Source organism: Cricetulus griseus (genome assembly GCF_003668045.3).
Source record: "Cricetulus griseus strain 17A/GY chromosome 1 unlocalized genomic scaffold, alternate assembly CriGri-PICRH-1.0 chr1_0, whole genome shotgun sequence".
In the NCBI taxonomy this organism is placed as follows: Eukaryota; Metazoa; Chordata; class Mammalia; order Rodentia; family Cricetidae; genus Cricetulus; species Cricetulus griseus.
The window spans coordinates 185,055,138-185,127,226 of NW_023276806.1; the positions used below are offsets into that span (position 1 = coordinate 185,055,138).

The 72,089-nt window shown below is 41.3% G+C and overlaps 1 protein-coding gene across 1 annotated transcript; it reads left to right on the top strand.

Moving 5' to 3' along the window:
- Positions 1-8,523: 8,523 nt before the first annotated feature.
- Positions 8,524-12,951, top strand: LOC113832852. The gene is made up of 2 exons (XM_027391572.2): positions 8,524-12,031; positions 12,518-12,951. The coding sequence occupies exons 1-2, from the start codon at positions 9,487-9,489 to the stop codon at positions 12,862-12,864; spliced, it is 2,892 nt and encodes a 963-aa protein (XP_027247373.1). The 5' UTR covers positions 8,524-9,486; the 3' UTR covers positions 12,865-12,951.
- The last annotated feature ends 59,138 nt before the right edge of the window (positions 12,952-72,089 follow it).

Consider the following 72,089-nt stretch of genomic DNA (forward strand, 5'->3'; position numbering starts at 1 on the left):
TTATGGTTCTATAATAGAGCTTGAAGTTAGGGATGGTGATGCCTCCAGAAGATCCTTTATTGTAAAGAGTTGTTTTGGCTATCCAGGGTTTTTTGTTTTTCCATATAAAGTTGAGTATTGTTCTTTCAATGCCTGTGAAAAACTGTCTTGGGATTTTGATGGGGATTGCATTGAATCTGTAGATTGCTTTTGTCAGGATTGCCATTTTTACTATGGTGATTCTACCTATCCAAGAGCATGGGAGATCTTTCCATTTTCTGGTATCTTCTTTAATTTCGTTCTTTAAAGTCTCAAAGTTCTTATTGTACAGGTCTTTCACTTTTTTGCTTAAGTGTTACCCCATGATATTTTATGTTGCTTATGGATATTGTGAATGGTGATGTTTTCCTGATTTCTTTCTCATTGGATTTATCATCTGTATATAGTAGGGCTAATGATTTTTTTTTTTGAGTTAATTTTGTATCCTGCTACCTACCTTGCTGAAGGTGTTTATCAGCTGTAGGAGTTCCCTGGTAGAGTGTTTTGGGTCACTAGTGTAGACTATCATGTCATCTGCAAATAATGAAAAGTTTGACTTCTTCCTTTCCAATTTGTACCCCTTTGATCCCCTTTTCTTGTCTTATTGCTCTAGTTAGAACTTCAAATACAATATTGAAGAGATATGGAGAGAGTGGACAGCCTTGTCTTGTTCCTGATTTTAGAGGAAACACTTTGAGTTTCTCTTCATTTTGTTTGATGTTGGCTATTGGTTTGGTGTATATTGCGTTTATCATGTTTAGATATGTTCCTGTTATTCCTGTTCTCTCCAAGATCTTTATCATGATGGGATGTTGGATTTTGTCAAAGGCTTTTTCAGCATCTAGTGAGATGATCATGTGGTTTTCTTTTTCAGTTTGTTTATATGGTGGCTTACATTGATGGATTTTCATATGTTGAACCATCCTTGCATCCCTGGGATGAAACCTACTTGATCATGGTGGATGATTATTCTGATATGTTCTTGGATTTGATTCACCAATATTTTATTGAGTATTTTAGCATCAATGTTCATGAGGGATATCGGTCTGTAGTTCACTTTTTTAGTCATATCTTTGTGTGGCTTGGGTATCAAAGTGATTGTAGCCTCATAGAAAGAGTTTAGCAATCCCATCTGCTTCTATTGTGCAGAACAGTTTGAGGAGTACTGGGATTGGCTCTTGTTTGAATTTCTGGTAGAATTCTGCAGTGAAGCCATCTGGCCCTGGGCTTTTTTTGGTTGGGAGGCTTTTTGATGACTGCTTCTATTTCATTAGGGTTTATAGATCGATTTAAACTGCTTATCTGATCTTGGTTTAATTTTGGTAAGTGATATTTATCCAGAAAACTCTCAATTTCCTTTAGATTTTTGAATTTTGTGGAGTACAGGTTTTCAAAGTATGACCTGAAGATTCTCTGAATTTCCTCACTATCTGTTGTTATATCCCCCTTTTTTGTTTCTGATTTTGTTAATTAGCATGCTCTCTATCTCTGACTCTTTGTTACTTTAGATAGAGGTTTGTCTATCTTGTTGATCTTCTCAAAGAACCAACTCATTGTTTCATTGATTCTTTGTACTGTTTTTCTAGTTTCTACTTTATTGATTTCGGCCCTCAGGTTGATTATTTCCTGGCGTCTACTCCTCCTTGGTGAGTTTGCTTCTTTTTGTTCTAAAGCTTTCAGTTGTTCTGTCAATTCTCTAATGTGGCTTTTCTCTAGTTTCTTCATGTGGGCCCTTAATGCTATGAACTTTTCTCTTAGCACTGCTTTCAGAATGTCCCATAAATTTGGTTATGTTGTTTCTACATTCTCATTAAATTCTAGGAGGTCTTTAATTTCTGTTTTTATTTCTTCCTCAACCCAGGAATGGTGCAATTGGGTGTTATTCATTTTCCACAAATATGCAGGTTTTTGCAATTCATATTGCTGTTGAATTCTAGCTTTAAAGCATGGTGATCTGATAAGATATAGGGGGTTATTTCAATTCTTTTGTAACTGTGGAGGATTGCTTTGCTGCCAACTATGTGGTCAATTTTAGAGAAGGTTCCATGTGGCGCTGAGAAGAAGGTATATTCTTTTGTGTTTGGATGGAATGTTCTATAGATATCTGTTAAACCCAGTTGGGTCATAACTTCTGTCAGATCCTTTGTTTCTTTGTTAAGTTTCTGTTTGGAGGTCCTGTGTAGTTGTGTAAGGGGGGTGTTAAAGTCTCCTACTATAAGTGTGTGTAGCTTTATGTGTGGTTTGAGCTTTAGTAATGTTTCTTTTACAAATGTGGGTGGCTTCATATTTGAGGCATAGATGTTCAGGATTGAGACTTCATCTTGATGAACTTTCCTGTGATGAGTATGAAATGCCTTTCTTCATCTCTTTTGATTTTGATTTTAGCTTGTAGTCTAATTTGTTAGATATTAGGATTGCTACACCAGCTTGTTTCTTGGGCCCATTTGATTGGAAAATCTTTTCCCATCCTTTTACTCTGAGGTAACACCTGTTTTTGAAGTTGAGGTGTGTTTCTTGTAAACAGAAGAAGGATGGATTCTGTCTTCGCATCCATTCTGTTAGCCTATATCTTTTTATGGGTAAGTTAAGATCATTGACATTTAGGGATTTAATGTCCATTATTTGTTGGTTCCATTTTGTTTTGGATTTATTGTTGGTGTGTGATTGTGTGTGGATTTTGCCTTCCTGTTTCTTTTTGTGTTTGGTAAAATTAGATTATCTATTGCCTGTGTTTTTGTGAGTGTAGTTATGTTCATTGGGTTGGAGTTTTCCTTCCAGAACCTTCTGTAGTGCTGGATTTGTGGATATGTATTGTTTAAATTTGTTTTTGTCATGGAATATCTTGTTTTCTTTATAGTGATTGAAAGTTTTGCTGAGTATAGTAGTTTGGGTTGACATCCATGCTCCCTTAGTGCTTTAGGGTATCTATCCAAGACCTTCTGGCTTTCAGAGTTTCCATTGAGAAGTCGGGTGTGATTCTCATTGGTTTGCCTTTTTATGTTACTTGGACTTTTTCCTTTGCTGCTCTTAATATTTTCTATTTATTCTGTAGATTTGGTGTTTTGATTATTATGTGTCGGGGGGACTTCTTTTTGTGGTCCAGTCTGTTTGGTGTTCTGTAAGCTTCTTGTACCTTCATAGGCATATTCTTCTGTAGGTTGGGGACGTTTTCTTCTATGATTTTGTTGAATATGTTTTCTGTACCTTTGAGCAGTGTTTCTTCACCTTCTTCTACACCTATTATTCTCAGGTTTGGCCTTTTTTACGGTGTCCCATATTTCCTGGATATTTTGTGTTAGGGTTTTGTTGGACTTGAGGTTTTCTTTGGTTGATGAATGTATATCCTCTAGTGAATCTTCAATAGCTGAGATTCTCCTTTCCATCTCTTGGATTCTATTAGTTATACTCACATCTTTAGTTCCTGATCGTTTATCCAGCCTTTCCATTTCCAGCATAGTCTCATTCTGTGTTTTCTTTATTGTGTCTATTTCAGCTTTCATGCTTTGAACTGTTTCAAGAGCTTCCTTCACTTGTTTGGTTGTTTTTTTCTTGGGTTTCTTTAGATTCTTTAAGAGATTTGTTTATTTCTTGAATTTTTTGGTTTGTCTTTTCCTCCATTTCATGTAATTTTTTGTTTGGTTTTTCTTCTATTTCTTCAAGGGATTTTCTTGTTTCCTCTTTAAAGGTATCTATCATCTTGCCGAGATAATTTTTGAGGTCCATCTCTTCTTCATGCTCTGTTTTGGGCTTTTCAGATCTCACTGGAGTGGAGTCTCTAGATTCTGGTGGTGTCATATTGGTCTTTCTGTTGTTGAGTGTGTTCTTATTCTTGCTTCTTCCCGTATCTTCTTCCAGTGGGTGCCTGTGGGGTCTCTTTATCTCCTCTTGTGACTCAGTGGTGTGTGTGGGCCAGGAATTCAATGTCCGAAGCTCCGGATGGTCTTGCCTATACTGGTAGTCTCCTTACTCTGAGGGAGTTAGGCCTCCACAGGGGTCAGGTCAGTGGTACGGAAGGATTAGTGGTATTTTTCCAGACTCATGGAGTTCCTCCCTGCCTGGGCAGTTCTACTCCAAGCATGCCCAGGACCAGAGAGATTGGGGTGAATGGGGCTTTGGATGGGAGTTGGGTAAGAGCAGAGGGTCACTCATCTCGTTATGGATCAGGTCGGTGGAAAGGGAAGGAAGAGTGGGGTGTTTCCAGATTCAGGGAGCTCCTCCCTGACTGAGCGTGTCTACCCCAAGCAGCCGCAGGCCCCAGGGAGATCTGGATGAATGGGGCTTTTTTCTGCTATTACCAACGGGAGTTGGGTAATAGCAGAAGATCACTCACCTCATTATGGATCAGGTCAGGAAAGGGCTTTGAGCATTCTTTATACTGATTTCTATAGTGCCTGAACTACTGCACCTTCCCAATGGATGTGTGTATGCAGTTTCCTGTTTGTCCACATTTTCACCAGTATTTTCTTAATGACTTCTAACTGGAAAAACACAGACTCTCAATGTAGTTTTAATTTGTATTTTTCTGAGGTTAGTAAGGTGGAACATTGTTTTAGTGTTTATTGGCTATTTGTGTTTCATCTTTTGGAAACTGTTCATTTCATTAACTCATTTATTGATTGGGTTGTTTGATTTCTCATTGTTCAGTTGTGAATTCTTTGTATATTCTATATATTAGTCCTCAACAAGACATTTGGGTGGCAAATTATTTTCCCCCATTCTGTAGGCTGCCCCCCTTACTCACTTAGTTATTTCCTGTAATGATAAATCTTTGCTGCTCTCAAGCCTTTTATTTTCATGAGATCCATTTGCAGGTGTGGGCATCACATCCTATGTAGTAGAATATTACTTTAATTTTTAATATTTATTTATTATGTATAAAGTATTCTGCCTGCATTTATGCCTGCAGGCCAGAAGAAGGCACCAGATCTCATTACAGATGGTTGTGAGCCGCCATGTGGTTGCTGGGAATTGAACTCAGGACACCTGGAAGAGCAGCCAGTGCTCTTAACCTCTGAGCCATCTCTCCATCCCCAGAATATTACTCTAATATGTGTGACTTTTGTTTATTCTGCATTTGTTTAACTCTGTGAAGCTGTGTTACTGTGTCTGTCTAAAATACCTGGTGGTCCTAATGAAAGAACTGAATGGCCAATAGCGAGACAGGAGCAAGGATAGGCGGGGCTGGCAGGCAGAGAGAATAAATAGAAGGAAAATGAGGAAGAAGAGGAGAAACAGAACAAGGAGAGGAGGACATCAGGGGCCAGCCACCCAGCTACCCAGCCACCCCACCACCCAGCCACCCAGCCACCCAGCCAGACACAGACTAAGAAGGAAAGAAAAGGTATACAAGAATAGAGAAAAATAAAAGCCCAAAGACCAAAGACAGATGGGATAATTTACATTAATAAAAGCTGGCTAGCAATAAGCCAATCTAATGCCAGCATTCACAAGTAATAATATAACTCCATGCGTTATTTATTTGGAAGCTGGGTGGTGAGCACTCCCCCAAAAGCCAAAAGAATAAAAAAACATTTCAAGCAACAGTCCTGAGTGCTTGGAACCTATTGTCCCATTAAGAAATTTATTTTTTGTTGCTTCTGCTTGTACCTTCAAGTGCTTATCCCATTTCTTTCCTCTTAAAAAGCTCTGTCTGTTTCCTTCTCTCTCTTTTTCTCTGTCTGTATGCATAATGTATAGGTGTGCATTTGTGTATGTGAATGTGGGTTGCATATGGCCTAGGGCATGTGTGTAGAGGTCAGAGGACCTCTTGTGTTGGTCTTTGACTTACATCTCATTTGATATATAGAATTTCTTTGTTATTTGCTGTTGTACATGTCAGCCAGCCTAGGCAGCCATGAGCTTCTGGGGATTCTCCTATCCCAGCCTCCCATGTCACCACTGGGGACTGGGATCACAAATGAGTGTGGCCACAGCTTTCTAGGTCACCATTGAGCACTGGGATAACAGATGTGTGTGACCATGGCTGTTTTCACTTGGGTTCTAAGGACACAAATTTGGGTCCTCATAATTGAACAAGAAGCACTTTAGCTTCTGAGACATCTCCCCTTTTCATTTAATTTCAGGATTTAAGGTCTTATACTAGGATCTTTGATGTATTTAGGGTTGTGTTGTATATAGGATGAGAGATAGGGACCTAATTTAGTTCTTCAACCTGCAAATACCCAATTTACCTGGTTATATTCTAGAAGAGTTTGTCTTTTCGCCACTGTGTATTTTTGGCATCTTTCTCAAAAATTGTGTGGCTGTTGCTGTGTGTGTTTACATCTAGGTTCCTTATTCTACAAGATTGACTCAAAATCCCAACACTGTTCTTCACAAAATAAAAAAAAATCTAAAAACTTGTATGTCTCTACAGAAGAGTCCATATATTGAAAGTGACCCTCCCCCAAATGCTGGAAATGTGTATCCCTGTAGCTGATTTTAAGTGATATTATAGAACCTCAATAACAAATCTAGCTTGGTACTGGCCACTCTCTTTTCAGCAAAATACATTCCATTTTTGAGAAGTAAGCTCTCCAAGTCTCCAGCTCATTATTCTATTTTCAGGACAAACACATAGACAATGTTTGTTCCCATCATGTGATAGTCATGTCACAGCATAAGTTACATGGGGAAACTTTCAAGAAACCCGCTTATTATTTAGCCTTTTGAAAGACCCCCACCCCTGGGCTGTAGCCTTTCTACTCTGGTCGGCAGCTGGCGGGGCGCGCGAATACATCTTTCCCTCCTTAGCACTTCCCTCCTTAGCACCTTTTGATCTCTGCAGCTGCTGGCCCTCACTCCCCGCCCCACGCAAGGCCAACCCCCGCCGGATCGCTCGGTCCCAAGGCCAGCCATCTGGACCGGCAGGAGATAAGGCCATTTCGCCTGGCTATTAAACCTTGAGAAAATGCTGATTTGATGCTTTTCGCTTCTGTACTATGCCTGTTTTCCCTTATAAAAGGACCCTCCTTCCGGGGCTCGGGGCTTGGCAAAACAGAAGCTAAGCCCCGGATATCCGTGTTATTAATAAATCCTCTTGTTCTTACATCCAAAGTTCGTGGTTTCGCTGATTCCTGGGTGTGGGTCTTCTTCCACGAAAGAACCTCTGCGGGGGTCTTTCATTTGGGGGCTCGTCCGGGATCGAGACCCCCGCCCAGGGACCACCGACCCACATTTGGGAGGTAAGTGTTATGTGGATCCACTGTCTTGTCTCGTCTGGTCCTGTCTTTCTGTCTGAAACCATTTCATGAACTGCGCGCCCGCGTTGGTAGTACACAGCTGCGTACATTTGTATTTGACGGGTTCGGACTCCCGACCCTGGCTCCAGGAGACGTCCTGGTAGCGATTGAAGCATTAGTGGGCTCACCTTTGTACTTTTGTTTTTGAGCTGAGATCTATGACTGGACAGCTTCCCAACCTCTTTGGAGAGGGTCCTCGGCTTGAAGGATTTGCAATCCTTACCGGGGACGAAGAAGGCTGGCCCCCTTCTTCAACGCCTTCTAAAATCTTACTATCGACTCTCTGTCGAAACCGCGCAGCGAAAGCCTGTTCTGTTTTGCTTAGTCTTTGTATCATAACCATTATCTGTGTTCTACTAAGTCTAGAAACTATGGGACAAACTATCACCACTCCCTTGTCCCTAACACTCTCACACTGGAGAGATGTGCAGGATTATGCTCATAACCAATCTGTTGATGTGCGTAAACGCAAATGGATTACTCTTTGTTCCTCAGAATGGCCAGCCTTTGACGTTGGCTGGCCGCGAGATGGTACCTTTAACCTCCAAACTATATTTCAGGTGAAAGAGAAGACTATGGATCCTGGACCACAGGGGCATCCCGACCAGGTGGCATACATAGTCACTTGGGAGGCCTTGGTTCAGGACCCCCCCCCTGGATACGTCCTTTCCTACACCCCAAGGGCTCCCCCTCCCTTCCTCCCTCTAACCGCTCCAACCGGCCCATTCCCTCAACCCCAACCCTTTCCAATCCCCAGCTCCCTCCCCACTCCAGCCTTTACCCTACAGCGGTAAAGGACGCTAAAGCTGAAGAGAAGAAGAAGACGCCTGAGGTGCTTCCCCCGGGAGAAAACCTGTTGGCTGACCTATTGACTGAAGAACCCCCTCCATACCCGGCGCTGCCGCCCCCGCCAGAGGCAGAAGCGGCCCCCGCCGTCTCGGCAGAGACGGCTTCAGCTCCCCCACCTGACCCTTCCCCAATGGCTCACCGACTAAGAGGTCGCAGGGAGCAGCCCGCTCCAGATTCAACCGCTTTGCCCCTCCGAACTGGACCGAATGGCCAACCTCAATATTGGCCATTCTCAGCATCGGACCTCTATAACTGGAAAAATAATAATCCTTCCTTCTCTGCAGACCCTGTGAGGCTGACATCTCTCATAGAGTCGGTACTCACAACTCACCAACCTACCTGGGATGATTGTGAGCAGATTTTGCAGGTTCTTTTAACCTCGGAAGAGAAACAGCGTGTTCTACTAGAGGCACGAAAGAATGTCCCAGGAGCCAACGGGCAGCCCACCCAGCTGCCCAATGAAATCGATGCGGCTTGCCCTCTTGAAAGACCTGAATGGGATTTTACTACTGAAGCAGGTAGGACCCATCTGCGTCTCTATCGCCAGTTGCTGGTCGCGGGTCTCCGGGGGGCAGGACGCCGACCTACCAATTTGGCCCAGGTAAAGCAGGTAATACAGGGGGCGGAGGAATCGCCCGCCACTTTTCTAGAGAGACTAAAAGGAGCATATAGAATGTATACTCCCTATGATCCAGAAGATCCAGGGCAGGCCACCAGCGTTTCTATGTCCTTTATTTGGCAGTCAGCCCCGGACATAAGAAACAAGCTCCAAAGGCTAGAAAATTTACAAGGATATACGCTCCAAGACTTGTTAAAGGAAGCAGAACGTATTTTTAATAAGAGAGAGACACAGACAGAAAGAGAAGAACGTTGGAGAAAGGAAGCCCAGGAGAGAGAGGAAAGACTGAGAAAAGAAGCAGAGGAGAAAGAGGCTGCAAGAGACCGTAAGCGGAATAGAGAGATGAGCAGGCTATTGGCCACAGTAGTGACAGGTCAGAGACAGAATAGGCAGAGGGATGGCAGAAGGGGGCCCCACCTGGACAGGGATCAATGCGCTTACTGCAAAGAAAAAGGACATTGGGCAAAAGAATGCCCTAAGAACCCCCGGGCCAAGCCTCCACGGCCAAGAACCTCTGACCTTCTAAACCTAGAAGATTAGAGAAGTCAGGGCCAGGAGCCCCCCCCTGAGCCCAGGATAACACTGCAAGTCGGGGGGCATCCGGTCACCTTCCTAGTAGATACAGGGGCACAACATTCCGTTCTGAATCGGTCACCCGGACCCCTGAGTCACCGGACTGCATGGGTACAGGGAGCTACAGGCGGAAAGCAGTACCATTGGACTACAAATCGGCAGCTCCAGCTCGCGACTGGTAAGGTTATGCATTCTTTCCTCCATGTGCCAGATTGCCCCTACCCCTTACTAGGACGGGACCTATTGACCAAATTAAGAGCTCAAATACACTTTGAGAGGTCAGAAGTCAAAGTCACAGGGCCAGAGGGAATTCCCCTTACCATCTTGACAATGTCCATAGAAGATGAATACAGACTCCATGAAAAGAGGACTAATTCGAACAATCAGGAAACCCTTGATCACTGGCTTGCGGAATTTCCCCAAGCCTGGGCTGAAACAGGAGGAATGGGCCTTGCCATCAACCAGGCCCCAATTATAGTAACCTTAAAAGCTGCCATCCTTCCTGCATCCGTCAGACAGTATCCAATGCCTAAAGAAGCCCGAGAAGGAATTCGGCCACATATTAAAAGGTTACTTGAACAAGGGATTCTGGTGCCCTGTAAATCTCCTTGGAATACACCTTTGTTGCCCGTCAGGAAGCCAGGAACCAATGACTATAGGCCAGTACAGGATCTGAGGGAGGTCAATAAAAGGATAGAGGACATACACCCTACTGTCCCCAACCCTTATAATTTGCTGAGCGGATTGCCACCCAACTATACCTGGTATACAGTCTTAGATCTTAAAGATGCCTTCTTCTGCCTCCGCCTGCATCCCACCAGCCAACCTATATTTGCCTTTGAATGGCAGGATGCCGACCTTGGAATCTCTGGGCAGCTAACTTGGACTAGGTTACCTCAAGGGTTTAAGAACAGCCCCACCCTTTTTGATGAAGCTTTACATCAGGATCTGGCAGGATTCCGGGTCCGGTACCCCGCGCTAATCCTCTTACAGTATGTAGATGACATCCTCCTGGCAGCCAAAACCAAGGAAGAATGCAAGGAAGGCACTCGAGCCCTCCTCCAGACTCTTGGGAGCCTAGGATACCGGGCATCCGCCAAGAAGGCCCAGATATGTCAGAAACAGGTGACCTATTTAGGATACAAGATAAAGGATGGACGGCGATGGCTAACGGAAGCCCGTATGCGAGCCATCTTAGACATTCCCACCCCACAAAATCCCCGCCAACTGAGAGAGTTCTTGGGAACGGCAGGCTTCTGCCGCCTATGGATCCCCGGGTTTGCCGAAATGGCGGCTCCCCTCTACCCCCTCACTCGGCCAGGGGTTGCTTTTAAATGGGAAGAGCCCCAAAAGAAAGCCTTCACCAACATCAAAAAGGCTCTCCTTGAATCACCAGCCCTGGGTCTACCGGACTTAGCTAAGCCATTTGAACTCTTTATAGATGAGAAAGGAGGCTATGCCAAGGGAGTCCTCACCCAAAAACTGGGGCCTTGGAGAAGGCCCACTGCATACCTCTCCAAGAAATTGGATCCTGTAGCATCGGGATGGCCACCCTGTCTCCGAATGATTGCCGCCATAGCCCTGCTAGTAAAAGATTCTTACAAGCTAACCTTGGGGCAGCCTTTGACCATACATGCCCCTCATGCGGTTGAGGCAGTCATCAGACAGCCTCCAGACAGATGGCTCACTAATGCCCGAATGACTCATTACCAGACTATGCTGTTGGACAAAGACCGGGTCCACTTTGGGCCTCTGGTGACTCTGAATCCAGCCACCTTGCTCCCTCTCCCAGGGGAGCCAGAGGCTCATAATTGCTTACAGGTACTGGCTGAGGCCCATGGGGCGAGACCCGACCTGACTGACCAGCCTCTACCCAGCCCGGACCACATCTGGTTCACGGATGGAAGCAGCTTTTTGCATCAAGGAAAACGAAGGGCGGGCGCAGCAGTCACCACAGAGAATCAGGTTGTCTGGGCTCAGGCACTCCCTCCCGGAACCTCTGCGCAGAGGGCAGAACTCATTGCACTCACGCAGGCTCTAAAATTGGCAGAAGGTAAGAGGCTCACCGTGTACACAGACAGTCGTTATGCCTTTGCCACTGCCCATATACATGGAGAAATTTACAGACGGAGGGGGCTGCTTACCTCCGAAGGGAAAGACATTAAGAATAAGGAGGAAATCCTCGCTCTCCTAAGAGCTCTTCATCTGCCCTCCGCCTTAAGTATCATACATTGCCCCGGACATCAAAAAGGGGATTCTCTTGAAGCCAGGGGCAATCGGAGGGCAGACTTGGCTGCCCGAGAGGCGGCCCTGACCACAGACACCACTAGCCTCCTGGCTCTGGAGCCCACCAACGACCGTCCCACCCCCTCATGGGACTATGAACAAAGAGACATCCAAACCCTAGAGAAATTGGGAGCCACAAAGGAACCAAACGGGGATTGGACTTATGAAGGAAAGACTGTCATCCCCTACCGGGTAACCAAGTACCTAGTGACATTTTTACATAAGATGACACATCTGAGCTCCAAGAAGATGCGGGAGCTCCTCGAACGAGAAGAGGAATTCAATTTCCTTTTGGGGAAGAATGACATTCTAAAACAGGTAACTGAACAATGTGATGCGTGCGCCCGAGTCAACGCATCCAGACTGAAGCTTCCTCCTGGGAACCGGGTCAGAGGCTACCGGCCCGGAACACATTGGGAGATAGATTTCACTGAGATTAAACCAGGTAAATATGGATACAAGTATCTATTAGTTTTTGTAGACACCTTTTCAGGATGGGTTGAAGCCTTTCCTACTAAACATGAAACAGCCAAGATCGTTACTAAGAAATTGCTTGAAGAAATCTTTCCACGTTATGGGATGCCTCAGGTACTGGGAACAGATAATGGGCCCGCCTTCACCTCCCAGATAAGTCAGTCAGTGGCCACCTTGTTGGGGATTGATTGGAAATTACATTGTGCTTATAGACCCCAAAGTTCAGGACAGGTAGAAAGGATGAATAGAACAATCAAGGAGACTTTAACAAAATTGTCGCTTGCAACTGGCACTAGAGACTGGGTCCTCCTACTCCCCCTAGCCCTCTATCGTGCTCGCAACACCCCTGGGCCACATGGGCTCACACCTTTTGAAATCCTGCATGGAGTACCTACTCCTATCATTAACTTTCTTGATCAAGATGTCTCAGATTTTGCTAACTCCCCTTCTCTCCAAGCTCATTTACAGGCACTACAATTAGTACAACGGGAGATTTGGAAACCCCTTGCTCAAGCTTATAAAGACCAGAGGGACCATCCCACCATCCCCCATTCCTACCAGATCGGGGACACCGTTTGGGTCCGGCGTCACCAGGCCAAGAACCTTGAACCCCACTGGAAGGGACCCTACATCGTTTTGCTTACCACTCCCACCGCACTCAAAGTAGACGGCATTGCCGCTTGGATACATGCTTCACATGTAAAGCCAGCCCGACCCACCGATTCAGCCACTACATCAGAATGGACCGCACACCGCACTCAAAATCCTTTAAAGATAAGACTCTCTCGTACACCCTCCTGTTGATTGGTTGTCTGTTTACCCCCCATGTAGCAACTAACCCCCACAGGGTTTATAATATCACCTGGAAAATAGCCAATCTAGGGACCGGGGAAATAGCCAACCTCAGCACTTATATAGGGACTCTACATGATGGGTTCCCTCCTCTCTATGTCGACCTATGTGACTTAGTAGGGTCTGATTGGGATCCCTCTGACCAGGAACCATTCCCAGGGTACGGATGCCACCACCCTGGGGGAAGGATAGGGACAAGAAGCAAGGATTTTTATGTTTGTCCTGGCCATAGACCAACTCATGACTGCGGGGGGCCACAGGAAGGGTACTGTGCAAGCTGGGGATGTGAAACCACAGGGGAGGCTTACTGGAAACCCTCTTCCTCTTGGGATTTCATCACTCTCAAACGGAGGGAGATCCCAGGGTACGCAGGGAAAGGACCATGGAGATGTGGGCAAAGAGCCTGCGGACCCTGTTATGATAGTGCCGGAGGGGGAGGTTTTCAAGGCGCCACCCCCGGAGGAAAATGCAACCCTCTCATCCTAAGGTTCACAGATGCTGGAAAAAGGACTACTTGGGATAGTCCTAAAGTCTGGGGACTCCGGCTGCACCGAGCAGGGAAAGATCCGGTGACCTTATTCTCCCTGTACAGACAAATTACTCCCCTAAGCCAACAATCAGTCGGGCCAAACACAGTAATAGCGGACCAGAGGGCCCCAACCCAATTCCAAGTCCCTGAACCCCCTACCGTTCCTAAAGCTATCACTCCTACCCCAGATGCTGTCATCTTCTCCCCCACCCCAGATGCCCTAAACATCGAGTTAACCAGAGACCCTCCAGGTACCGGAGATAGATTATTACAATTAATCCAAGGAGTTTACCAAGCCTTAAATTTTTCAGACCCCAACAAGACTCAGGAATGCTGGTTATGCCTAGTTTCCCGGCCCCCATATTATGAAGGCGTGGCAATACTGGGCAACTACTCCAACCAGACCTCAGCACCTACCAGTTGTGGAGCTGCTATGCAGCACAAGCTCACAATATCTGAGGTCTCAGGAAAGGGGCTATGCATAGGCAGGATCCCTCCCTCACATCAAGAATTATGTAACCAAGTAGAGCCATTATCTCAGGACAGCCGATACCTTGTTGCCCCTTATGGAACTTATTGGGCTTGCAGTACTGGGTTGACTCCCTGTGTCTCTACCACTGTTCTCAACACCACCATTGATTTTTGTATATTGATAGAACTTTGGCCCAAAGTCACATACCACCAACCTGAATATGTTTACAGCGTACTAGGGAAATCAACCCGATATAAGAGGGAGCCAATATCCCTTACCGTGGCCCTATTATTAGGAGGAATAACAGTGGGGGGCATAGCAGCCGGCATAGGGACCGGAACCGTTGCCCTACAGGGAATTAATCATTTTAAGCTTCTACAACAAGCCATGCACACGGACATCCAGGTACTGGAAGAGTCAGTCAGTGCACTCGAAAAATCCTTAACATCACTCTCTGAGGTGGTCCTGCAGAACAGACGAGGATTAGATTTATTATTTTTACAGGAAGGGGGGCTATGTGCTGCCCTCAAGGAAGAATGCTGCTTTTATGCAGATCATACAGGAATAGTAAGGGATAGCATGGCCAAACTTAGGGAAAGGCTAAAACAGAGGCAACAGCTATTTGAGTCTCAACAAGGATGGTTCGAAGGATGGTTCACTAAGTCCCCCTGGATCACTACTCTGGTATCTACTCTCATGGGACCTCTGATTATTCTATTATTAATCCTTATACTTGGTCCCTGCATTCTGAACAAGATAACTCAATTCATTAGAGAACGATTATCTGCCATACAAACCTTAGTTTTAACTCAACAATACCACCAGCTAAAGCAGATAGATCCAGAATATCCAGAGACCTCTGAATGAAAGATTCCATTCAGTAACAAGAGAAATGGGGGATGAAAGACCCCCACCCCTGGGCTGTAGCCTTTCTACTCTGGTCGGCAGCTGGCGGGGCGCGCGAATACATCTTTCCCTCCTTAGCACTTCCCTCCTTAGCACCTTTTGATCTCTGCAGCTGCTGGCCCTCACTCCCCGCCCCACGCAAGGCCAACCCCCGCCGGATCGCTCGGTCCCAAGGCCAGCCATCTGGACCGGCAGGAGATAAGGCCATTTCGCCTGGCTATTAAACCTTGAGAAAATGCTGATTTGATGCTTTTCGCTTCTGTACTATGCCTGTTTTCCCTTATAAAAGGACCCTCCTTCCGGGGCTCGGGGCTTGGCAAAACAGAAGCTAAGCCCCGGATATCCGTGTTATTAATAAATCCTCTTGTTCTTACATCCAAAGTTCGTGGTTTCGCTGATTCCTGGGTGTGGGTCTTCTTCCACGAAAGAACCTCTGCGGGGGTCTTTCACTTTAACCTAGTTTTCACTTTCATATAGTTCACTGAAATCCAACTCTTGTTGTTAGGGTTAAAGTAGAAAAAAAAAAAAAAAAGAACAGTCAGGAAAACCTATTAACTTGCATGGACTCCAAGATGGAGCTACTCAGGAGTGAGCTTGAAATGGATGCTGGCCACCCATGGCTCTGTCTTCAGTTTCAGAGTGAACAGCTATCTAAACTGAATGCATTCCAGATGACAGTTTCTTGCACAGTAGTCTTGCTATCATCCAGGTACTTGCTCTGGGAACAAAAGACTTTAAATGACTTGTTCTAATGCAGGTGGGAATGGAGACTGCTTCATTGTGTTTCCTGAGATGCTGTATGTAGGCTGTACCTTCTGAGTAATGTTATGAGGACAACAGCAATAGCATTCATTCACCCTGTTGTAGGGGACCAAAATAGTTCCATTATGAAATATTTTGAGATCCAGCATCAGAAAGCTCCGGCCTACTATTGTATTGCTAATTCCAGCAAGTCTACTATTGTTTACCATAGACTCAGTATAGGAGGCAGGAGTTTGCATCTCTATGGGCCTAAGCATCCGAATAGGCCTGCACCTGGGCAGAGGGGTGAGGTGTGTGAGTAACAATCGAGGACAGGGGTGAGGGGCAAGTGACCAGGGAGGAGAGGAGAAGGACAGAAATGTTTCCCTCGTGGTCATGGAAGGATGGTTAAGAAACAGTCGAAAAGATAGTAAATAAAGAAAAGACTCTAGTTTTACACCATGGAATTGAGAGCTCTCTAAAGATGACAAGATGCCTGTGTTTGGTCTTTATTGCTGCTGGATTGCTAGGAGTTTCCAGGTCTACACACCCCACTCAGGGAGACCCTTATGGCTGTCGTGGCTTGGAGCTGAGACATACCAGGTCACCACAAAACCCTGGATGCTGAATGATGACTTGTCCATATCTGTCTAGCCCTCCCTGTTTCCTCATCCATTCTGCTGCTTCAGGGACATTTTGGGGACATAATTTTTTTTTGGGGGGGGTGGATTGTACCTTATCTCACACATCATTTTTGGCTTTTTCTTCTGAGATACATAACTTTTTAATTTTTTTTAAAATTTAAATTAGAAACAATCTTGTTTTACATGTCAATCCCAGCTCCCTCCCCCCTCTCCTTTCCCCCTCCCCCCCTCTGACCCCCTATCCCATCCCCTTTCTGCTCCCCAGGGAGAGTGAGGCTTCCATAGGGGGGATCTTCAAAGTTTGTCACACCATTTGGAACAGGGCCTAGTCCCTCTCCCATGTGTCTAGGCTGAGAGAGTATCCCTCTATGTGGGATGGGCTCCCAAAGTCCATTTGTACACTAGGGATAAATACTGATCCACTACCAGAGGCCCAATAGACTGCCCAGGCCTCCTAACTGACACCAATGTTCAGAGGGTCTGGATCAGTCCTATGCTATTATCCCAGCTATCAGTCTGGGGTCCATGAGCTCCCCATGGTTCAGGTCAGCTGTTTCTGTGGGTTTCTCTAGCCTGGTGTTGAGCCCTTTGCTTATCACTCCTCCCTGTATGCAACTGGATTCCAGGAGTTCAGCTCAGTGTTTAGCTGTGGGTATCTGCTTTTGCTTCCATCATCTGGATGAAGCTCTATGATGGCATATAAGGTAGTCACATTCTCATTATAGGGGAAGGGCATTTAAGGTAGCCTCTCCACTATTACTTAGATTCTTAGTGGTGGTTATCCTTGTAGATCTCTCTTTTTAAATGAATAAGAAATGGGTCTCCATCTCTGGTGATAACCATAGACTTCTTTTTTTTCTCAGTTTAGAGAACCTTCTTCATTGGTCTAGAGAAAGTTCCACCTCTTCCTTCAAGTTTCTCTTATGTTTTCTAAGGAGTTGATGATCCGTACTTTCTCTGACATAAGGAAACAAAATCTACTTTCTCTTTCAGCTGCATGAGGCAAAGGTCCAAGGGCTGTTCTGAACCAGTGTTTTGCTGCTTACTCGACATCATATAAGAAGGATAAACTCACCTAGTTTAATCCAAGGAAGTGATGTCTTTCAGTGGCATCAGTTTTTTACAGCTGACTCAAAAGTAGAACTCAACAGATATTGCTGGTGTAGACCTACAGGAGCACATGAAATTGGCATGCACTGAGGTAGGGACCACTGTAGGCTTCTGGAGACACTGCTAACTAGGCGGTAGATGTTCTTTGTGGCTCTGTGGAATGTTTCTAGAACTTTGGTCATTTCATCTCCATTTCCTCCAACTTCTCCTTTTCACTTTTGGAAACATTCCTTTACTATGTAGCCCAGGCTGGCCTTGAAATCTATACTCTCATATTTTTTAATGAAAGAAATTAGTACTTAGAAAAAAATCCTATAACCCACTGACTCCAGTTTGGCTCTTCATGTATTTCTGGGGCATCTAGATCTACTAGGGTGTAGTTGACATCCCAGGGGCTACACCCTTTAAGAAAGTTGTCTTTTCCTTCACAGACGGGTCTCAATACAGCCTTGATTGGTTGGGAACTCAATACATAGACCAAGCTGATCTTGGATTCACAGAGATCCTACTGCCTCTGCATCCTGAGTTCTGAAATTAAAGGCATGTGCAACATGCTTGGCCCAGATTTTACATTCTTGTTTCGGCTTCCTAAGCCCTGAGGTTTTAGGTATGTTCTGTTATGCCTGGATTTGGCAATGGAAGAGATATCAAGTATTGCATTTTCGCTGGTTTGTTAAATTTCTAAGTGCCATTGCTGCCACTTGGTGGCATTAATAACCTCTCCATCCTTTCTTTTCTCTCTGTAAGAACAGGAGCTTTGTGTTCTCCTGCTATGAGAGTGTTGAGGTTATTAGGCCAACTCTTTTCTACAGCCCCATTTGTTACTATTCTTCTGCTATCCCTCGGGTTATCTACAAAAGAATTTCAATCATTCAACCTTTCTATTATACTTGAACATAGCTCTTGAGAACATTTCTTTTTTCCTCCAGTGAGTAGTATTTTTTCACTGTCATTTTCATTGGCACCACATCAGTATCAAAAGAATGATTTCCAAGAAGTTGTGCATAAGTTGAGGTTTCCCATTGATTTTTGTAGTTCTTTTCCCATAAACTGGGGTTGTGGAACAAACAAACAAATGGACAAATAGAATGGGTGTAATACATTGACTCAAAAAGCAAAGGGGCTTAGAACAACCCCTATATTCTAACAGATTGATTTGAGGATGACACTGAAGGAGGACCGTGTTCTTTAGTAAAGAGTGATGAAGTAACCAGCCATTACTCACACAGCAGTGCCTTTGTCCTTTATTGCTGTCTGTGGGCAATGATAAGGACTGACACAGCCTTCCCCACTAGGCTGTAGTGTTTGTTGTTATTGATATGCCTAGAATAGCCTTATTATGGGTTGGCTATTCATCTTTCACAGAGCTCTGAAATACACCTAGGGTGTGCCCTATGATTAATTTTTTTTTTGTGTGTGTGAGATTTCTACATTAAAACAAGCCAAAATGAAAATAAAAGAATTACTCAATGTGTGAGATTGTCTCAAGGAGCTGTGATACATAATTTTTTCCTTAAATGGAGAGATTGAGTGTCAAGACATAGAGATGGAGTAACAGAATGTAATCATTTTGATTTGTATACACATTATTGTTTCATCTGTTTTGAGATAAGAGCTTTCTATTACTATTTCATAGAACATCAGTGGTGAAATGCCAGCAAGCTATTAAATCTTATGCTCTGGCTTTGTCAGCTCAGGTGGGTAGATGGATTCATTGATAGTAGGTTGACTCTTTTCCCCATCATTTCTATGTCTCTTTGCACGAAACATTTTAGTTTCAGTTTTTTCTCTCCTTTTATGCTATGATTTCTCTTCTCCTGCTCATTTCTCATGGAAATGACATTGCTTGTTTCTCTGCAGCAGCCATGGATGTCATTATGCTTACTAGTGCTTTGGACTCTGTATAGTTTTCCATGTGTTATCACCAAGAGGCAGTGACTACCTAAAGTAGGCTCTTAGAAGTATTCATGTACTTATTGTATCTACATACTTATGACTTTATGAATAGTGGAAGTCATATTCCCCCATTCCCCCTTTTTATTCATTATGTTCCTGATGGCATTTTGTGTATATATAATGTGATATCTTAATGTATATATGCATGGTGAAATACTATTATAGTTAAGCAAATTGGTATGTTACTTATTGCATATACATTACTTTCATAACTGCTGCTTCCTTTCAAAATAAAAAGCTACGCCTTTATTTAAATAAGTCAATATATTTAATATATGTGTAAGTATACACACACACACACACACACACACACACACACACACTCATTTTTTTGGTACACCATCTCATACTATTGTGACAGAAGTATAAGGGTTTGGTTTTTAAATTCTTGGTAGGGAAACTGGATACAAGTTTTGTAAGTTTAGTCTAGTCATGAATTTTTAAACATAATATGAATTATATATACCTAATTCTCAAGTCCATGTGTATTTGGCCTGTGTAACTTACAGGATTCTGAGTGTAAATGCATTACTAATAACAACTCTGGTATGTTATTACCTGAAAAGATGGTGAAAGTCTCTATATGGAGAATCAGGGAGCCACATAAGTAGAAGCTGTTTCTCTAAACAAATGCAGGTTTCCTTATAATAACAAGTTCAAACTATCCATTCTGATTTGGTAGTGAAAAGACAATGTTATTTCTTCAGAGAGCCCATCACTGGCATAAAGCACACATTTGAAGTCCATCCACAGACACGGAGGGCATTGTGGAGCCCTCATCTGCAAAGAGCACAGAAGAATGTCAACTATTTGGTGTAATAGTCTCATATTTTTTCATGTAATATTATTGAATTTCTCCTATCTACTCGTTTGTATTCTATCCTGCCCTGCTAAAATTCTTCTTTTTTTTCCAGACTGTCCAAAATTGCTTTCTTGTTGCTATGATAAGATGTCATTACCTAATGTACAGAATTTGACCCTCATCCACCAAAACGGAAGAGAAAAACTGGACACTTACGATCTTTAAGCCCATAGTTTTTGGTTATTATATCCACTCAACAAAAGGTTACTCTGCCAATTTGCTGTGAAGCATTTACCCAAGAGAGGACCAATGAGCTACTGGTTCATAGACCAACATGAGACCAGAGGTCACACTGAAGTGTACCCCTCCAATGTGGTGATATCTTGCTTGTACACATAAAGCTTGTCTGAAGGTCAGAGAATGGAGCTTGCCACTAGCTAACCATAGAGGTCTGGAGGTCAGTACAGACAGACAGGAAGTGAGGTAGCTGGGCAGAAAGAGGATATAAGCAGGGAGAAACAGGAAATCGCTCTCTTATCTGCTGAGACACTAAGGAGGTAAGGTGTAGTGGTAGCGTGCTCCTTCTTCTCTCTGATCTCTCAGCATTTTCCTCTATATCTGACTCCGGGTTTTTATTATCTAGACCAAGTAAGAACTTCATTTACTTACACTCTAACATGTGGTTTCTCCTGTCTTCAGTTCTTATCACTGATAAATGTTGGCTGTTTTGTTTCTCTGCTGTAAATCTCCACTCTTAGGATGCTGTATTGTCCAGCCTTTATTACTATTTATTTATTCACTTATTTATTTTGAGGTAGTCTCTAGCCCAAGCTTATGTTGAAATCACTATGTAGCCAAGGATGACCTTGTTCTTCTTAATCCTCCTGCCTCTACCTCCAAAGTGCTGAGATTACATGTGTGTATCACCGTGTCTATTTTCTTAGTCCTGGAGTTTGAACCCAGGACTTTGTGGAAGCCCTGTGGCAACAATGAACTACATCCTAGCCAAGATTTTATTTACTTTTTTTAGCTTTCAGGAGGAAAAATTATTTTATATTCTGTGTATTGGTGTTTTGTCTGTACTGTGTATGTGCCTGGTGCCCATAGAGACCAGAAAAGAGTATTATATCCCTTGGAACTGGAGTTATAGACAGATGTGAGCTCTTCTGCTAATTTGGCTTACAGGTTACAGGGAAGCTAGGGCAGGAACTCAAGGCAAGAGCATAAGCAGAGACCTTGAAGGAAAGCTGCTTACTGCCTCACTCCCTCTGTCACGTTTAACAACCTTTTATATATAGTCCAGGATTAAGCACCTAGGGTTGGTACCATCTGCAGTGAGCTGGGCCCTCCTACATCAGCTAAAAATTAAAAGATGCCCCGCAGACATGCTCACAGGCCAATTTGATGAAAGCAATTCTTCAATCAAGGGTCTCTCTTCCTGTCAAGGTGACAACCAAGATTAGCCATTACCTTGTCTATACCAAAAGCCAGGGCCTTTGTCCTTTATGTATATTTGGCATCAAGACAGGAACACAAAGGCGAAATTCCCTTATCTCCTTCTTTGGCCTTCCTGTTTCCTCCCAGAGCCCACCTCCCGTTGTGGTGGTGTGACACAAAGCCAGCTGACAAAGGCAGAAGTAGATTTTAGAGTTTCAACTACAAGATCACAGTGACTGTAGAATCACACAGTCAGAGCCACAAGGTGATAGCTTTATGATTAGCCCCATACTTGATTCATTTAAAGGCATTTCTGAATTTACAATTTTTGGCTGTGTGTTGTATCTTAGAGCATGAAGAAGTTTTCATAAATGGCTGGCAGCTTGATAGGAAGTACATGGAATAATGAGGAAAAAAATTGATTTTGAATAGACCTTTTACTATCTATGCCAAAATTCAGACTAATTTTGGGTGATGGTTTCAGAAGTTTCAATTGGAGGTTGACTGGGTCTACTGTTTCTGAGCCTGTGATGAATCTACATGATGACGGAAGGGTGTGGAGAACCAGAGCTACTCATCCTCTTATGACTGGCAACATTGAGAGAGAAAATGAGTGCTGGCAAGATCCACCCTTGTGGCGAAGCTGAGCATTTACTCTTGTGATTCATGTTCTTCTATTAGCCCCCATCTCTTAAGGTTCTGCCAGTATGCAGCAATGGCACTACCATTGTATTGTGGATTATGTGCTTATATCACGTGAAGATGTATCATTGTGATTGCTTTGCAGGAGAGAATAGGCTAGATTTCTGAGGAGGGAGAATTCTGGGAAGAAGAGAGGAGGAGAGACATAAGCCAGGGAGGTCCCAACACAAGTCATACATATAGTACAGAGAAGAGGTAACAGAGCAATGTGGCAGAATGTAGACTAATAGAAGTAGTTTAATTTGAGTTACAAGCACTAGTTGTCAAAAAGGCTAAGCTAAGGCCAAGCTTTCCTAATTAACAGTAAGTCTCCATGTTGTTATTGTGGGTTGGTGGCCCAAAGATAGTCCAACAAGAAAGCTGACAACACCATTCCCTTGGCAGGAGATCCTGGACTTCAGTATAACATAGAGAGAGCAAGTTGAACATTAGCATACATGCAAACATTGCTCTGTGTTCCTTACTCATTGTGATGTGATTGTTCAGCTCCCTTAAGTTCCTGCTGTTGCAAATTCCCCACCATGATGGTGTCTAGCCTGGAATTACAAGCTAAACCAAACCCTTCCTTCCTTAAGTTGATCTTGGCTCTTGTCAGGTTACTTTATTATATAAACACAAAGGAGATTAAGACAGGTTGCCATGGCAAATATCAAAGACAGGGTAGCTTAAGCAACAAAAATTAATTTTCTCACTTTTCTGGAAGCTGAAATCTCAAGACTGTGGAGCTACTGTGGTCTATTTTTTGTGAGAATATTTTCTTCTCTCTCTCTCTCTCTCTCTCTCTCTCTCTCTGTGTGTGTGTGTGTGTGTGTGTGTGTGTGTGTGTGTGTGTGAGAGAGAGAGAGAGAGAGAGAGAGAGAGAGAGAGAGAGAGAGAGAGAGAAAGACAGAGACTCTAGTATTTCTAACACTAATCCTATCAGGTTTGGCTTTCACCTGAATGAATGCATTTAATATGAATTTCAGTCTTAGATCCTCCTATCTCAAATAAAGCAACATTGAAAATCAATGCTTTAGTACATAAAAATTTAAGGACCCAAGCATGTGGAAAATTACACTGATAAAGTCTCCTTCTTTGACTGTGTCAGTATTGGGTAAATCTGGTCCTTTTATGTAAAGTTAAAGAGAAACACTTATGACAGATGCAAAAAATCCTCTGAGGTTAATTTCTCTACTGATAACCACTATATATTTTCTGCAATGTCTAGTTCACCTGCAAGTCAAACTGAAAGATGAACATGTCTTCAGTCATATAACATTCTCTTAGTACAAGTCATAGCTGTATATAAAATACTTCTATCATTTAAAAGTCATGTATGTATTAAACATTAACTTCCCTTCTAATCTTGATTTCTGTGAACACCATGGTGCTTGGATGGAGTCCAGAATACTAGGGTGTCTATGGGATTTAAAAAATATGTAACTTGATGGTTTAGATCATGGCACGGTGGCTGGTGTGATTTATGAAAGCAGATAAAGCACACAATAGAGATGTGGAATGTGCATATAGGCATCTTGACCTGTCTACCATACTCTGGTGAGGAAATGAGTAAAACACACAAATATATTCTCCACTTCATTTGAATGTTATTTTGATATTTTTTTTCTGTATCCTGAGACAGCAATTCAAATTGCTTTATGTGCTTTTGCTTTTGTGGCTTATAATCATGCCCAGAGGTTATTTAATACACTCCATAAATGAACTATAATTTAAATAAGTGCAATAAATGCCCAAGTTTATATTTCCAGTGGGGAAGATCAAATTGATCGCTGGAGAGTATATTATTGACTAGAATGAAAGAACCCCAAATTTATATTTTTAGTTGGATACTGTCCCATTACTTTTCAAAGGAAGGGAATTTACTGAAACCTCAGGACTATTGAAAGTCATTACTTTCCAATGGCATTATTTTTCAAATTTTTTGAAAGAATAGATAGGAACCAGGAATTTCACATTTCAAATTATATATATATATATATATATATATATATATATATATATAAACTAAAATGCCATTCAGTAAATTTGATGAAATCAGTAGCTCATACTATATGTCAGAAACTAGGCTGTGTACTGAGGATTATAGTAATAAGCACATATTCACAACAGAAAGAGTACAGATATGCCCATAAATCTTGAGCTGTGTAGAATGACAGAATGCCTATTGAAAATGAGAACTGATACCATGTGTGAATAATTAACCAAGGTTCAGAGGGAGTGGAAAGGCCCAGGAACTTTACAGAAAATATTACACCTGAGTAAAAGAGTACTAAATACTGTCACTCTCAGCAGCTATTTCCTTGTTAATGTCCTATAACTTTACAAAGGTTGCATAATGGTTAGCTTCAATTGTCAACTTGACAACAACCTATAATCACATGGGAAGAGTCTCAATGATATATATATATATATATATATATGTATATATATATATATATATATATTACACACACGTGCTCTCTCTCTGTGTCTCTCTGTGTCTCTCTGTCTCTCTCTCTCTGTCTCTGTCTCTCTGTCTCTCTGTCTCTCTCTCTCTCTCTCTCTCTCTCTCTGTGACTATTTTGATTTCATTGACTTATTTGGAAAGACCCAGCCTACCCTAGCCGCATCATTTCCTAGGCAGGAAATGTAAACTGTACTTGAGTAGAGAAATTGTGCTGAGTACTATCCATGTATTCATTTGTTCTCTCTGCTCTTGACTCCCTCACATTCCTGTTTCTCGACAGAAATGTTCCTGTGTAACATGCAGACTGTGTAACATGTAGACCGTGTAACCATGTAGACTGTGTAACATGGAATTCTGAGCTAAAATAAACTTTGCTCCTGCAGGTTGCTTTTGGCCGTGGTATTTTCTCACAGCAACTGAAATGGAAGGAGGACTGGTTGGAAAGATAAGACTCTAATACGATGCTCCAGTGGAAAACACCCAAGGCAGGAGGAGTAGCGCTAGTTTACCCGTTAGTAGCTACAGAATCTACTGTGAAGGGAGCTTTGTCTTTTGTAGTGATTACACGCTTCCAATTACTGTCCCTGACTTCAGTAGTAGTAGTGGCAGTAGCTCCTTCCTGTAACATGTGATCTCTGCATGTCAGCGGCTGCCCCAGTTTCCGGATTACAGTCTATGGTGTATGAAAGCTGATGATGGTCCCTGAATTGTTTTCCTCTAATCTTTTTACCACCAGTTTTGCCGTGGTTCATGCCTTGCACTGAATGTCTTTCTGTGTGATATATCCAGAATGGGTTCTATTTATTGCACTGAATCCTGCTCTGTAGAAGGAATTGGAACGATGATCAGGATTTCAACAAATGGAGAAAGGAGAAAGTGCAAATACTCTTCAAAGTGAATAAAATGAGCAATTAGGAAGCAAAACACTGAGCTTTTCTTTTCTTTTTTTAAATTGTAGCTCTTTGTTGCTGGAGTATCAGGAGGTGGGTAGGTAGGTAGGAAACGGGACTGGCAAACCATAAATTGGAGGTATTATTAAGCTAGTTGCTGCTTCTGTGTAACTAACATTAGGAAGCTCTTGGGATAACCTGAGCCAGGGAATGGTGTTAAAGGCCATATTCTTCTGTAGCCCCATGATTGGGCTTCATGAAGGATAAACGGGGGAAGCCAGAGCTAGGAAGAAAAGGCTCAGGTAGGTGTGTGGAGTAAAGGATCATGACAGAGAGAAAAATCCCATGCAGGTGTAGCTCTCTGAATTAAACATTTACCATTTTCTTCATGGAAAATGTTCTTAAAAGTATATAATGTGTTGATTTTCCTGATAGTTTTCTACCATAGAAATATTAAGGTTTCGGAAAATTTATTTTTCTCTGTCAGACTCACAGTACATCTTTTCTTTGCTTTCCAGTCTCATTTATTTTAGATTTTCTTTTAGAAAAAGTAGGAGGTAAGGGAGCTGGTGACCTGTGTAGAGAAGAAATATTTCTGTCCTCCCCGACATTTGCATCAATTTAAAAAACACAATGAGTCTGCCCTAACTTTCCTTCTTGTCCAGTTTTTGTAGCAATGCGGAGAGAAAGTATGCTTAAGAGTAAATGGATTGGGGGCCCTGGGGATGGAGATCTTAGGGATGGGCACACTTGGCAAGAAGAACCAGGGTTGATATTGCTGGTCCTAGGTTTTCACAGCTGTTCTAAGCTGATGGAGGAACTATAGTGTGGCTTCCTTCACTTATCCCAAACCCTCCCTTCACTTTAATTTCAAACATCCCCCTGTTGACAAAAGTTTCTGTTCTGCCAGGTCTCGCCAACAATAAGCACATGGATGCTATATTAATTTATAAATTCTTGGCCAATGGCTAGGGCTTCTTACAGGCTAGCTCTCTCTTAATAATTAACCCCTTTCTATTAATATGTGTATTTCTACATGGTCTTATCTCACTAGAGAATGCCTGGCGCATTCTATCTTCCTGGTCTCTACATGGTGTCCCTTTGTGGCACCTCTCTCCCCAGCATTATCCTAGTCTCCTAGCCCTGCCTATCTTCCTGCTCCTCTTGGCCAATCAGTGTTTTATTCATCAATAAGAGAAACATATATATGGAAGAACATCCCCCCATCACCTCCCTCTTGGAAATAAGCCTCTGAACTCTTACCCTAAACTCAAAGGAAGCTGGAAAGTGGAAAAAAAAAGAGTAGATAATACTAGGATACCCAATGTTTATAGAAAAAGTTTGAAAATTATGTGTCTTTAAAAAGGTAAAAATGAGCCAGTTGGAGTGTCACACGGCAGTAGCATTTGCTGAAGGAGCAGCGGATCATGAGTTTGAGGCCAGCCTGAGCTACACATTTTTTAAAAAAGGCAAAAACCATAAATAAATGTTTTCTTTTTAATACAGTCTTACTCTAATGTGATTTGAACTTGTAAAAACAAGGCATTAAGGGCTGGTTTACATTTGGATAGTACTTTTCTGCATCATTTCGAAGATGAATAGTCTGTCCACAGGCAAGACCTTCCTGGTCCTTTGCAAAGAAATAGTAATGAAAGTCTAATGCAAATGTGTTTTCTAAATAGACACCATTTATTGAATAATTTATTTTTTCTCAGTTAGAATTCCTGAGATAATTCCCAAGGCAGTAGCATCAACTGTATGAGATGAAAATGACAATTAAAAATTCCTAATTAAATTCCTAATCAAAAGGTATTATTGGATTATAGAGACTTCTCAGTGTGTAAACTTCTGTAAAATCATGAAGACCAGAGTTTGAGTACCCACGACCATCATAAAAGCTGGGCATGGTTGCATGAGTCTGCAACCCCGGTTTTCCTCTGATAAGTGGAGACAGACAGGAGAATCCCCTGAAATCTGTGGGCCAGTTAGTCTGGCTTACATGACAATGAAGCAAAAATCCTGTTTCAAAAACAGTGGAGGTGATGTCTGTCATAGAGTATGTCCTCTGAGCTCCCCATGCACGCCATGGGATATGTGCCCTCAGTCACAGACTAAGCACACACATCACATGCAAACACTCATACTCCCTCTCCCTGGGCTCTGTTATTAATTTCCAATATGTTTTTTAAAAAATTAACATTTTTAATTGATTCTTTGGGAATTTTACATCATGCATTCCAATTCCACTCATTTTCCAACCCTTCCATAACTGTCCCCAACCTTTGTAGCCTCCTCTCCCCCAAAAGAAAAATTAAAACAAAACAAAAAACCAAAAGTACTTTGATCTTCAATCTTTTCCACCTCTCCATCACATAATCATTTGTCCTGGTGGCCTTGGAAGCTGTGGTGTGCCACACCACATATTCGTTTGCCCAAACAGCTTCACTTGCAAATGTTCATGACAATGATTTGTTGGTTTGGTTCAATGCCTCTGGCTTCTGGTACACCATCAATACTGGACCCTCACCAAAACTCTTTTTGGATACCTGGCTGTTGCCTCAAGTCATGGAGATCTAAGGCTATGGTTCTGAAGTACAGGTTCCTTCATGCCCTAGATGGGGTAGAGGTTGGGGTGGGGTGGGCCAACTCAAAGACCTGGATGTGGGTCTGAGTGGTAGCTAAGCTGGTCAGTCCAGGCCTCCACTGGTTTTGCCCCCTTAGGCCAGCATCAGGGCCAGCTCTCCCATGTCCATGACACTGGGACCAGTTCTCCAGGGAGGAGGGGGGTCAGCTTCCCCACTGAGGTGGCCAGTGAAGGGTGGGCCCAGATCTCCAGTTCCCAGGCTACCATGTACAGCTCTCCCATGGCCTCCAGTGGTAACACAGGCCATAACATCAACACAGATCCAGCTGAGGAAGGACCAAGGACTCAGACATGGCCCTTGGCTGCAATTTTGGCACAGGCCTCAGGTGGCAGCACAGGTCACTCCGGTTAGTATGGCCCTTGGAGGCAGCACAGGCCTGGTACATCACATGGCCCCAGGTGGCAGCGTAGGCCACCCATATTAGCCTGTTCCTCACAGCCATCATGTTTTCAGTCCTGCTTCTCTCCACAGTGTGCTTTTCTCCTCTCCCATTTCTCTCTACTTTGCTTTCCCTCCTCTCCCATTTCTCTACCACATACCTGTTCATCTTAGTGGTGCCTGCCTGGAGGGCCTTTGGCTGTCTTCTGGCTATAGGCAGGCCTATCAGTTTCCAAGCTTTTTAAGATAAGTCTGGGAATTCTTCAGGCTAGTTATTTCCTATCTTACTATCCGGGTTTTTCAGTCCTGGGCCTGTGTACACCAAGTCAAACTGGTTGGATGCTTCTTAGAGTTTTGCATATTAAGATAGAAAATTTATGGATGAATTTGTGAAAGCCTCTTTAGTTGACTGATGTAATGTTATCTGTCCTGCTTTACCAATAACCATACTGACACATGCATTAGGGAACTGGAGGTTTTCTTCATCTTTCATGTTGCATTTTGAGAAATGTCAGTCTCCTTTTTACATTGAAGCTCTCTGGCTATCAACTTGGACTCTGTCTGTGTTCTGTGACTGTCAGATCTATGAACCCTCAGCTAGTCTCCTACCATCTGCTGTAGCAAGAGATGCTGCAGCTCACTTCCGAAGGTGGCCATTACCTGAATATTTCCAGCCCTCTTCACAGCCACGGGTTTACAGTTGTACACTGGGTTATCAATAGATTCAGAGCTATGTAAATGGAGGGCTGCTGTTTAATCATTTCAGGACCACTTCCCTGCAGACAGCTCTATTCCCAAATCATGGCATTGTCTTTGCTCCCTGTTTGATCACATAGTTCCCTCTGCCTTTAAATATTTAAACTTTGTTCCTATCTCTCATTCTGCTACCTATCCTTTGAAATGAGGCTAAAAGGGCTTTTTCTTTTTCTTTTATTTTTGACTTTTTAAAATTTGAATTACAAACAAGATTGAATTACATGACAATCCCAGTTCCCTTCTCCCTCCCTTCCTCCCCTACTAACCCCCCAACTAAAACCCTACCTATCACATATCTTTTCTTCTAATCTACACCTGACTCAACCCTAAAAGGGCTTTTTCACTAACTTGTATTCTACCCAGATACTTTGATTGTAGCATGAAGGTGGTATCCTAAGTCTTAATTTTTGGTCACTTTCCTTAACATCTTTATTATTTTACATAAAGCTTCGACTGTTTTTCCTGTAGAAGAGGTAAAAGAGCATTCACAGTAGAGATAGGCAACTGGTGGTAAAATTCTTAGACATTATCATATTGATGGTCATAACTGATAAATCCAAGTATTGAAGTAGTTTACACAACTGGACCTTCTTCTCTCTCTTATGGCACTTTAAAGTGTTTTATGACAAACTAATTTTAGCTGTAGGAATCCTGGCTTTCTTTCTTGGGATACTGCCATCTTCAGTATGTGGTTTCCAAGAGAATGTAGAAAAAGCACAATTATCCTTTATCCACACTGGTCCAGGGCAACTTGTCCATATGTAGGTGCAAATCAGAATAGGAAAATACAGCATATGCCTAAGAAGACACTTCCCCCAGGCACTTAGGGATAGGAACACAGGTCTTAGTTGAACAGATGGTTATTACAACTTCAGAGGTTGCCACAGGTCTCAAAAGCTACTTTACCCACAGAGATACGTGGTATTCACTTAGGTATTAATAGTTTACAGGTAGCATATAAGCAATTGGTATCACAGCAACAGTGAAGGCAGTTAGAAGGTGAGAAACACAAATTAGTGTATGGTTCATGTCTGTTGGATATGATGCCTTACACTGTGTGCAATAAAGTAACTATTTGTTCTAAGGCATAAGTAAACAGTCTGGGACATAGCTATGCTCCTTCAACTATTCTGTAATCCAAAGGTTACTGTGTTCTATAGAAATAAGACCATTCATATGAAAATGCACAGCTATCTTTTCCTCTCAGCACATCTTTACATTTTAAGCTCCTTAAAAATCATTTATTTGCTTCAAGAACTGCTAAAATGTGTTACTATTTTGATAAATATTTGTTCCTCTCCTTGCCCATACATATATTTGTTCCAATGATTAAAGAGTTGTTCTAGTCCCTTGGGTGAGACTCAGATATTTAATAGGCAGTGACAGAATGACATCACTTCTAAGGGTCTACATTTTTCTACAGGAAAGATCCATTGAACCTTTTGCTGTTTTTTTTCCCTTCCCCTATCAAGAGGCTTTAGATGAGCTATCTGGTCAGAAGTGTGTGATGTTACCCAGGTACACGGGGTCAGATGCACCGGCTGGGGAGGAACATCTCTTCATGCAGTGTAGTTTCCAGAAGCTTCTGCTGTCCTTTAAATTGTACCAGTGAGCAACACTGATAGCAGTTTATAAAAAACAAGCCTTCAGCCATGGTGTAAAGTAAAACATCTGCAAGTAAAACAAAGCACATTAGATCTGAACTTCCACTTCATCTTATATGTGTTGCCCAGGAATTGTTATGCCTTATCACTTTTATTGCTCTTTTATCACAGCTGTGTGAAAAATTACAGTCGGGGCAGCATTCCTGTTTTTACCAAAATGCATTTTATTTCACGCTATGAAGCAGATTGCTAACGTTTGCTACTTTTATTATTACTGCTCCATGGCTCCCTCTATTCTAGGTAAGGTTGTACCAGTATTTCCAGGAAAAAAATAATCTTTCTTATTTATGTATTTGTTTTTATTCTATGATTGCTTTAGCTAAGCAGAGGTGAATCTCAGAACTCATGTTAAGTTAAAAAATTAGACAAATAAAACTTAAGCACCAAATGCTGCCTGTGAATCCCGCACAACAAACATTGTACCTGAAGGGGAGGTGAAGTGCAAAGAGGATGATTGCTACAGGGTTTGATAGGAGGCAACTTTAGATGATGACTTAATCACTCACTTTTGGAACAGAGGTGGATATTCAAGATTTCAAGATATCCAATGGACTGTTAAGAAGTACACTGCGGGTTCAAACCTGGTGGGAGGGTTGTCTTGCTGTGTGAGACCCTTTGGGCTGGGAATTTAGTTTTCTTTATTTCCTCAGTGTTGTGTTCAGAAGGGGAGCTGCTCACTTGGTTTTACAGGAATAAAAATCATTGCTGCTGCTTGGACATATTGCTTTAATGTTTTTGTGTGCATTTTGTGTGCATCTACTCTGTCTCACATTTACAAGTCACTTTGCTCTTAAAACAACTGAACAGGCTCGAGAGATGGCTCAGAGGTTAAAAGTGCTGAATGCATCTATACCACTCCTGGCCATTTAGCCAAAGGATGCTCCATCATACCACAAGGACATCTGTTCAGCTGTGTTCATAGCAACATTATTTGTAACAGCTAGAACCTGGAAACAACCTAGATGTCCCTCAACTGGAGAATGGATAAAGAAAATGTGGTGCATTTACACAATGAAATATTGCTCATCTGTTAAAAACAATGATACCATGAAATTTGCAGGCAAATGGATAGAACTAGAAAAAAAATCATCCTGAGTGAGATAACCCAGGCCTAGGAAGACAAACACAGTATGTACTCATTCATAAGTGGATATTAGATGTACAGCAAAGAATTACTAGGCTACAATCCACAGCCCCAGAGAAGCTAGATAACAAAGAGGACCCTTAGAGGGAGACATGGATTACCCTGGGAAGGGAAAATAGATGAGATCTCCTGGGTAAACTGGGCAGAAAGGGGCAGGGTTGAGGGAAGGGGGTGGGTGGCTGGGAGCATGAAGGACTGGATTGGTTGAATTGTAGGACAGAGGGGGAGAGTAATGAAAGAGATATCTTGATAGATGGGGTCATTTTGGGATTAGGGAGAAACCTGGTGCCAGGGAAACTCCCAGATGACCCCAGCTAAGACTCCTATCAATATTAGAGAGGGTGCCTGAACTGGCCTTCTATAAGTGGATTAGTGATTACCATAATTGTCAACAATGAGCCTTTATCCAGTAACTGATGGAAGCAGATTCAGAGATCTATAGCCAAGCACTGGGCAGAGCTCCCTGAGTTCAGCTGATGAGACGGAGGAGGGAGTGTATGAGGAGGGTCAAGATCATGACTGGGAAACCCACAGAGACAGCTGATCTGAGCTAATGGGAGCTCATGGACTCTGAATCAACAGCTAGGGAGCCTGCATGGGACTCATGTAGGCCCTTTGCAGGTGGATGACAGCTGTGTAGGTTGTTTCTGTTTGTGGGACCCCTAGCAGTGGGACCAGGACCTGTCCCTGGTCAATGAGCTGGCTTTTTGGAACCAATTCCCCATGCAGGGATGCCTTGCCTACCCTTGCTGCAGGGGGAGGAGCTTTGTCCTGCCTCAAATTGATGTGACATGCTTTGTTGACTTTCATGGGAGGCCTGCCCCTTTCTCAATGAAGGAGTGGATAGGGGGGTGGTAGGCAGGAGGTAGGGGGAGGGGATGGGAAGAGAGGTTGGTATGTAAAACAAATGAAAAGAATTAATAATAAAAAATAATTGCTGGATGCTCTCCCAGGGGATCTGTGCACAATTCTCAGCACCACATGGTGGTTTACAACGGTGTGTAACTCCAGTTCCAGGAGATCTGACCTTCTTGTGACCTCCATGGACACTAGGCATGCGTGTGGTACACAGACAAGCTTGCAAGCAAAACAGCCACATACGAATAATTAAAAAGAACTTTTAATGCTCCAAACACAGATGTGTTTACATTTCTGGTGCAAAATCATCTGTACTGTGACTGCAGCTTGGTGGCAGAGTATATGCTCAACATGCACAGGACCCCAAGTTAGAGCCACAGGAATGAAGAAAGCCTTTGTGTAAAAAAAAAAAAAAATCGAAACATCCATAAATATGGACAGGCACATGCCAAGGGAAAGGGGAAAAATAACCCAGGACGGCCCTGGAAATTCTGTATTTACTTTGCCAATATTCCAGTTTCTGTCTTGCTTTTTTTTTTTTTTTTTTTTTTTTTTTTTTTGAGACAGGGTTTCTCTGTGTAGCTTTGGAGGCTATCCTGGCACTCGCTCTGGAGACCAGGCTGGCCTGGAACTCACAGAGATCCCCCTACCTCTGCCTCCTGAATGCTGGGATTAAAGGCGTGCGCCACCAACTCCCGGTTAACTCCTGTTTTTTTTTTTTTTTTCCTTCTGTCCCTCTGGGGGACCCATGAAGACTAGGAACAGGAAAAATACAGTGCTCAGACTCAGGGATCAGAGCTTAGACATCTTCTGCAATCTTTGCTCCTACAGTCACAAAACCTAGGGTTACTGTCACCTCCACACAGCTTCTCACTCTTCTGCCATCAGTCATTCGATGCCCGTTTGGTTTCCAATGACAGCATACTCTAACTGCAGAGATCTGTACCGATGGTTCCACACGAAACCTTGAGTAAGGTTCGGAACCAAAGCCAAAGCAAGGTCACAGTCAGCATCCTATTCAGGCTCTGCCACATGGATGATGATGTGGTTGTTTAATTATTAACATTTCTTGGGCACCCAAACAAATAAGATTGGTCAGTGAAAATGTATAACACAGATACGAAATCTTGAGACTCTATGGTTATTTTCAACTGCTCTGGTTCCAGTTCTAAAATGACTCCACAGCATGAGAGAATAGCCTAATAACTGTGATCAAGCAGAATAGTCAGTTGGGGACAATTGCAGCACAGATTCAATTGTTTTCTAAGGCAAGAGAAAGTAACACGGCCCAGGGCTACTTAGGAAAGCACTGTAGCAAATATAGATAGATAACAGAGGAAATCATTGCGGAGGTATGGAATGCGTTCATTTACATAAGGAAGGAGAAGCAATTCTGTTTGCATTTCCAGCTCACTTCTCTGCGGCTTCTTTGCATCCACACTGAAAACATATTACATCTGAGATTTGCTCTACAGATTAGGGGGGGAAATTATGCCCCTGTCTTGAGGCTGTGAGCTGAACATTTACAAATAGATGCATCTGGGCTATGTTGGAAGAAGATACACTCAAAACTGTCCGAGGAGACAGAGAGAGGCCCATCTGTGTATAAAAGCCAGAACTGGGCTGCTTTTGCTTTTGTTGTTGTAAAAATTCATTCCATTCAAATTCTAGCTAATGAAAATGTGCATCTGTAAATAAAAAATAAATCAAGGGAATGTATTAATCCTGCATCTGCTGGCCACTTAACTTTCCTTATAAAAAATAACTCAATTTTCTGGGCTGGATGTTCTTGCTATTTAGCAACCTGATGGCAGTTTGAGGGGTGGCAAAATAAATATTGAAATCTATTTATGTGTAGAAACCTTGGCAGTGGAAGCAGTTTGGCTGTAACTGTACAGTCATTTGATTCTGTAATTTTGTGAATACTTAAGGTTCAGGGTCTGACCCCATAAATCCATTATTGGTCTATTTATGTTGTTACTGTATTGCTCATGCTATTAATTAATTTGTCTCTTTAACCTGGGACTCAATGGGGCCACCTTCCATGACTTATAGTTAGACAATACTAGAATTGGCCCCTAGCCAAAATTTTCTTCCTTCTTGTATTTCATTATGACTAAAGTACTTGTTTTTCAAATTGTTAGAACATTTCTATGGGAAAGATGTAGCTAAAATTATGTAAAAATTAATTCATCTCATCTATCATAATCCATTAGAACCAGAAATGTGGCAAGGCTTAAAAAATAGAAATAAAATCTTCAAGTTCTGTTGGAACATGCAAATATCTTAGAGGAAAGTTTTGTACTTGAAAGTTCGTTTTTCTCAGCGACATATGGTGACCCACAGTTGTAAATCCAATACTTAGGAGACTGAGGCAAGGAGTGCCACAAGTTTGAGGCTAGTCTAGGTTACAGTTTGAGACTCTATTTCAAAATATCAACAAAACAACAACAACAACAACAAAGAGATAATTTCTCTGTGCGTAGTGGGAAATTCTGACAGATCTGGGCATAAAGCTCTTTGCTAGCATCACTTTGGGGTGAAGTTGGGGGTAGCTTATTGGGAATAATTTCATTCTGGTGAAATTCAAGAGATAGAATGTCTGGCCCAGTAAGTGTGAAGTTGAAGAAGCAGCCTGAAAGAAACACCTAAACCAAGCACAGAACTAAAGCACACATGACTTTAAATTACCAAAAATATCAATAAATGGGACTGCACAGTTCCTAAGCTTTTCCTTCCCTGCTTTCCTCCTCTTCTTTCTCCTTCTGTTTTGGTGAGCACTCTCCCATGGGAATATGTCTCAGAACTTCAATTTCAGTTTTTAATTTTGAGACTAGACCTCATTAAATTGTCCCAGTTGGCCTAGAAGTTGTGATTCTCCTGTCTCAGTCTCCAAATAGCTGGGATTGCTGGTCTAGCCCTGCCTTTTCTTTTAGTATTTTGGCAATTTACTGTATATTAGTCTTTGTATTAATAATAATAACACACACACTTGATAGTAAGAAATTTGCCCATTAACCACTAGACAAACCATAGTGGGAGATTTACTTGTGTCTTCTAATTTTTCAAGACACACTTACTGCTCATGCTGTTAAACCCCTTTGACTTTGAATACTGCTACTAGCTGGAACCAGTCAGAGGACAGCCCAGTTCCATCCACACACACACAATTTTTTTCCCTAATTTTAATAACCAGCAAAGCTCTTACTGACTGTCCCTTATACCTGGCACTCGTAGTCCTCATGGCTTGAAGAGTTTGTTCTGGTGAAATTTGGAGAGACATCAAGTCTCCTAGCATCTCCCCTCTCAATCCCTCAGCTTGTCATTGCATGTCTCCCTGAGGAGTTTGTTGGATGGGGAAGGAAAACACTCCACTTGCTGTCTTTTCCTTGCTATCTCATCTTCCCTGGTAGCCACCAAACTGTTTCTTCTTGCCCTTAAGCCCGATGGTGCTCACTGTGTCCATTGCTGTCTGAAACAATGAGATTAATGGCAGTATTTCCTGTTTACCTGTTTCCACCATCACCAACAATCCATTTTCATTTCTGTGTCTTTTCATTAGCAGCAAACAGAGGAAATCAAATAAACTTGCATAATTCCATTGCACAATAATCAGTTGATTATCCTCAGTTTGAAGACCAGCGACTAGAAAATGGGAAGAAGCTGGCCCGAGTCCAGACTTTGCTGGGTGCTGGGGGATCTTAGGGTGTGTTTAGTGCCTTTTGTTCTTATTTTACTAGATTATATTTGATAATGGTAATTAAATTTTAGATGGGTACTGGGAATGATTGATTGCATTATTTTTCCATATGAGAAAAATATTGGTTTAAAATGGAGTTGTGATTAATTACATTATTTTCTTTGCAAAGATGGGAAAATATCCTCGTGTAAACAGGGGCTTTTCTTTACCAGGCTATGCTATTAATATGCTAATGTGGATGGGCTTTTATATGTGACTTACACAGTGGAAACAAAGCCTGTAGGAGAACAGCCTGGTTCCTGCTTATGGCCCAAGGGTTTGTTCCATTTGCTAAGTAGAAGCACGTGACACACTCAGGTTCAAATCTTGTGTACTAGGAGGTTTCACAAGATTTTTGGCATACTTGGAAAAGAGGACCTGGAGAGAGGCTGGGGTTCTACAGCTTTCTTGAGAAGATGAACCTCAGGACTGTGAGAGTGAGCACAGACTTCAGTAAAGAAGGAAGGAAGGGAGTGTGAGGTGGTGCATTACTGCTATTATCTCAGAGATCTGGGCAGAGGTAGGCATCCATCTATGTGAGGCCAGCTGTTTAAAAAGCTGCTTGATCACCAAAGGACTACTTATGGGAACACGATGAAATTTGTCCACTAGTTCTCTCTTACAGCCACTCCAGTTGGAGCTGGCATTCCCATGATTTTGGGTCATGCCGCCAAGCTGTGTACTGGGAAAGCCAGATTCCATGCCATGGAGCTGGGTAGTTCTTAGGAATGGTGGAAAGAGAGATGGATTATAGGCTTTGGCAATGAAGTGTGTAAGCTCACACTATTGCTCCTACAGCTTATTTTATGAAGTAGTGACACACTGAGACAGGCCAGCAGGAGAAAATCTGAGGCTGAGCATTTGATATATCAGTATAAACAATATTTTTATCATTGCTGGCCCAAAAGTTACTGTCTTTTTCCACTGTTGCTTCCTATCCATTGCTTTCATACTCTGCTTATTGATTTTTGATGTATAATGTTTTTCTGAAGTTAGATCTCAATGTCCCTTTCTTCTTTGTGTCTTGAGTTAGGCCACAGCATGAAGAAAAATCACCATTCAGATCACATTTAAGGGTTAGAGGAATGGCTCAGGTGGTAAAGTGTGTGCATTGCCTTGTGAAAACCTGAATTTCATTTAAGATTGTATTTGATGATGGTGGTGGTGGTGGTATATGCGTGTGCTGTATGTGTATGAGTGTGGGCGTGGGTGTGCCATGGTGCCTGTGTAGACATCAGACACAACTTTTGGGAGTCAATTTTCTTTTTTGACCATGGGTTCCAGGGATCAAACTCAGGCCTTCTGGCTTAAATGACTGTCTGGACCCGTAGGACGTCAACCTGGGGCAAGAGAGTCAGGGGTAGGGAATGGGGATAAGAGGCGCAGAAAGAACGACCACAAGACAGGATTCTGATCAAGTGGCAATCTTTATTTTTCTCAGGCTAGCTTATATAGTCAGTAGAGCAGGATATGGAGAGGGGTAGATGTGTTGTTTGTGCACCAGGTATTAGTGTAGGCAGGATATTAGGAAGTCACAAAGAGGATGTTTGGCAGGGTAAAGAGTTCATGAGTAAGAGGTCCAGGAAGGGTTGCCAAGGTGACTGAGCCTATGGGTGGAGGACTGAGTTAAGTTGTTTCTTTTCTTGAGCTGAGGTTCTAAGGAGCTGCTATGTAAAGGCAGTTTATAAGTTATATATGTTAACTTATATAACTATGTGGCTGGCCAAGCATGGCCTAGGATCTCATGCCAAACCATGAGATGTTTGGCTCCCAACAAATGTCAGGCACTGATACCTTCTGAGCCATTTGCCAGTCTTGTACTTGGTTTATTTATCTTTGAGATAGGGTCTTACCTATTATAAAATTCAGGCTGTGCTCAATATTGCAATCTTTCTGTCTCCATCTCCCAAATGCTGAGATTAGAGACATATACTCTTGTATTGGAATTTTCCATTTAATATTTAAGAACAAAGATCATTAATTTTCTTAAAATCTAAGTAATTTGAGACTCTTATTGATATAACCTTTTGTTCATCTTTAAAATATATATTTTTGTCTGTTGTATTATATATGTAACATGGAGATATGTTGACTAATTAGTACATTATCTTATGCCTTCTAATTTCCAATATCTATGTTTAAAATATTACCTGACTCCAGGCTTCATTTTTCCTCTCCCAAGGTCAAGTGCAGTCAAATCAAAAATGAACTACCCAATAAGTCTTCTAACCATTTACTTGATTCAAGAAATATTTATGGGGCATTCCAAGTGTCAAGCACTGTTCTGGGAACTGGGGAGACGGTACCGAATGGAACATGCTGGCTACAGTTTAGAGGTTTTTGGGAGCTTAGAAAAAGTCGACACAAGATGTTAGTTTGATTAGAAACAAGGAGATGTGTTTTGGGATTTCAAATCTATGTTCTACCTGGGTTGGATAGTTGAGCACTGTTTTCCCCCCCCCTCTCTCTCCCTCTCTCTCCTCTGCTTCTTTCTTCTTTTTGGTTTTTCAAGAAAGATTTTTCTATGTACCCATGGCTATTCTGGAACTTGCTCTGTAAACCAGTCTGGCCTCAAACTCAGAGATCCTTCTGCCTCGTGCTCTCAAAAGCTAGGATTAAAGGCATGTACCAGCACACCCAGCCAAATCAGTCCGGGGACCAAGAGCTCCCTGTTGCTCAGGTCAGCTGTTTTTGTGGATTTCACCAGCCTGGTCTGGACCCCTTTGCTCATCAGTTCTCCTTCTCTGCAACCGGATTCCAGTTAAGTTCAAGGTTTAGCTGTGGGTGTCTGCTTCTACTTCCACCGGCTTCTGGATGAAGGCTATAGGATGGCATATAAGTCAGTCATCAATCTCATTATCAGTGGAGGGCATTTAAGGTAGCCTCTCCTCTGTTGCTTAGATTGTTAGTGTGTGTCATCTTTGTAGCCCTCCAGACATTTCCCTCGTGCCTGATTTCTCTTTAAACCTATAGTGTCTCCCTCTATTATAGTAACTCCTATCTTGCTCTCTTCTGTTCTTCCCCCAACTCAATCTCCCTGCCCCATCATGTCCTCCTCACCCCTCCTCTTCTCCCCATCTCATTCTCCTAGTTTCCTCTCCCTCCCCATGCTCCCAATTTGCTTAGGAGATCTTGTCCCTTTCCCCTTCTCCAGGGGACCATGTATGTCTCTCTTAGGGTCCTCTTTGTTTACTAGCTTCTCTGGCAGTGTGGATTTTAGGCTGGTAATCCTTTACTCTATGTCTAAAATCCACATATGAGTGAGTACATACCATGTTTATCTTTTTGTGACTGGGTTACCTCGCTCAGAATGGTTTCCTCAAGTTCCATCCATTTGCCTGCGAATTTCGAAATTCCATTGTTTTTTGTTTTTTTTTGTTTTTTTTTTTGTTGTTGTTGTTTTCTCGCTGAGTAGTACTCCACTGTGTAAATGTACCACATTTTCTGTATCCATTCTTCAGTTGAGGGGCATCTAGGTTGCTTCCAGGTTCTGGCTATTACAAATAATGCTGCTATGAACATCATTGAACAGATGTCCTTGTTGTACGAATGCGCTTCTTTTGGGTATATGCTAAGAGTGGAATTGCTGGATCTTGTGGTAGACTAATTTCCATTTCCCTGAGGAATTGCCATACTGATTTCCAAAGTGGCTGTATAAGTTGGCACTCCCACCAGCAGTGGAGGAGTGTTCCCCTTTCTCCACATCCTCTCCAGCATTAACTGTCATTGGTATTTTTGATTTTATCCATCTGACAGGTGTAAGATGGTACCTCAGAGTTGTTTTGACTTGCATTTTCCTGATGGCTAAGGATGTTGAACACTTTATTATGTGTCTTTCAGCCATTTTAGATTCCTCTATTGAGAATTGTCTATTTGTTTCTGTGCCCCACTTTTTAATTGGACCATTTGGTGTTTTGGAGACTATCTTCTTGAGTTCTTTGTAAATTTTGGAGATCAGCCCTCTGTCGGATATGGGGTTGGTGAATATCTTTTCCTAATCTGTGGGCTGTCATTTTGTCTTGTTGACTGTGTCCTTTGCTTTATAGAAGCTTCTCCGTTTCAGGAGGTCCCATTTATTAATTGTGGATCTCAGTGTCTGTGCTACTGATGTGATGTTCAGGAAGCTGTCTCCTGTACCATTTCATTCAAGGGTATTTCCTACTTTCTCTTCTAATAAGTTCAGTGTGGCTTTGATCCATATGGACTTAAGTTTTGTGCATGCCGATAGACATGGATCTATCTGCAGTCTTCTACATGCCAGTATCCAGTTATGCATAGTGTTTCTTACAATGATTTTCAGAACTACTCAGAAGCTTGTTAAAGTGTCATTTTCTTGACTGTATAGCAAATGTGATAAATAAAGAGTCTCTGAATGGGTTTCAAACACTTAGGGAGATTTCTATCAATGATAGGTTTATAAATTTTTATTTGTGTGTACACATGTGTCTGTGTGAGTGTATGCCACATGTGGGCAGGTGTTCATGGAGGTCACAAAAGGGCACTGGATCCTCTGGAACTGGAGTGACATTTGTCTGTGAGTCACTAGATGTGGGTGCTGGAGACCCAAGGGTTCTCTGGAAGAGCAGGAAGCCTTCTTAACCACCAAGCCTTCTCTGCAGGCCCTGGATATTATAGATTGAGATGTACCATGCATGCACACTGTTTAAGTATCCATCTGCACAAAATTGTGAACTGTGATAAGTCATATCTTGGTGTTTTTCTCAAACATAAATGTAACGTTTGAAAACGCCCACGTTTTAGTGACTGGTAGATGAGCCTCAGAAGCATCAGGAGAGATGTGGAGAGATCTCTTCACTTCCTTCTTTGTAACCTCTTTCTCTTTCCTCTTACTTGTGTATGATGATTACAAACTATGAAATAAGGGGGAAATAGAAGGACTTTTAAAACCATTCTTTTTTTGTAACTGATCGTGTAGCATTTGTCCCCAGTGAAAACTCTGTTATGCATATATTTTATTTTATGGACTTATTTTAAATCCTGTTCTTTTCTGTTAACTAAAGTTTCCTTGGTATACTAATATAACTCACCTTTACAGCTAGTTTTATATTGGGCCAACATGTGCCAAATCAAATGTCTCTTTTCTGATGCATTATTATTTGTTCTCTTGAGTAGGTTTTAGGCCTACCCTTCCCAATTTGATGAGAAGGCCCACTGGTATTTTTGAGTAAGGATGCAAGAAATATATAAATAATTTTTGAGAGAACAATCCTTTTCTAAGTCTCTTTTATATGGGAAGACTGTATAGCTCCGCATTTATTTGGGTCTTCTTGAACAAAGTTTTATGACTCACCAATTATGATGTATTGTAGGTGACACCTGAAGCATGCCTGCCAGGGGCTGGTTACAGGTATGCCTGACCACGCCTCTGAGGGTGTGGTCAGGGTGATGTAGGGAAGGTTTAAGAGTGAGGGGCTGTATGTGGGATTCCCTTCTTCCATTTTATCTTCAGCTTTCTGTTCTTATTGCTGCCCTGCCGGCTGACTATGTCGCTCTGTAAGTAAGGCTTTTCCCTAATAAATTCGCTTGTATTTTTACCTGACTCCGAATTGGTAATTCCCACAATAATGTATTTCAGTTTTTATATTATTTTAAATATGTTTAAACTTTCCCCCCAAATCTTTGCAGTAATATCAGGTAGGTGATGCTATGCCCTTAGCAGAATATCACATTCTGGGTTCCACATAGCATCTGTTTCTCATAGTTGATCTCGACATTAATCACTAGGGTCAAAGTCATGCCTGATAGGTCTGTAGGATTATTGTGGGTTTTTCCTCCACTTTTGACCAATACTCAGTCTGTTAGGAGACAGTAAGGACATGGGAATATCTCACTCCTTATCAGATGTTTTGGTGCACAGAGTGTCGTTGACCTGGATTATTCTGTGTAAGCATCACCATGGAGCTGTTCCATTGAGTTATCTCAGCAGCCTGCCTTTTGCATTCTGGTCAAATCTGGCTGTGTATCACATAGGGTCTTCTTAGTCAGACACCAAACAGATTTCTTAGTTTTTCATACATGGTCTTGGTGTAGGTCTTTCCAGGCATCTGGTTTTCCAACTATTCTTATTCCTATAGTTTGCTGCTGAAAGCTCGGACCTTGATAACTTGATGTTCATATGGTGATTTTGCTGTTTGCTATAAGAACAGAGTGCCATGAGTCTGAGGTCTAGAAAGAATATAATAGAAAGATGTCTCAGGACCTTTAGTTAGTTACTCTTGTCCTTGGAAGCCACTGACTTCTCACACTTAAAGCACATGTCACCAAATGTCATAAAAATGCTCTCCAAATTTTATAACCCATAAAAAATACATGAAGATCGAAGTTAGGTGTAGTTGGCTAGGAATACCAAATTGTTTCCAGATGTTTCAGACTGATGGTAGCAACGATGCTCTGGAGACAAAAAGGGTAGAAAACAGGCTGTTGGGACATTTCTAGATATAATTCAGTGTAGTAATATCCAGTTTCTTACACAAGTTTTCAAAGACATGAGTAAAGTAACCCACAAAACTTGCAAAATGAATTACCACTCCTTTTACAATTTCTCTTTGCTTTTAGGAAAATTACTTTTTTCATATGCTTGATGAATAAATAAAATAGACACCAGTTTTAGCAGGTTTTAAATTTTTGTACACATTAAAGGAAACATTTTGCTCTTTTTACTAAGGACAGTGACATTCTGATGCTTTTAAATTATTTTTTAACAGTACTGCCTGGCTTGAAAGGTTTCAGATTGAAAATCCATAGGTAATGCAGAGAAAATGCCACCGAGATGATTTGAATTGCTTGAGGCTGACATTCTATAATTTTCAGAAACACGCCATCCAAATGAATGACAGTGTAGCTTAAGGGCCTTTGGGGGAGGAATACTGAGTAGTTATTTGAAAGGATTGGCTAGTTACATAACTTTAATGCTGCACTAATTTTTAAATGTTTTTATGTTTCCTGATATTCTCCTAATATCATCAGTTTAAGCAACACAGACTTTTGTACTTTAAAAAATATTTTGAAATAAGCTAAGTGAATATGCATACTTCTCTTTCCTGCATGTGGAGATGATAACATGAGTCTCACAGCTCTTCATCTTTTCCCTAAAAATGGCTTTATTTTAGCAATGGTTTGGTTTTTTTTCAGTTTTATTATTTCATTACATGTAGGAAGCTAAATTTGTTTTCTTGGACTAGGGTTACCTTAGCAGTGATCATGAAATCCATAGTTTAAAGCAACACAAATGTGGAAGGATGCTGGTGATAAGATGGGTCCTCTTTCCCCCATAAACACACCCCATAAGAACAATAATTCACAAACAAGTTATTTTTGTGTGACATTAGAAAATGACTTGTTTCTTGATATGGAAATCTTGTCTATGCTTTCTTGAGTGGATATTTGAAGCTTTTTCCTGTTACCCCAGCCTATGAGGTGGTTGATCATTTCTGGGCATTTGGGCTCAGTATTTGGGCACTTCTGTGTTGATGCTCAAATGGGCTATCAGAAGTAGTCCTGCCTCAGCACAGGCTGATTGAGGTTTATAAACCCAGAAGCAGACCTTCTGAAAAGTTAGAAGATTCCCAAAACCAATCTTCAGGAATCTTGGAGAAGTGCTCAGGACTTTTGCTTAGGCAATGGATGCTAGTGCAGTTGTCAGTGTAAATCTAGGATTCCTACCTGAAGATGAGTTAGAGAAGAAGGAGCTGGAGAGCAAGTATGAGATATGTTCTCCAGAAGGTTTGGGGCTGGAGGGTGGATTTGTCATTGTGGGTCTAGTGACCTTCCTCAGAAAAGGGGCAGTCCTCAATCACAGGGATGGGTGGAATTTGTGGCATGAGTTGAATGTTTCTGTCTGGAGAAAAGGGCCATGTGTTTGCATCAGGGATTGACAGACAGAGTTGGTAGGTGTGGTGCAGTTGGGCTGTAGAGGAGCCTCCCTGTTTAGATACAGGGGTGCAAGGCACTTGGAGGGGATGGATGTGGTTAGTAGTGTGTCTGGGGTTCTACTGCTAAGGACACCATATACTCAGTTATAAAGAAAGTGAGCTGGACCTGAGCTGGAAACGTCTCCCCTACGGGCTAGCTTTCAAAGTGCTGGATGGTGTTTTGTAAGCTGTTTAGGGGTAGGTGGTGGGAGAAGGCAATATATCAACAATTTTACCCAGCTGTGAATTCTACCAACTATGAAACCAATCTTCCAGGTAGCATGTGTACATCTCTGCAACAGGTGTACACTGTTTTGGGGGTAACCAACTACTTTCTGATTGGATTTGAGAGCCACTTCACAGAAGTGAATCCATGACTGGTACTACAAACCTGGTCAACAATCTGTGCCTTGGGAGGCCCAAAGGGGGAACCTTATTACTGTTGTTTAAAATTGATATAGTGTTAAATTACCTTGTTTATAGCCATAGACAAAAGCTGTTCTCTTTACAGTGAAGACTAACAAAAACAGAGACTCATGGCTGGCTAGGATGCTAAGAGTAAGTAGCAGTAAAGCACCCATCTCTAAACACAGCATTTGTAAACCCTCTTTAAAGCAGAGAGCACTATGGAAGATTATGGGGAAGCAGGAGAAATGTGAGAGCAGGGTGATAATGAGGACTACAAAGTGCCATCCCAAAGGCATGGCATAACGACTGGAATCAAGAATTCACAGAACCTGTTGTCTTAACCCACTAAGATTATTAGGGCTAAGTGCAATCAAAGAAAACTAATATAGGAACTTTGAAAATTCTGTTTTATAGATTATGGTTGAATTGTTCTTTTGTATGAAAACAAACAATTTCTGACCACTGAGAGTTTTATTTGTAAAACTAATTGCCTGTCATCAGCAGAAAACAATGAAAAGAACAAGTGAAGCACAATTTTCTTCATTCAAGTATCTTCTGCTATTGTAAATAAGATATATTTATATATTATATTTATATAATATATATTTGGATTTATTTGTATTTACATCCCAGCCAAAGTCTCCCCTCTACTCTTCCTATTTCAACTCCCTACTTTTCCTCTCCCCTTTCCCCAGCACCATCTATTCCCCCCACTATTTCTCTTCAGATACAGTTGGGCACCCCATGAATATCAGCTAGCCATGGTAAGCCAAATTTCAGTGAGACTAGGCACCTCCTCTTCTATCAAGTCTGGATGAAGCAATCTGGTAGGAGGAATGGTCCCCAAAGTAGGAAACAGAGTCAGAGATAGCTCTTGCTCTCATTATTAGGAGTCTCACAAGAAGACCAGGCTACACAACTTTACAATATGCAGAGGGCCTAAAGTCAGCCCACTCAGACTCCCTGGTTGTCAGTTCAGTCTCTGTGAGCCCCTATGAGCCCAGATTAGTTGGTTCCGCGGGTTTCTTGTGGTGCCTTTGACCTCACTGTGTCCTTCAGTTCTTTCTCCCCTTTTCTGCAGGATTCTCCCAGCTCTGACTAAGGTTTGGCTGTGGGTCTGTGCATCTGCTCCCATCAGTTTCTGGATGAAGCCTCTCTGATGACAGTTGTGGTAGGCACCGATATATGCAGAGTATCATTAGGAATCATTTCATTGACTTTCTCCCCATTTATGTTTGGTTCTATTCTAGGTCTCTGGCTTATCCTGCCCATAGGTACTCATGGGTGAGCTCTTTCTCAGGGTATGACCTCCAGTTGTGCCAGTCATTAGTTGGTCACTCTTAGACTTTCTGCACCATCTTTACCCCAGCACACTTTGTAGGCAGGACAGATTGTAGGGTGAAGGGTTTGTGACTGGGTTGGTGTCCCTGTCCCTCCATTGGAAGTCTTGCCTGGATATAGGAGATGGCAGCTCAGCCACCATATCTCCTATTGGTCGGGGTCTTAGCTAGGGTCACCCTCAGAGATTTCTGGGAATTTCCATTGCTCCAGGTTTCTATCTCATCCCAAAGTTGCCCACAGATTCCAGTTATCTCTCCCAGAACTGTTTCCTTCCATATTTTCCCCACCTGATCCCTGTTGTTCCCATTTCCAGGTCCCTTCTCCATGAACTATTTCCCCTTCACATCGAGATTCATACATACCCCCTTGAGCCCTTCTTGCTACTTATCTTCTCTGGGTCTCTGGATTGTAGCGTGATTCTCCTTTACTTTATGGCTAATATTCACTTATGAGTATGTACCATGTTTGTCTTTTGGGGTCTGGATGATCTTTTCCAGCCCCATCCATTTACCAGCAAATTTCATGATGTCATTGTTCTTTAACATATGAGTAATAATCCATTATGTAAATGTACCACATTCTCTTTGATCATTCTTTGCTTCTGCTTCTATCAGCTACTGGATAGAGGCTCTATGATGGCATCAATCTCATTATTGGGGAAGGGCATTTAAGGTAGCTTTTCCACTATTGCTTAGATTTTTAGTTGGGGTCATCCTTGTGGATTCCTGGGAATTTCTCTAGTGCCAGGTTTCTCATTAAGCCCACAATGGCTCCCTCTCTCTCAAGATCTCTTTCCTTTCTCTCCTTCTCTGTTCTTCCCCCAACTTCACCTGATCCCTCATGTTCTCCTCCCCACTCCCACACCTCTCCCTTCCTCTTTTTCCTACCTCCCTCCCCCTCTCCCATCCTCCCAATTTACTCAGGAGATCTTGTCACTTTCTCCTTCTGGGAGGTCCATGTATGTCTCTCTTAGGGTCCTCCTTGTTTCCTAGCTTCTCTGGGGTTGTGGATTGTAAGTTAGTTATCTTTCGCTCTATGTCTAATATTCACTTACAAATGAGTAATACCATGTTTGTCTTTCTGTGTCTGAATAACCTCACTCAGTATGTTTTCTTCTAGTTCCATCCATTTGCCTTTGAATTTCAAGATGTCATTTTTTTTTTCTGCTAAGTAGTACTTCATTGTGCAAATGTACGGCATTTTCTTTATCTGTTCTTCAGTTGAGGGACATCTAGGATGCTTCCAGGTTCTGCCTATTACAAATAATGCTGCTATGAACATAGCTGAACAGATGTCCTTGTGGTATGAGTGTGTATCCTTTGGTTATTTGCCTAAGAGTGGAATTGCTGGGTTTTGAGATAGATCTATTCCCATTTTCCTGAGAAACCACCATCCTGATTTCTAAAGTGGCTGTACAAGTTTGCATTCCCAGTAGCAATGGAGGAGTGTTCCCTTTTCTCCACATCCTCTCCAGCATAAACTGTCATTGGTGCTTTTGATTTTAGCCATTCTGACAGTTGTAAGATTGTATCAGAATTATTTTGATTTGCATTTCCCTGGTGGCTAAGGATGTTGAGCAAGTCCTTAAGTGCCTTTCCACCATTTGAGATTCCTCTATAGAGAATTCTCTATTTAGATCTTAAGGGCCTCTATCATCTTCATAAAGTTGTTTTTAAGATTGTTTTCTTGTGCTTTGGCTGTGTTGGAATGGTCAGGTCTTGCTGTTGTAGAACATCTGGGCTCCAGTGGTACCATATTGCCCTGGGTGTTGTTTGTATTTTACAATGGCTTTTAGCCATCGGAGTTTGGGATGATTAGTCCCTGATTTAGGAGTCTGTCTTTGTTGGATGAGTGTTTTGGTCCTTGTTTCCTATTTCCTCTTAAGTTTTCTAGTCTTTGTGGCTTGGATTTCTGGCAGCTTCTGTGACCTTTGGTCTAGCTGTGAGTCTTCTAAGTTGGGAATTGGCCTGCTGGAGGTTAGCTTGACCTTTGGTGTAGCAGGTGGACTCTGTTATTCTGATCCTCATGGCCTGCACCTGTTCTTCTCACTGGTGTGGCGTGCACCTTAGCAGCTGAAGTCTGTTTAACCTGATGTGGCTTGTGCCAGAGTGGTGGAAGTCTACTTGGGTTGAAGTCACAGTTCAGAAGAGGGGTCAGCAAGAAGCTGGGACAGGGTGAGCCTGGGGAAGAGTCCCAGGGACATAATCCAGGGAGAGGTGTAGTTCTGCTGGCATGTGGGTCACTCACTGGTTCTGGCTCAGGGAGGAATATTTTGTAGTTTGCTTGAAAATTAGTCACTTACTGAAGTCCCACTGTCATGAGTTTTAATTCTTTTTGTGTTGTGTGTGTGAAGACAACTTTTACAAAAAGAATTAACCCACATATGTTAGTGGGCAGGATCTGGTAAGGCAGGTATTTTGATGCGGACAATTTAATGTAAGGACACAAGTAAGCAGGTATCAGAAACCAAAACATCTAATGTGAGTTGGCAGGAAGGATTTAGTTTGACTCAAGGTCTCATTCCATGTTTGGCAGAGGCACCATCACGTTGGGCATTACTTGAAGTGAGGCAGCAATGTGTAGAGGACGTTGTTCAATTTCTGGGGGACAGGAGTATATAGGAAGGGACCCAAGATAAGGCATGCTCTTCAAAGATGTGACTCTGGTGGCATCTTGCCTAGTCCCTACTTTGTAAAGTTTTCATTATCTCCCTAAATACCATCACATATTGACCAATGTTCGAGCCTGTGAGGACATCTGATGCTCAACCCAATGTAAGACAATACAACACCAAGATAATCATGTAAGGAGGGTGATATTTCTTCTACAGTTCACAAAGCAGAGGGAGAGTTTGAAGTTCTTGGAGTTAAAAAGTTCAGAGGGGAAACCCCCATGAATAATGTCTAGCACCTTTGAAGTGACAAGAGGTGACTAGGTCTGGCGATATAAAAAAGAAAGGAAACTAGAGTCGATATTACAGAAGCTAACTGCTTCTGCTGAGGTGGAAGCAATTAGGCTTGGCAATAGTTAACAAGAGTGAGCAACCCAGGAAGAGTGGCTTGCGCTCACCTCCAGCCTAAGGTTCAGTCAATTTTAACATGAGTTTCAATAGGTCTTGATAATAAAAGCCCAGAGTTAGATAGAGGGGAAAATGCTGAGAGATCAGTCACTTTACCTGCTCAACTTCCCAGCTGAAAACAAAGAGAGCTCCTGACTCCTCCTGCCTTGTCACTTCCTCTCTCCACCCAGCCGTCTCACATCCTGTCCGTTTGTACAGGCCTCCAGACCTCTGTGGTTAACTAGTGGCTGGGTCTGCCCTCTGAACTTCAAGCAAACTTTATTTGTTAGAGTAAAAATAAGATTATCACTACAGTCAACGGAGGCGAAATATGATTTGCATAGTTCCTCTCTCAGTATAGAGGGGGAGGTTTGGAGACAAGAGCCCATAGCTTGTAAAGATCTAAGACAGGGAAGGATCACATGGAAGCAGAAACAAAAGTGGCAACCAGCAGACACGTTTACTGTAAAGACGAGCCCCGTTTTCTTTCATAAGTTTATAAGCATCACTTAGCTCATTTGGTGCCAGTGGAAAGCAGACTGCCTAGAAGTGGATGTTGTCAGCTGACTGAGAGGACAGTGGACTGTTACTCCAACTGTGCATGTAACTCTCCTGTTAGACCATTGAGCTGGAGCAATAACATTTTCAGAAAAGGGATGCTGGCTTTTCTTACATCTTTGGGGGTCTACTGGTGTGGGATTATTGTGGCTGGAGAAATGCCATGAATGGTTAAGTTTGTAGTAGTGACTGCATTAAAAGATGACATTTTTTTGCCCAGAAGGAGCCAGCCATTATGCTAAGTCTTGGGAATAATTTAGATGGCTGCCAAGTGCCCCACTTACTCATAAAATTGATGCAATTTGAGAGAATTATGTTCCTTGCAACTATTTTACTGGAATCAGAGGGCAGTTTGATGTTTTTCAGTTATGTTTTCTCTTGAATGGGGACTTACTTTAGGAAAAAAACACCTTGCTGCTGACATACCTGAGGCAGATGCCTTCCTGCTCCCCACACTGCCCTTCCCCTTTATACAAACCTCCAGCATGATGTACCTCCTTTGCACATGGTTGCAGCATACTCCCTGGATGTTAATTTTACACTGCGACCTGAACTCTTAGCTTCCTGGCCTCAGCACCTTTAGCAAGGACAGTACAAGGCTATTGTATCATTTCTTGGTGTCTCTCCAGGAAAGTGGAAGAATCTCACAGAAGCTCTGGCTCTCTAGGGACCTTTCAGTGTGATGGGTTGTTGGGATTTGCCTTACCTACTGAAGGTCTTGGGATGTTCGAAGCCATGCTATATGTTAGTCTCAATGTCACTTGCTTCTCAATTATTCTGTTTCATCAGATGGCTGTTTATAACTGCTCTATAAATTTAAGATTTGGAACTGCCAGTTTTTGCTCTTTTTTTTCTTTCATGTTCACCCATCAATGTCTGATCTTGGCTGAAAGGACAAGAATTTCCTGTCCAAATCTTTATCCTGATCGACAGGACAGCAACGTAATGTAGTCATTATGTATTTGGTTTGGAAATAGTGCCTGGTTATTTAACCTCCCTGACCTTCAGTTACTTCATCTTGAAAGAGGGGCAATGCTAGTTTCTTTCAGGTGGAATTAAAGAAAAATCAAATTTAGTAATGCCCTTAGAACAGTGACAGGTCACATAGCAAAGTAATTAACAAGTGCTAACAGTTATTGTTAGATTTCATCCCTACAGTAAGGTTCACAGAGACCTTTTCTATTTGACTTAGCTTTTATGATCACCTCTTTCTAGCTTTACAAGAGGAAAGCATCTACAATGCTCCCTGTGGAGCATGAGCTTAAGAGATAAAAGTACTAACAGCTCTCATTGAAAACTCTTCTGGCCAAGTTGGGCTGGAAGTGTCCTACTGCCAAGAGAAGTGTGCTGCAGCTGCTGGCTTGACTTTTCTCTAATGATGGAGGAGAAAGCGCCATCTTACTGTGGATTCATGCTAACCCCAGCTGCCTACATCCAGGTGCAAAACCCAGCCCGAGACATAGGTACCGGGCTTCTGTCTCCCGCAGCACCTTAGTCTGTGCAACACACAGTGTCTAGGGCTTTGTTTACAAGTCCCTGCACTTAATTCAGGAGGATGGCTCTGGCTCTTCCTGGATGTTGTAGGACCACAAGAGAGTCTCAATGGGATTAAAACACAAGGCTGATGTCAGATATAGGGATTTGGGGAGAGAGAAAATAGATGTTGAAATTACACTGGGTAGACGTGAACGGCAGTGGATCTTTTTCATAGGGCAAAAGGCATCAGGGTCAAGAATAACTTACATTGGTAAATGGAAGTTTAGAACACTTTAAGATGGTTTAAAATAGGCTCTCAAACACGGGAAGGGGGGGAGGGAGCTATGAGAATGAGAAGGGAAGAAGAGGAGGGATGCAGAGGTCATGAGGGAGCAGAAAGGTTGAGTCAGAGGAAGAATAGAAGAAAGGGTGTGATAGGTAGGGTTTTAGATAGGAGTGGTAGGGGAAGAGGGGAGGGAAAGGGAACTGGGATTGACATGTAAAACAATCCTGTTTCTAATTCAAATAAAAAAATCTTAAAAAAAAAAAGAAAATAGCCTCTCAAAGCTTTCTGTGCCACCTGTTCATAAGGATAGATATACATCCCAGCTCTAAAATCTAGAGGTGAGAAGACATTTTCCTTGGTAAACTGCCCATTGGGCTCAAAAGGTACAGAGAAACTGTGACAAGATTTATTAAGGTACAAGTATTTCTATCATACTCATCCTACCACACCTCTCGTTCACAAGGAAGCAACTACAAAAAGACTAGGGTTTTTTTTTCCCATTTTTTTGGCTTGGCTTCATTTTTATGTTTCTTTCACTATGTGGGAATCGCTAGCGGCATTACTAGTTTTCCAACCAGAACTGAAAAGATATTTGGTTCCTAAATCACCCCAGTCCCTGCTCACAGCCCAGGCAAGAAGAGAAGCTACAAAAAGAAAAAAAAAAATCAGCACGAGGCATCTGGAGGCATATAGATGGGCAGAGGTGAGGCAAAACAGACACTGGTGATGGGTAGCTGACTTTTAAACTCATGACCTCTGAAGCATAACCCAGGCTCTCTCGGATTCTCCCTTATGCCCCTCACTCATTTGCTCGCTATTCCCCTTATGCTGATATATTTGCCTTTGACATTTCACTAGGAGGAACAGGAATGTCAGACTGGAAATTTTCCAGACAGATGCTGCTTCTTTAATGATGGAGGAGAAAGCTCCATCTTATCCTGGGTTTATGCTGGCCACAGCTGCCTACTTGCTGGCACAAAATCCAGCCTGAGACATAGGTGCTGGGCTTCCAGCTCTAATAGCACCTTGGTCGGTGCATCACCGACCCATCCAGTCACATGTGTTACTTGTCCCTCGTCTTTTGCTTTGCTGTTAGCTGGAGTGCGCATGTACTCCCTTTGTGTCCCAGAGATATCCTTTTGTTTAATCTTGTCAAATCTTTGTTCCTCAAGTTCTTTCTCCTTTCCCGACACATCCTCTACTTTTATTCTACTGGTTCAGGCTTGTCAGCACCTCACCTTAAAAACACAATGCAGCTTCCAAAGCCTTCCCAAAGGTTGTTTTCTAGGCTGCTTTACCAAAAACTCATTCACAAACTTCGATCACACCTTTCTGGACACCGTGCTTTCTCAAGAGGCATGGGTGTCACAGATAATTTGATACTGCTAATTACTGATGTATTGAAGTTTGTAATTGACTTACCTGGACAGCTGGAGTGGATACAGTGCCTATAGAACAAGGAGATAAAGTTAAATCTATCATAATAGGATCAGATTATATACCAACAGTGCTTCACTTCCTTTCCTACTTCCCAGGGCAACTGAGAGATTTCCTTGGCTAGGAGTAAATTGTTAAGGCCAAAGTAGTTTTCATAATTTCTCCCCTAGGATACTTAATGTTATATTTTTCAACTTCTCAGTTCACATGGGAAATTTCCTTCTTTTAATAAGTAGGTCATTTCAAAATTTTATTTCTCCTACAAAATATTTGTAGTCACTCTAAGAAGGTTAATTTATATAAAAATGTAGTGTCATTACATGAGCGCTGCCAATCCCACCAAAAGTTGTGAATTTTGTGCCCTTTTCAAATATTGTCTTGGTTAAGAAAGACTTTGGGGGAGGGCCTCCCTGTCCCTGGGGAGTGGGTGGGGGATGGGTTTGAGGGGGAGCATGGGAGAAAGGGAGGGCGAGGGAATGGGGGATTGATATGTAAATAAGAGTGCTTCTAAAATAAAAAAAAAATATTTAAAACGGGGGAAAAAACCCACAACCCACATTTAAAAAAAAAAAGAAAGACTTTGGGTCAAACAAACTATATACCCTGAACCAAATACCCAAACCAAAACCAGAAAAAAAAAAAACCAAAATAAAACAAACAAAAATACTATGAATTTAAACAACTGAATTTCCATTTAAAATAATTTTCAAATTATTTGTGTGTGTGTATGAGACCCTTAATCTTGGAAGGTGCTGCATTTCCTGGCCTCATTTAAAAACAAAAAAAGCACATTTGTTCAAATATGTTCATAGCAGCGTTGTTTGTAATAGCCAAAACCTGGAAGCAATCTAGATGCCCCTCATCTGAAGAATAGATGGAGAAAACGTGGCATATTTACACGTATTCTGAGTACTACTCAGAAGAAAAACAAACAAACAAGCAAACAAACAAAAAACAATGGAATCTTGAAATTCACAGACAAATGGATGGAACTAGAAGAAACCATCCTGAGGGAGGTAACCCAGTCACAAAAAGACAAACATGGTATGTACTCACTCATATATGGATTTTAGACATGGAGTAAAGGATTACCAGCCTACAATCCACACTGCCAGAGAAGCAAAGAAACAAGGAGGACCCTAACAGACATACATGGACCCCTGGAGAAGGGGAAAGGGAAAGGAGCTCCTGAGCAAATTGGAAGCATTCTCTGCCAGTGGAACCAGTATTTATCTCTAGAGCACAAATGAACTTTGGGAGCCCATTCCCCATGGAGGGATACTCTCTTAGCCCAGATACACAGGTGAGGGCCTAGGCCCTGCCCCAAATGATGTGACAAACTTTGATGATTCACCCATGGAAGGCCTCACCCTCCCTGAGGAGAGGATGGGTGTGGGATGGGGGGAGGGTGGGGGGAATGGGCAATGGGAGGGAGAGGGAATGGTATGTAAAATAAGACTTTCTAATTTACATAAATAAATAAATAAAAGATAAAGTACAATTCCAAAAAATAAAAAATAAAAACAGACAAACAAAACTCAGTTGTAATTCATTACAATTGAAATGTAAACAAACTAAGAAATAAACCATAATGCAAGCTCCCTGGAACAACTATAAGTGACTATCAAAATGTTCTAAGAATTAAACCAGGGTTTCCTTCATTATGAGACTCAGATTGAAAACAGTTTAGGGAGAGACTCAGCATCCTCTGTGATTGGGAGCCATGTGGCCTAGTTTCAGATCAATATATGAATGCTTGTCCAATGGGTCTCCATGAGGCAAAGCCGGTGGAGATGATCTCCTACTTGGCAATGACCAGTGGACCTTGGGAAGCTCAGACTACTGCTCGACTGTGTGACCTGCGTGGTCTCTTCTCTCTTATAGTGTTGATGACTGTCCTGGAAGTTTTTAGATTCACTTTGTCAGTCTCGAACAGGACAGATGCAATCATTCCCAGAAGTCCCATTTCTTTTTCTTCAAATATCTCTCCCTAAAATTATTTGGGAAATGATGTTTCTCAGGTTTCTTATCTGGAGTTACCAGCTATTACAACAGACCCTGGGAACTTTCTGATTCAGTGCTGACGGGATCGGAGGCAATAAAAGTCAATGGGCACATATAAGGAAGCAACACAGGGGACATTAGCTACATCTCCCAATTCTGGGAAAAAAACATTAAGATGGAAAAAGAGTGCCTTATCAAAGTTTTCCCTTTACAGAGAGACTTAGGCATGCAGGACCCTTTTGTAGGACAAGGGAACAGTTGGGAAAATACAGGCTGACTGTATGCATGCAGTTCATGGCAAATCACCCCTACTTCTGTAAATATGCTTTGTTAATAATGTTGTTGTTCTTGAGAATACATGCCTATATCTATCACCTTTTAGCTTTGTAAGGACAGGATGTGCCTGGCTTGATGTTTAGCCAAGCTAACAAAATACTGAGCATTGCTTTTGGCTTAAAAGTTGTTTTGATGTGGACGTGGTGGGGGATATATTTGTTTTTCAGAGGTTAATGCCAGAGGATGGGAAAAACATGCTTGTTTTTGAAGTGTAAATAACTATAGCTCAAGGTATTTGGGCCTGGCTACTTGTGTGAAACTCATCCAGTGATCAGCTACTTCTTCGCATGGACACCCTCCCTGGCTATGGCGGGACTTTGGGCAGTCTGGTGTTTGAACTGCAGATCAAGCAGTTAACTGAAGTCTGGTGATATTACTTGTTTGTAACTCCCGCAGAGTGAGAACAGAATATCTATGCTCATGAAAATCAGCATTTATTATATGCTCAATAAACATCTGATAATTGACCAGCAAACTGAATTTGTGATGTTTGAGGTCGTTCTTCAGCCTCAATTCTCAGGTATAAATCCTGTGTAGTTTTTCATGTGAGAATTTAGGGTATCTTTTATATCAATTTTCTGTCACTACTTTCTATTGTGGATTAACTCTTCTTTAAAATGCCTCACTTACTTCTTAGATTGAAACACCTCATTGTGCAATGTTTTGTTTGTTTGTTTGCTTTGGAGGACAAGTCCTTGACTTTATGCATGCTAGGCAAATGCTCACCACTAAGCTACATTGTCAGCCCTGCGAATCACTGTTAATAACAGGATTTATACCGCTTAGTTTGAGTTCCAGTCTGTGGAGAACGAACTGCAGGACTGAAGAAGCAGTTTTGAATGGGTCCACATTATTCTGATGGCTCTGCCGCTAAGCATTTGGAGCAAATGAGAAGTGTTTACGAGAATCTTCTTCTCATTCTGCTCTAAATGATCTGCTGTAAAGTGTTTCCATGCTCTATGGATGTGCCAGGAATGCTCTTTCTAAAAGACAAAGACCAATGATAAACATTGATTAAATGAGATTTGGTTCTCCCTCCCTGTTTTGATTATCCTTCAGGCCACCAAGTATGGAGGAGCCTTGCCTCTTAGCTCTCTGCTTCTGTAGTAGCAGCTGTGGTTACATTTTACTAAGAGCATTATTTTCCAGTTCTTGACAAAGGGGGTGATATTTGCTAATGACCAAGACAAAAAGCCATTTCCCTAAAGTATTCCAGCTCTATGTAGTCAAAGGTAGAGCATATGAACTGATGCCAGATCATTTCACTGGTCAGCACCTTGAGTTTTGTTTCACCAAATAAACAGCTCATGCTGTGAGAGCTCTGGTTTGTGGGTCTGAAATTAGCCTGAGGTGCTCTTCTGGAACACAGAACATATTGACTTCTGCTTCAAGACAGAAGCATAACACTGACAACGGTCTTACTATATAGCTAGACTCATCTCAGAATCCTGCTTCCTCTTCCTGAGTGCTGGGATTACAGATGCGTGCTGCCATGCCAGGCTTGGGGTGGTTTTTTGTCAGCTTTTCACACTGTTTATCAATAGCATAAATTTGGGCACTACTCAGGAGAACTCTGCTGTTGAATCTATTTTGTATTTGTGGCCAATCAACAGTTGACACTCGACTTTATGTTCTCTAGTTCCAATGTGATTTGTATGCACACAAGGGGTTCTACATGCAAGAGAAGCAGCCTAGGTAGAAACGTGTAGCAGGACTTAATTGTCATGTCACTTTTTTTGAAATAAAGAACTGTAAGAGTTCAATATTATCATTATATGACTCTAAGTCTTATTTAGGTACCATACCTTATTTAATAAGCGCTGTGGGAGCAATACTATTTGCAGTTTCTTTGTGTCTTTCCATGTTATATAAATTATTCCATCAGTGTTTGACACCTCATTGTTTTTAAAAAATGATATATACTAGTGTAATACTTTAAAGCTAAATGAAAAGAAATAAGAAAATGTAAAAATTAAACAAAACTCAAAGTCAAATAACATTTGTCATACCTTTTTGTTACCTCTAATGAAACAATGTTTTTAAAAAGTTTTCTAGATGTATTTATTTTATGTGTATGAGTGTTTTGCTCAAATGTATGTCTGTGTATCATACATATACATGGTGTTCAGAGGCCAGAACAGGGTGCCAGATGATCCCTCATATCTGAAGTTATAGAGGCTTGTGGCCATTGATGTGGGTAGGTTTGGGATCAAATCCAGGTCCTCTGCAATAATAACAAATACTCTAACCCACTGAACCATTTCTCCAGGCCATGAAAAAGTATTTTTAATAAAGGATTTATGTAAAATTTGTAAGAACCAGATTGACCATTGTATCAAGATTCTATGTATTTCTTATGTTTATCTGTCCTCTGACTTGCCTTCATGTTTAAAACTTTTATATTTTCTTTCAGAATTGCAGCTTGAATGTTAGACCCCATGTTCAAGAGACCAGATACTTGAGTCATAGAACATGGAGTAAATTTAGCTGGCAACCAACTGGAAACCAACTTTTCACCTACTAGCTAGTATCCATAGTGCTTGAAGCTGCTAAACATACTACTGTAAGAGAAAAGTAATCATTACTCTCATCTGCATGAAACCTGCACGCTACAATAATGACCTGGCTGCAAGATATGTACATTGGTACAGTAGTACCATGGGTGTTGTGGGTATAACCAACCACTTTATGATTAGGTTTAAGGCCTGTTTTATGAGATCAGCCATTACCTGATACTGTTAAAGGCCCCAAGAACCTAAAGTTAGACAGGCTATGGGCCCTAGGAGAAAATCTACTACTATTCTGCTAAATGGATATAGCAACAAAGAGACTCCTAACGGCATGTTGCTATACCTAAAGATCACTACATCACTCAGACCTCATCAGAGAAACTTTTCCTTGCCTTAGAAGGTAACTAATATAGATACATACAACTGTATAATACAGACAGTGAAAAGTTTTGGAGTACTCAGCCCTAAATGATATATCTTAATTACCACCTCAAGCTCAGGGGTCCATGTGGAAAAGGAAACCGAAAGATTATAAGAGCCGAAGGTGTGGATGACTCCTAGGAAATAGAATTTTTTTTCAGATAAAATAGGGAGGGTGCACACATCAAATCACAGCTTAAGCCAGACAAAAATCCCAGCATGAAAGAGGGGAAGTGGGCATAAAAGTGCCATCCCTAGCAAAGAAAATGTTAGTGATTGATAGTCTCTGGAAGAGGGAAGAAAATATTTTTTTCCATGAGTGACATTGGACACACCAGTCACATTCCAAGGTCTGATCCATTTTCAGGGTTAGCTGGCGAGCAACAAATTGGACTTCATGCTCTTACTTTTTGGGTGCTTTTTTTGTTTTTCCTTTTTTTGATGTTCTTTGAGACAGAGTTTCTGTGTGTAGCTCTGGCTGACCTAAAACTTTCTGTTTTAGGTGGTCACCAGGGTGACCTCAAATTCAGAGATCCACCTTGTCTGCCTCTCAAATACTGGGATTAATGGTTTGTACCACCACTGCTCAGCTTTTTTTTTTTTATTTTAAGGGACAGAAAGAATATTTAATCGGTTGGATAGGGAGGGAGGGAGGGAGAATCTCGGAGGAGTTAGAGAAAGGAAGGGATATGATCATAATATATTGTGTGGAATTCTCAAAAACTAAATATTAGAAATCCCAATAAGCAGACAATGAAAAAAATCTTTCTGATGCTGTCCTCAAAATGCTTATATTTTGTATTTGTAAAATAAATAGAAAAACATGTATATTAAACATTTTTAAAAAATGTTTCAAAAAGTGGAAAAACAGCATCTAAGCATGCTTTTCCAAATTATTAATAGTAAGTTGATATTTATTTTTTAATTGAAAATAATTGTATGTGTTATGGTACAGGTCATGATAATTTAAAATGTGAATGCATTATGGAATGGCTAAAGAAAACTAATTAGCATATATACACATTTCTTCATGTACTTATTTGTCATGAGAACACTTAAGAATCACCGTATTGGAGGAAAAGTATTACCTTCTGCAGAATCCACAAGATTGCTATGAGAGTAAATAAAACAGCCATAAAAAATCTATGCAAAAAATTACAATTCTCTTGGAACTAACTGTCCATTCTATTTGACTTTGTCACTTAAGGCTTAAGGTGAGGTTCAAAAAAATTCCCCGATGTTCTCTTCGGCAGACATAGAGATGGTTGCACGGTTGGCTTTGTTTTTGTGATTAAAATTAAAAGTGATTGTTTTTCTTATCAGAAAACATGAATCTTTGTCTGTCTCTTAGAAGCTGGGACTGAGAGTAATGAGGACAATCCTAGCCTGGAAGCAACGTGCAAGATTGGGGTGGTATGGAAGATAAGGAGACTGAAAATATGTCATGGGCGTAAGTAGACAAGTTCTCCTTTATTATGATGGATTACTTTGCTAGCTTTGTTTCATTTTTCCAGTACTTTCATTTGTAGAGAGATGATGGGGAAAGAAAAAGAAAGAATAGGGGCTGTTGGGCACTGCCCTTTTGTACTGTGTTATATGGATTGCACAGCTACTATTGTTTTTGAAAGCAGGGCCAATATATTTTAGGTTTTTATTCCATCCCAATTTCTCATTTTTACAGTTTTTTTCCCCATGGGACTGATTTTTAAATCATAAATGTAGAAATGCATTCATGGTTAAGTTGGCTTCTGACAGAACTTCTGTCCTGTGGATCAAGGGAACGGTCTCTTCTTATGTGTATAAAAATACTTCTTACCTTTAGCTGTCCTTTAAAAATGTCTCTGTGATATGTCATCCAGACTGCTTAATAGTGTCTATTGTAGTGTGAACGTACATCTGGAAGAGTCAGTGTGACAGAAGCATGAAGACAAGACCCCCTGAAGAGCTTCACAATACAGCTGGCAACTGAAAGGGCAATGAGGGTCTTAGGGCGGATTTGAGAGTCATCTAGAATTCATGAATAGCGTTAGTGGGGAATATCAAAGAGTGTCTTAGAGAGGAATGGTGATTCTGTTCCACTGAGTCCTTGTTCATTCAACTGAACTTCCACCTGAACATCTGCTGTCACAGTTCCCTCTTTCTGTGCTCAGGAAGGCAGTGTGAAATGCAGACGATGGGAGGGTGTTTCTCTCCTTCAGATACTGTCAGTCCAAGTTCCTCAAGGAAAGGGACACTGATTGATAAGAAATGGAAGGAGTTGACTCAGAAAATCATATGTTTAATGCTCATCACCATCTTCACATTTTCATTCATTCAAGAGTTTAACAGAATCTATACATGCCAATTGGAGCTTGTCTATACCTTTTATATTTTGAATTTAATTTGGGAAGATATAAAACCATTAGCTCAACTTTAATTCTAGAGTATCTCACATGATATTATTTCATTTTCTTCCATCATGAGACATCACTTTTTTTCTTCTGAAAGTCATTTACTCAAAGATTTTCCTGTTCTTTGAAGCCCAGTTGTTTTATGAGAGTATGCATAATTTTTTGTCACTGCAGGTAAAATTTTCACATTTCCTGATTACCACCTAATGTAATTTCAAATATTTTTTTTATGTCTGATTAATTTTCTTGAGTTGCAGTTTGTAATATTTGTTTTATTCTTCTAGACTCTGCAAGATGATTTTTCCTTAGGGTTTTTGAAAAGGAACAAGATTGAACATGCCATAAATTATTAACTGGTAATTTATTAAGAAGAGATACTCACACAAGAAGCCAATAACCAGATTTGGCACTCCGAGAAGCTCGGAAAAGCCCAGACTCAGATGCCTCTGAGACCTGGCCTGAACCCCCGAGAGAGAAGGAGTGCCTGCTCTACTTGCTCTTTATCCTACCCCTCTACATACCTGTGACCATGCGGTACAGGTATTCAGGGTCTCTTCCTACAGGTTTTTTATTATCTCTGTAAGGGATTTTCTTTGTTACTTCTCAACATTTGTCACTTGCTTTTGCTTTTGAAAATAGCATTTTTCAGGGGCTAGAGAAGCAGCTCAGTGGTTAGGAGCATTGGCTTTTCTCTTCCAAAGGACATAGGTTCAATGAGCAGCACCCACATAGTGGCTGGCTTGCAACCTGTGTAAGAGCAATTCCAGGGACCTGTGTCTTCTGATGTCTTCTGTAGGTACATGGTACACACACACTCATGCATGTGCTCACATGTAAAGTAAAAATAAATAAATCTTAAAAGAGAAGAAACCGTGTTCTTTCTGATTTAGTTTGGACTTACAGAGGCTTGGTTCTCCTCAAATCTTTCTTTAAAGCACAACATGCTATGTTTGTTCATTTGTCTTCCTACTATTTTGTTCTTCATTTTTCAGATTTACCTTTCCATTTATTTTCCTGTTTTGTCTCTTCATAGCTGAATTATTGCAATTATGATCTATGTTGCTTTTCATCTTGCTTAATTTTCTTAATGCCTATTATCTTATCTGAAATGGAGGATCAAAGCTTTGTATCTGTCCTGTGGGCATCTCCTTCTGCCATGTCTGCATTGTTCAGATTCAATTCTGTTTTTTTTTTTTTTTTTTTTTTTTGTTCTCTTTTATCTTATAATAGCTCGGTAGAGGCATTGACCCTAATAATTATCTGTTGTTAATTTTTATATGAAATTCATTTTCATGTTCTTTGAACAGGAGACAAGGGTAAAGGTAGCTTTTCCTAGCTCACAAAGCTTTCAAGCTTTTTTATTATTATGTCCATCATTTTAATTGCAGGCTTATAGTGATGTTTTAAAATTTGGGATTACCTATACCCGTGATTCCAAAAATCTTTGGTACCATCCCAACTTTCAGCATGTACTGGTTACCCATTCTCCCCATGTGGTTATGCTTTTGATTCTATAAGTACTTAACATATACATTATAATTACTGTGAGAACCCTATTTGCAGTTGTATTAGTATTATTCAGGATTCTTCATATGAACAGAAACAATAGAATTTATAGATGGCACTTGATTATAAAGCATTAATTCACCTGATTAAGGAGACTGGTAAGTTCTGGATTCACAGTGTATAAATCACCTGGAAACTTGGAGAGTGGAGGGTACAGATAAAGCCAAAAGATGGCCCATTGCAGGTTTTCCTCTGGCTCAGGGAGGTGACTCTTTTTATCCTATTTGGACTACTAACAGGTTTAAAAGCCATTCATATTACAGAGATAAATACTCTTTACTCAGATTTTTCCAGTATATATTAATCAACTCCTTTAATGTTCTTTAAAATGAACATGATGTTAGCTGTCCTCACAGCCAAGCTACAGGTATAAGATTTTTCTTTTGTGTTGTTGTGACTTTGTTCTCCTTGACTTTAAATTGTCCTTTTTCTTTCCCAGTCCCCCGCCCTCCCTGGTTTTTTTTTGCTCTGGACCTTGGTTTCACCCTAACTGTGTGTTTCCTTTCAACACTTTAAATGCTTTTTTGTCATTCAGTTAATTTGGTCTCTTCATGTCATTCTCCAAGAGCTGTCTTATCTGCTCCCACATGGACTGTTTTCACTGAGTGTGCATCTTTCTAAGATTGCTCTCCATTATTGGTGATGGTTTCCTAGGACTTCTGTGAAAAGTATCATAAACTTGGTGCCTTAAAAGACCAGAAATACATTCTTTTCTAGTTCTTTAGTCTAGAAATGCAAGTCAAGGTGTCAGCAGTTTGATTTATTTTGGACTATGAAAAGGTATCTTTCACGCCTCCCTCCCTCCTCAGTGGTCATCTCAGTCCTTGGCTTTCATTATTCCGAGCCTTGTCTCCAACTTCTTATGGCATTATACACATGGTGGTATGTATATCACTCAGTATGTCTGACCTTTTTATAAATAGATTAGTCATATTGGATATAAGACCCACCTGAATCCAGTATGGCCTCATTTTAACTTGCTTCCAGTACCACAAACCTTGTGCCCACATAGGGCCACATTCATCATCTTCCGTGGTTAGGACTTAATGTATGTTGTGGGCTGCAGGAAGGAGCCAGTTACACCATCCTCCTCAGAGAGCCCTTTGCCTTCCTACTGAATTGAAGCGTCTGTTTGCGACTCACTTGTTCGCTCCTTTCTTAGCACACTCATTTACAGAGTCCTTCCTCCAGTAGTTTCATAGGAAAAGAAATTCTTTCTCTCTCTCTTACATATCTTAATATAGCCTTATTCTGTTCTTCTGCTTGAATTATTTTTATTTGCTATAACTTTTGTTTAGAATTTTGGATGCATGTATCCATTGCTTTGTAGCTTCAGGAATTGCTTTGAAAATCTAAGGCTATTCTGAAACTTGATTTTTTTATGATAACTTTTATTTTTTCTCTGGACACTTGCTGTTTCTTTTCTTTACACGGAGTGATCATAAAACATTATGGTGATTTGCTCTTTATGTGTGGGTCCATTTTATCTCTTATTATTCATTGCACAGGGAAGTGGACAGGTTTGTTCAAAAATAAAAACCCATTTTCTTTTCAATCGTGGAAAATTCTCATTCTGGACTGATGGTGCAGGCCTGTCACTCTAGCTATTTGGAAGCTGAGACAGAAACATCATGAGTTCAACAGAAGGTTGGGCTATGGAGTGAGTTGAAGTCTGATTGCTTGATTTAATGAGATACCATGTCAAAATCAAAAACAAAAAACAAGAAAGGGCTATGGATGTAGGTCAGGGTTAGAGTGTAAGAACCTAGGTTCAATGTCTAGCACTCCCCTGTAGAAGTTCCTGAATGATGCTATTCTCCCGGTTTCACCAATTTCTCATCTGTTCTGGAGCTCCTATCACTTTGATGTAGCTTCCTGAACCAAACTTTCAACATCTTTGTTTCCCCACCACTTCACAATTCTTTGTCTTCTTCCTTCCTTCCTTCCTTCCTTCCTTCCTTCCTTCCTTCCTTCCTTCCTTCCTTCCTTCCTTCCTTTTTCTTAATGTTTCAGTTTTCATATTGTAATTCCAGAAGCCCTTTTCATTTCTTTGATTTTGCCATTTCAATGGAAACCTCCTAGTCTCATTTGTTCATTTATTTATTCTTTCAGCAAATATTTCTTTCTTTTATTTCAAAACAGGGTTTCTCTGTGTAGCTCTGGCTGTCCTAGAAGTCACTCTGTAGACTAGGCTGGTCTGGAACTCAGACAGATCCACTTGCCTCTGCCTCCCTGAGTACTGGGATTAAAGGTGTGCACAACCACTACTTGGCTCAAACATTTCCTAAGTACTTTATGTAACAAACAAACATCCTTTGTGCATGTTCTTATTCCAAAAATGTATTATGTATGTGGAATATGGAAGTAAACAACACAGACATTCAAGACCTTTATAGTTGGGTTTACAGTTCAGCAGGAGAGAAAGCATAAATAATGAAAATTAAGAAATACTTACAGTGGTTAGTATGTGGAAAATGTAAAACATGATAGAATTTTTTGGGATTGCTGGGAGGGTGGCATGTGTTGGAATTGAGGGAGTGAGTTACCTGGGCATCTGTGGGAAGGTTATTCTGGGTGGACGAGACAGCTATATCAAAGGCCTTAATTTGCAGGATCAGGAGCAGCAAGGAGCCCAGTTTATCTGCAAAGGGTGAGTGAGGACAATGGAGGTAAGAGCTGAAGAAGGCAGAAAGGAGTCCTGTAACATGATTTAAGTTTTTATATAAAGATTGCTCTGTTTTTTTTTGGGGGGGGCAGTATCATTTTGTATCATTCTCCATTTTATTTCTTTATTCCATTTTTAAAATTTAAATTAGAAACAAGCTTGTTTTACTTGTCAATCCCAGTTCCCCCTACCTCCCCTCCTCCTCTGTCCCCCCTTTACCCTCTATCCCATCCCTTTTCTGCTCTGATTCTTATGTTGAGAAAAGACCATGAGACTGGGCAAGTGAAGCAGGAAACACTTCTGAGGGCATCTATACACGATACATTTTATACACAAACATATGTCTATACATATATACATGCACACACATGCATACCTGTGTATAATAAATAAATGTTCCAATTAGAATTAACTTTGAGCATGGCAGTGTTTTAGTCACAACTTTCTGTGGCTTGCTTAATTGCTTAATCAGAGTAGTCTGGTGCTCATAATCATAAGTAAACACACACTGCTGGGTTTATGAATGGATATACTATGCTTACTTGTATTGCATTATTGTTATTGAGCCGAATGTTTTGTTTTCGAGACAGGGTCTCACTATGTATCCCTGACTGCCCTGCTATTCATTATGCAGACTACGCTTGCCTAAACCTGGCTGATGCTTACTTCTGTCTCACTAGTAGTGGCATTAAAGACTTGTGCCACCATGCTCAACTGATCAGAATATTTTGGTACTCTCAAAATTGGAAATAGTAAATCTCTGAAATTAAGATAAAATTAATTGGAGCTATAATTAGACAAATTCCATCTCTATTAACATTATGTATCAAAGGATAGTTTTAAAATTTTTCATCATCTTGTGTAGCTGCCAGTGATTCCTGGTTGAATTTTCTCTTTGCTGGTGCCTCTGCAGTGAATGGTTTCCATGAGTATTTTCTCAGCAATGCTGTTCTGACAGCAATCCTGGTATAGTTGGGAAAGGCTGGAAGGCTGTGAGTACACTCTTGGGGATCTGACTGTAAACTTAATTAAGGAATTTCTTGAGATCCTTTCCTTCTCCTCTTGTCAGATTTAGCACAAAGAAATCCATCCTTGTCTGCCCATGAGGTATGATTTGACTGCCAGTGCTTGGAGAGATGTTAGAGATGAGATGTGAAGCTTTCAATAGAGCATGAAGTATTTTCTGATTTCACTTGATTATGGTAATGTCTCCCAGTTGAGGCTAGTGTTTCCCCCAACTTTTATGCTGGAGAAGGGGAATGTTGATAACCCCACCAAGACCATCTTGGGGCCCTGGGACTCTAGTTTCAACCAGTCTTTCAATCTCTCTCTCTCTCTCTCTCTCTCTCTCTCTCTCTCTCTCTCTCTCTCTCTCTCTCTCTCTCCTCTCTCTCTCTCTGTGTGTGTGTGTATGTGTGCACATGTGTATTTCTGTCTGTCTGTATTCTTTCCTTCCCTCTCTTCCTATATTTTGAGAATTATGTCACTCAAATTGGATTACAAATAAAGTTTCCATATTGTGCTTAGAATTTGGCATTTTCTTTGAACACTAAACTACTTAACAGTTTTCTGGCTGCTTTTTAGCCTTTAATTTAAAAACTTTTGAAATTATATTAAATTACATAAATTGCCTCATTTCCTTTCCTCCATTGAATCCCTTACATGTACCACCCTTCATATACTCTCTCTAATTCATAACCTATTTTTATTTAGTTGTTGTTACCTGCACACACAAACACACACCCAGATATGTAAATGAAACCTTCACAGTCCATATAATACTTGTATGTGTATGATTTCAGGGCTGACCACTGGGTATTAAATAACCAATTCTGAGGCTCTTCCTTGGGGAAGACTATTTATTCTGTTCCCTGCATTTCTTAGTTGCCTATAGTTTTTTTTTTTTTTTTTTTTTTTTTTTTTTTTTTTTTTTTTTTTTGCATAGGCTTGGGCCCAATGAGATGTCCCCTACCACATTAGAGGTCTACTGTCATTGGTGCTGTAGTCTTTTCTCAGACTTGTTCCTTAGGTTTTGTTTTTAATGCTGTATTATTGAAAAACCATCCTGCCACCATTATTATTGCTTTGGAGGTATTTGAGTTGAATATGTGTGTTCATGATGCCAGGAATACCCTGGTGTTCCTCCTTTACGTACTTCCAGGCATGTGGCATGTATTCTACTTGTCCAGACAGACAGACAGACAGTCCAGTGTCCTTCATTGTTAACAGGTGGTAAATAGAAGTATGCAAGACCTGATAGAACTTTACCAGGTCATAGGGCATGAAGCTGATAAAACAATAAAAATGAAGAGTTGTGAGCTTTCGTAGTCATTGCTTTCCCTCTTCCTATGGTGTGCTAGTAAAAGCTCTCCAGGGAAATTCAATCAGTAGAATGCCTTCCTGCCTGCCTGCCTGCCTGCCTGTCTGTCTGTCTGTCTGTCTGTCTGTCTGTCATCTATCTCATTACCCACCTATCCTCTGAGGCTGGAAGTATAAGACCTGCAGATCACAAGTCTCAGTTCAAAAGCTGGAAGCTGCTGTAGAACCTGGAAGGCTGATGCTGCAGGCAATTGAAGGTCCTTAAGTAGGACCTCTTTCTTGGGGTGGGGCCAGCCTTCTGCTCTGTTGAGATGGGCTGATGATTAGAGGAGGTCCACTTAGAGTAGGAAAGCAATCTATTTTCTTTACCAATTTCAATGTGGTTCTCACCCAAAAACAGTTGACCTGACCTAGTGAGAGCATGGAGACCCTATTCATAAAACTGGGGAAACAGCATTAGACCAAACCAAGCCCTCTGAATGTGGGTGCCAGCTAGGAGGCCAAGACAGTCGATGGGACCTTTAACAGTGGAACCAGTATTTAACCCTAGAACACAAATGGACTTTAGGAGCCCATTCCCTATGGAGGGATACTATTGCAGTCCAGCTACAGCAAGGAAGGCCTAGGCCCTCCCCCAAATGATATGACAGACTTTAAAGGTCCCTGGTGGAGGGCCTTAATATCCCTGGGGAGGAGTTGGGGGATGGGTTGGGGGGTTGGTGGGGGACATGGGAGGATGAGGGCAAGGGAATGGTGGGATGGATATGAAAATATGAATACTATTTAAAGAAGTTAAATAAAAAAAGGAAAAAACAGGAAAAAAAAGAAATACCTAAGCTAACATTCACTGACTGAGTTTCTGGATGCAGCATGTTCCAGTTAATACATAGCCAACCATGTACTACCCATTGGTTATAAAGTGGAAAGATTTTGGCAAACAGCATCAACAACAACAAAATAAACAAAAGTAATCCAGCTAGCATTCTTTTGTTACATTGTCCTGAGATCATATTTTTCATATTCTTAGACACCTTCCATGTTAACACTGCTTGGAAACCATATGTACTGTTTATTAAAACCACATAATCCAGGATGCCACAAGAGAACTACTGGGTGAGAATCTTTGGAGGAAGTCCCCTATTGCTAGAATTTTAAAAACAAACTGTATTTGTTATTATTGTGTGTATGTACGATCTATGTGTGGGGACACACTTGCAATGGGGCTCCTGCGGAAGCCAGAAGACAGCTCCATGGAGTTGGTTCTCTTCTGTGACCTTTGTATTGGATCAGCAGATCTAACTAATGGCACCAGGTTTATGTGGCAAGTGATTTACTTGCTGAGCTATTTTGTCAACCCAGAACTTTTTTTTTAACTTGAGTTACAAACACGATTGAATTACATGACAATCCCAGTTCCGATCTCCTTCCCCTCCTCCACTACCACCCCAGAAAATAAAACCCTACCTATCACATATCCTTTCTTCTAATCTATACCTGACTCAACCTTTCTGCTCCCTCATGACCTCTGCATCCTTTCTCTTCTTCCCTTCTCATTCTCGTAGCTCCCTCCGCTCACTTCCCATGATCTCAATTTGCTCAGGGGATCGTGACCCTTTCCCCTTCTACAGGAGACAAAGTTTGTGTCTTTTAGGGTCCTCCTTGTTTACTAGTTTCTCTGGTGGTGTGGATTGTAGACTGGTAATCCCTTACTCTATGTGTAAAATCCGCATATGAGTGAGTACATATCATGTTTGTCTTTTTGTGATTGGGTTACAGGAAATACCCTTCAATTAATTTGTTCGGGAGACCGTTGAAGGGTATTTCCCACTTTATCTTCTCGTAGGTTCAATGTGGCTGGGTTTATGTTGAGGTGTTTGATCCATTTTGACTTACATTTTGTGCAGGGGGAAAGGCTTGGGTCTATCTGTAGTCTTCTACATGTCTGCATCCATTTATGCCAGCGCCATTGGTTGAAGGTGTTCTCTTTGTTACAGTGTATATATTTGGATTGTTTGTCAAAAATCAGGTGTTCATAGGTGTGTGGGTTAATATCAGGGTTTTCAATTCTATTCCATTGGTCTACCTATCTATTTTTGTGCCAATACCAAGCTGTTTTCAGGACTATAGCTCTGTAATAGAACTTAAAGTCAGGGATGGTGATGCCTCCAGAAGTTCCTCTATTGTACAGGGTTGTTTTGGCTATCCTGGGTCTTTTGTTCCCCCATAAAAAGTTAAGGATTGTTTTTTCAAAGTCAGTGAAGAATTGATTTGGGATTTTGATGGGGATTGCATTGAATCTGTAGATTGCTTTGGGCGAGATTGCCATTTTTACTATGTTGATCCTGCCTATCCAAGAGCATGGGAGATCTTTCCATTTTCTGGTATCTTCTGTTATTTCTTTCTTTAGTGAGTCAAAATTCTTACAGTACAGGTCTTTCAATTTTTTGGTTAGTGTTACAACAAGGTATTTCTTGTTGTTTGTGGCAATTGTAATGGGTGATGTTTCTTTGATTTCTTTCTCCACCAATGTGTCATCATATATAGTAGGGCTACAGATTTTTTTTAGTTAATCTTGTATCCTGCCATTTTGCTGAAGGTGTTTATCAGCTGTAGGAGTTTCCTGGTAGAGTTTTTCGGGTCACTTATGTAGACTATCATATCATTTGCAAATAGTGAGGGTTTGACTTCTTCCTTTCTGATTTGTAGTCCCTTGATCTCCTTTTGTTGTCTTATTTCTCTAGCTAGAACTTCAAGGACACTATTGAAGAGGTATGAAGAAAGTGGACAGCCTTGTCTTGTTCCTGATTTTAGAGGAATTGCATTGAGCCTCTCTCCATTTAATTTGATGTTGGCTGTCAGCTTGCTGTATATTGCTTTTATTATGTTGAGGTATGTTCCTGTTATCCCTGATTTCTCCAAGACCTTTATCATGAAGGGGTGTTGGATTTTGTTAAAGGCTTTTTCAGCATCTAGTGAGATGACCATGTGTTTTTTTTCTCAGTCTGTTTATATGGTGGATTACATTGATGGATTTTCATATGTTGAACCATCCTTGCATCCCTGGGATGAAGCCTACTGATATGCTCTCTGATGTGTTCTTGGATTCGGTTTGCCATCTTTTATTGAGAATTTTTGCATCAATGTTCATGAGGGATATTGGTCTGTAGTTCTCTTTCTTATCTGTGTCTTTGTGTGGCTTAGGAATCAGGGGTTATTGAAGCCTCATAAAAAGAGTTTGGTTGCAGACTGCGGTTGCCGAGTGCACTCAAAGATGATCCATAGTCTGTAAGGCTAAGATTTCTTTATTCAGATAAACACCAGCCCAAACGCAAGCCAGAGCGAGCCCACAGGTAGCAAGCTAGCGTGGCCAGAGAGAAGGGGCTTTCCACATGAGCCCTGTTCTTTTGAACCTCCTTCTACATCATCTCAGACTTCCCCTCACCCAGTCCTCATGGGCGTGTTCCAGCACACCTGTCCGGGTTACCTGGGGCGAGGCTAGGGTGTCTCCCTACATTTGTAATGACCCTTCTGCTTCTATTGTGTGGAATACTTTGAGGAGAATTGATATTAGCTATACTTTGAATTTCTGGTAGAATTCTGCACTGAAGCCATCTGGCCCTGGCCTGTTTTTGGTTGGGAGACTTCTGATGACTGCTTCTATTTCATTAGGGGTTATGGGTTTATTTAAGTTGCTTATCTGTTCTTGATTTAATTTTGGTAAGTGAAATCTGTCCAGAAAATTGTCCATTTCCTTTAGATTTTCGAACTTTGAGGAATATAGGTTTTCGAAGTATGACCTGATGACTCTCTGGATTTCCTCTGTGTCTGTTGTTATGTTCCCCTGTTCATTCCTGATTTTATTAACTTGCATGTTCACTCTTTGTTGTTTGGTAAGTTTAGATAAAGGTTTGTCTGTATTGTTGATTTTTTCAAAGAACAAACTCTTTGTTATATTGATTCTTTGCATTATTCTCCTAGTTTCCATTTTATTGATTTCGGCCCTCAATTTGATTATTTCCTGGCATCTGCTCCTCCGGGGTGTCTTGGCTTCTTCTTTTCTAAAGCTTTCAAATGTTCTGTTAATTCTCTAGTGTGATTATTCTCCTGTTTCTTCATATGTGCATGCAGCACTATGAACTTGCCTCTTAGCACTGCTTTCAAAGTATCCCATAGCTTTGGATATGTTGTGTCCGAATTCTCACTGAATTTTAGGAAGTCTTTAATTTCTTTTTTTATTTCTTCCTGGACCCATAAATTGTGCAATTGGGTGTTACTCAATTTTCATGAGTTTGTAGGTTTTCTGTAGTTCCTGTTGTTGTTGAATTCTAATTTTGAAGCATGGTGGTCTGGTAAGACACAGGGGGTTATTTCAATTTTTTGTACCTGTTGAGGTTTGTTATGTTGCCAAGTATGTGGTCGATTTTAGAGAAGTTTCCATGTGGCACTGAGAAGGTAAATTGTTTTTTATTTGGATGGAATGTTCTATAGGTATCTGTTAAGTCCAATTGTGCCATAACTTCTATTAGTTCTTTTGTTTCTTTGTTAGGTTTCTGTCTGGTGTTCCTGTCCAGTGGTGAGAATGGGGTGTTGAAGTCTCCCACTATAAGTATGTGTGGTTTTATGTGTGATTTGAGTTTTAGTAATGTTTCTTTT

Coding starts and splice junctions, on each gene's coding strand:
- LOC113832852 (XM_027391572.2), top strand. CDS start 9,487: ATGCATTCTTTCCTCCATGTGCCAGATTGCCCCTACCCCTTACTAGGA. Junction 12,032..12,517: donor TTTCACTGAGATTAAACCAG/GTAAATATGGAT, acceptor CTTCTCTCCAAG/CTCATTTACAGGCACTACAA.